The sequence below is a fragment of the Coloeus monedula genome (assembly GCF_965178545.1).
Source record: "Coloeus monedula genome assembly, chromosome: Z".
NCBI lineage: Eukaryota > Metazoa > Chordata > Aves > Passeriformes > Corvidae > Coloeus > Coloeus monedula.
In genome coordinates, this window is record NC_138822.1 from 70,290,000 (window position 1) to 70,362,088 (window position 72,089).

Below are 72,089 nucleotides of genomic sequence, written 5' to 3' on the forward strand. Positions count from 1 at the left end.
TCAATGTCAGCTTAAAGCAATCTTACGATGGCCTGAAACTAATTATTAGAGTGTGCAGTTAAAATAAAGAAGGGAGTAGAGAAACAAACAGTCAGATACTAAGCTAAGTAACAATGTCTCCCATGAAAGGAATCACTAAAAAGCGTTAAAGCATGCAGTGTACACAGCTAAGGTACTTTAAAAAGTCCAAGTGCATCATAAACACTTATTACACCAGAGATAAGCAGTAAGAAAATGCCTGATAACATCTCCAAAACTATTAAAAGGTGGGACAGTAGAGCTGGGGATCACTTTCTTTGGATTTTAGCTTGGCTCTATGCTGTTTCTTCAACAATGCACAGCATTATGACTATAAACACATTTTGTGGTCTATGTGACTGAGAATGTCATGTCTCTGTGTCTCCACATGCACCCACAAACTTCAAATTTTCCCACCTCACAGACTTTACTACATTTTCAGACACTCAGAAAATCGAGACCAATTAAATTAACATAGGCAGAAAAATGTAACTGTAGCAATGAATTTCCTGATTGCAGGCATGTAAATCAAACATGTATTTCTATGGATCTAGAAAAGTAATTTCATTAGAGTTTGTTGTCTGTAGAGTGTCTTGTTTCCTGGACTCACTTCTGTATACCCTTGTATTTTTATTTTTTCAGTACTAAAGATATAATAATCTAGCCTTCTATTTAGTGAAAGCAACAGTGACTAAAATACATGAAAGAAAATCCTGTTTGGTAAAAAGTCAGAGATTCTCAAATCATGTCAAAATATTCAGGTCAAGTATTCCTTTCAAGAGAAAAAAGCACTTTTGCAGCCTGCGGGGGAGTACCAACCCTGAGCCTGTCTCGCTCAGCACGTGGGTTCTGCATGGCCCAACTGGGAACATGAGATTCAAAGGGGAATTCTGGTTCCCTGATGCAATGGAGTCAGCCACAGAATTTCAGTAGGTTTATAAGAGATTCAGTCTGCAAACACAAGCTTTCATTTTGCAAAAATGGGGGTTAATCTAATACTGTTACCCAAATAAAGACATATACACATATGTATGTGTGTTGATCCTGTGGCCACAGAGCATACATGTAAGGACTGGATTAACTATTTTAAGACTTGGGGCATAAATTAATGAGGTTTCTTTCCTATGTAACCAGAAGATTAAGGAAGACAACCATTCCAGTAATCCATTATGAAGTTCCAGGAGCTCCCTACTAAAAGATTGTGAGGTGCTTAAATAGATGCAATAGTATGAAATAATAATTTATCCAAAATAATTCAATTAGAAACACCAAAGTTATAACATCTGCCATGAGCTGGTTAGCAGCCCAAAAGAGTGTAAAGAAACAGCAGCATCTGCTACTGCAATTCCTTCCAGCAACTTCTTTGCAAGTGTGACTTGCTAAAGGACAGAATCAACCAGCAGACTCTTGTAAAAGTTAGGTTTAGCCCTGCATCTTTTCACCTCTTCTTGTGTAAGGACGTGTGTAAAGATGTTATCAATTTTTGCTATTTGTTGCTTATACACAGCAGAAAGCCATGAATTTTTCATTCTACAGCTAAATTACCATCATACCACAATTACAGATTTCTCCCCAAATGCACTCTATTCTGGATTTCAACTTCCATTCACACAGTAGAAAGTAAGTGCTTTTCTGCAAGGAGCTGCTATTTCAGAACTCAGTGTTCTTTACCTAAGAAGTCTGAAAGATTTTCATCTAAACAGTGCACAAAAAAAAAGAATTTCTGTACTTGTACTTCAGTCATTAGTTATCAGATGTACACTTACTTGAAAATATAGATATGGCAATCAAACAAAAGTGCCGTAAAATAAAAGAATTAACTCAATGCAAGTGAAAAAAATTTCATGCAAATTAAAGTTCTAATAAATTTTTAGATCTGAAAGGATGTACAGAAATATTTTATTTGGAGGATTACCTTGACATTAACCTTTTTCTGGTTAAAGGTATCTTATATCAAGTCTATTTTTCTGTTAACACATTGAGGTATTGAAGATTTAAGTAGCAAATATTTGTTGAACTACTGGCTCTACAACACACAAAAGAATCTAGATCAATTACAGATTTGCAACATGAGTACTAATATGCAATATATCTGGGGCCATTCACTAATAGACATCATTTTAATAATGAACTAACTGGAACTAATGAGTAAATGACAATGAAATCAATAGTCTCAGTGTGATGAAAAGCAGATACACACTTTTCACATTTGTAGTTCTTTTGCTTTTTGTATTTGTGTTGACCAGTGGATTTTTTGTGATTTTTCTTTTCTAATCATACCAGATCCCAATTCAGTCAAGCTTTGCAGTATTTCTGCACAGACCTTATATTCAGAAATCTCAGAGCACTTACTAAAGGATGTACGGTATGCTGGTATTAATGATGATGAAATACCCATAATTTTTAGGTACATTTATCTTTCAACAGCTTTTTTCCTGTGCAAACAAGACTTAATATTATGTATTTTCCTTCAGATGATTCCAGTTCCCTTCCTCCCCACACAAGATTTGCAAACTCTGGACAGTTCACATGAACATGTTAGAGACAATGAGGTCTCAAGATCAGTTAAGCCCCTGTAATCTTTGTAAAAAGCAGACATGTGGATATACATTTAGAAAAATAATAATTTTTTCTCAGTCTACTGTTACAGTCAAAACCAGCAACACTCATATGGCTGATGGGGACTGCCCTTAAAGGGAAAGTAACAGGTAAATATAAGTACAACACAGAATCCTACTATAACTCAGTTAAGCAATCAATGAATGGAGGGACACCACATGAAAACTTTCTTTAGTTGTGGTGTTCACAGATATACTTAATATCTGGATCAGTAGTAAAATCCCCATAATCGTAGGCAATGTTTTACATTGTATCCATTCAGATCAGCATCCAGGAATGTACTTAACAGAAATGTGTGTATGTTCATATCCTTCCTCATCAGTACAAATTGGCCCTGTTTGCAAGTTCCTGTAATCAGCTGCCTGAGCATAAATGTAGCATCACCCTCTGCTGGAAAGAGTGTCATCTACAGTTAGAGACAACTGCAAAAGCTAGATACAGAACAAAACTTAGGCACACAAATTAAAGGCTGCAAAACATCATTTTATAGATAATTATCACCTACAAAAGTGAAGATAATTGCACTGGACATTTGCAGCATTAGATTACATCCTCTAGATATCACATGATTATTGGTGAAGGTGAAAACTCTATTAATGAAATATTAATTATAAGTAATTTTTACCAATACCTTCCCTCAATCAACAATTAAGTAAAAATTTTCAGTCCTTAAAGCACATGTACAGGATTTCCACATCCTCAGAATTAAAATATTTGAACTCCTACTCCTTTATTTGCATATGTTACTGGTTAGTTTTAGTATAAGTAGAGCTGTTTGCTCTGTTTGTGATACTGAAGAGCTATGGTAAGCAGAGAACTCTTGATGGCCCTAACACAGACCTAATAAAAATTTAAAAAAAAAAAAAAATCATTGAAAACATGAGAAAAATAGGAAAAGCCAGCTGCTCACGTACCAAGGTTGAGGGAACTAAATGAGTAACAGATGGCCCAGACTACCTTTGGCCATCGAAATCATGCCCAAACAATATACTACCCAGTTGTGCAGAAGAGTGGAAAACCACACAGACTCAAGCGAAGGGAAACACATAATGGCTTGAGGGTTCTACCAATGAACTTCTTTCCATGAAGCAGTGTTAATGGACCACCACCTCTCTCTGTGAATCTCTTTTGATTCAGACCTGCAAGCAATAAAAGCTGTCTACTCTCTGGAAAAATGTGAGATGAAATGGGATATGAAAAGTAGTTGCATTTCTGCTGTTAAAATAACGCTATATATAAACTGATTTTGTGTTTCCATGTGGGAAAATGCATGCAGTTCTAGTCTATCTTAGAAAGAATTAGCTGTTATAGACATAGCTGCAGATATGTAATGAAAACATGCAACAGCACAAGCATCAGGGCATATTGGAAGAAAGATGAGCATTTTTTTAATGTAACTGCAAATTTTCACTTAATTTTCAGCAACTCTTGTCAATGTACTGGCCCTGCTTGTTCTCAAGTATAATGGCACAGTGTGAGTAAAAGAGATTTAGGTATCTCACTCACTGGTACAGGTATTTCTGGGGAACATGCTAGATGACATGGTAGTGGGGTGAACCCTCGCTCAGGCTCCAGTAGGCATCAGCTGGAAATAGCAGAGGACAAGTTCAAAACAAGTAGGACAAGTTCAAAACAAGTATGACAAGTTCAAAACAAGTATGACAAGGTGGTTTCTACACAGCCTGCAACTAATGATGAAAATTTTTGCCACAGGATGCTATGGACACTAAATTTTTAATGTCTCTAAAGAGAACCCCAACTGGACAAATTTATTGAGGAATAACACAACAAAGATGATGAATTACAAAGACATCTCTGGCTTGATGAAAACACATACGACTGCATACTCTTATCCTCTCCCAGGCTTCCCTTACTATGCAATATCACAGAATGTGTTGTTTAGAATGGCCTTTCCCTTGGCCTGGTACAGGCTCACCCCATGCTCAGACTCTGTCTAGTCCTTCTGATACTTAAAACTAACCATTGCCTTTGTGGAGCACCCTGCATATCTAAATGTCTTCTGAATACACACAGCTGTGCAACTCCTCTCTCTCCGTCTCTCCTGAATCACAGAATCACAGACTTATTTCGATTGGATAAGACCTCCGAGGTCATCAAGTCCAACCTTTAACTGGAAACCACCTTGCCAACTAGACCACGGCACTAAGTGCCAGGTCAGGTGTTTCTTGAGCACCACCAGGGATGGTAACTCCACCACTTCCATGGGCAGCATGCTCCATTCCTTAACTACCACTTCAATTAAGAAATTCTTTGTGAATTGGCCAGTGCTCTCTCGGAGCTCACCTTAGAGACAAGAGATACATGCAGCTGATGTTTCCTCATCCCTTCTTCCTCATTTCACATGCTCTCTTAGCCTTTAAGTAGTCTAGTGGCTAGAGCAGTCACAAAGAGAGAAAAGACTGGATAAATTCCTTCTTGACCTTCTAAAGGCAAGGTTAAAACATCATCAATAGATGGAGCATGAAGTACAATGCTTGCCGAAGTGCCCAAACAGTTTGTTATCATCCCAAGCAAAGATGTATTTTCCTATCCACAAGATAATTTAGGAATAAAACACATACTGTCTGCTGATCAGGGCAAAGCAAGAAATTGGGGCCTGAATCTCTTAAATCAGAGGAGAATTGAGCATAGGACCCTCACATTTTGGGGAGATCTCTTCAGCTACTGAGCTGTAAACAAAGCACAAAAACAAACGCCTGCTTCTTACACCAGTTTGAAAGAGACTATCAGCTCCTTGATTCAACTTTCTGCACAGACAAACCTTACACAGCTAGCTTCAAAAGAAAATCCTGCATGGCAAACACAAGACAGAAGCATGGTCCTGGACAGCGAAACAAAGAGCTTTCTGACATCTCTAGGACTCTCCCTTCCTGGAGAGTTCCCAGTTGTTGAGCTTAGGGAAGATTTGAATCCTCTCTTTCATTCTCTTATTCCAGACTGTGCTGCCATTTGTCTCTCTTTCTTTTTCTTCCTTTTAAAAAAAAAATTTAGACCACATGACAGAAAACTAATAAATAAAATTGAAGCTGTTACACATATCTTACCATAAGAGTGAAGAAAAAAATTAAATAAAAGAAAACCCTTGTCCTGATATGATACTATTATGATCTGAACATGCCATTGCTACAGTTTAGCATACCAATTGCTACTAGCTATAGTTAACACTCCAAGACAACTCCTTCTTGCCTGGCACTGAAAGACACTATGGACCAGACTAGCATCAACAGGAAATGCCCATGTGATTTTTCCTCAACACAGTTCTATCAAAATAAGCTTGAAATTCACTTTTTAAAATAACCTGGTTCATTCTGACTGGGACTAAATGATATGTTCTAAAAGTCCTCAGACACTGGATGTGAGAAAGACAAATGCTTTCAGCAAAGAGGTGGTTTGGGGACAGACAACAGTAATTTCTTCAAGTCAGCACAAATGCAGCTGAAAAAGGACACATGCCACAGTCTAAATCACCAAAGAAATAACAAAACTAGCAGCTAAGATGAAGATCTGAGCAACACTGATAATCTAAAACAAACCTCCAAAGATAGTTCACTTTCAGAATATTGAGTTTGAACTGAGAACAGCAGATCTGGGAAGACAGGCTGAAATGTGAAACTAAATTGAGAGAGACAGAATGGGGTGAAGAGGTAAGCTTGGGAGTTGCCTGCAAAGAGAAGCCAGCAAAAGCTTTCACAGTGCTTTATATTATTCAAACATTAAGAATAGGGAGGGAAAAGAGAAGGAAAGAGGGACCCATGGATACATGTGAAAGAATTCAAGTTTAGAAGAAGAGATGATGTTAAAGGAGATTCTTAATCAATTGACAGAGGATTAAGGGGAAACTAACAGAACAGAAAGAATAAAGGTTTATCAAAAAACGGAAAAGTGGAATAGTATAGGAAAATGACAGGATTATCCATGTCAAAAGAAGTTGGTTCAATAAAAAAGAATTAGATAAGAATTCATTTAATTTTTACTTTGATATATATTTTTGAGGTGTTTTTGGCCAAGGCAATGAAGCCGAATAAAAGAAAAATAAATATAACAATTATACAAAGCCCTGGAAAAGACTTGGACTTTCAGATGAAAGGATTACTAAAATATTTGGATTTATTTTGGTGTCTTTCAGAAATCTCTACAGCTCAAGTGTGTCCACATACACTCATTTTTGCCATTTGATTATAGGACCACAGTGTACCTTATTGCCTCTCAAGTAATAATACTTTGACTATGCCAAGTTTTAGCTATTATTTAATGACACATTTCCAATTTCCAGATTTCTGTTCCATAAAAATTTCCTAAAAACCATGCTTATATAAATAAGGTCATTTCAGGTACAACCTTAACAAATTAGCAGCTGTTATGCCACTATTAGTCACTGAGAAATCCAGGCTGTTCCCTCACTCAATTTATGATGCTGCCAATTCCATTTCCTGGCTTTTGTCTTTCTGGCCAATACATGCAGCTTGGAGAAAATTCACTTCTGCTGTCCTATAGACCCAACAGTACTGCACCACAAGACTTTGACCTTAGAAAATGATGAATGGTCACTGATCAAAAACATGGACACATTTTAGGGTGAAATGCACATCAGCAAATTATGTTAACATCTATTAAATTGAGGAGGAATACTTGTTTTAGCTTAGCCATATAATATAGCAATGTTAATCTGTTTAAAGTCTTATTGCTTTAGGATCTTTTACTTGTACATTTAGTGTTATGTCCAGTCAGCTCACGTAGCAACTAAACTTCTGTGCTTTAATGACAGAGACAGCTAAAAACAACAGTATTCTGTAATAACCTAATTCTCAGTTCTTGTCTAGAAGCCATCTGTATTACTTGAATTCACTAGCTACACTGGTAAGAAGCGTAGGTCTAGTGAAACACAGACAAAACAGCAGTATCATGTATAAGAAATTTGGAAATTCTTTTGAATTTTTGACTACTTTGGGGCAAGCACATAATTTTTATTTCCAGTTCCAGAATGCCTTTCCAAGTGTAAAAGTTTTTAACTTTTTCTGTAATTTTTGCAGTGTGTTGCAACTATTTGCCTTTGTTTTGACAGTTTAAACAAAATCCTTCCATTTCTCCTGCACTTGCTCCAAAGCTGATACCACGCTTTCCAAATACAGAACTAACAGCAGTCTTCCAAAATATTATCAGTGGCTGGGGCACTGCTGTTAATAACCTCTAACACTGTACCTTTAAGTGTATGTAAAGACACCTTGCTATATGTTTTACACTCACATGCTTTTTTTGTTTTTGTTTTCTCCCTACAAAAGCAATAGGCAATTGTTTACAGTCAGTATGTGATTGACAAATAGATCGGGTTGTTTTTCTTTCTACTTAGGAGCCCCCGGTTTATGACATCACCTATGTGTGAAACATTGCAAACTATATTAATAATATTTATCTTATTCTGGAACTTCAGTATTCAAATACTCTAAGTATTTACCATGTCAGGTACTGGTTTCTGTGTTGATGATTTCTCCCAATTTTGTCTCAAAAAAATTCTTAGAATTCTCTGCCCTTCAATGCTAATCATTAATGAAAATATAAAATGACACTGACCATAAGAAGAAAAGACTGAGAGAAAGTCTTTCAGACCAGATGCCCGTTTCAGAGATGCTATCAGCACACATCCATTTCAGATATCTTATCAACACACAAGGCTCATTTTTACCAGTGCTAAGATAAGCCTCAGTCTTACAGTTCCTCACTAACCTCCTCCTTCTCTAGTGTAATTAATGTCATACCTGTTACTGTGTCAAACACTTAACGAAATGTAGGCAGGCTTCTTGTTTTCAGTGAATCATTTCAACCTGAAAAGCACTAAGTACAAAGTAACCTGCCTTTTGGTAAAGATAAAATGAAGTCAATTATGATCGCTCTGTCTTCATCCTTATCCCCTGCATTATTTTTATTAAAAATAATTGGAACAATATAACAAGTAAGTAATCACCTGAACCACTTCTCTACCCTTTACTTTTACCTGTTGGTCCTAAACAACAATAGTGCTGCTGGAAACAACCCAGTAACCCTCATTTTTGTGGGATGGACTTAATCAGGTCCCTTTTTCTCCTCAGGCAGTTGAACCCCTCTTTGCCTCACATACAGGTAAAATTCATGCCCTCCTCTGTGTCCTTTACCAGTCTATCTTCACCTTAATGTTTGCTTTCTTTTTTGCAAAGAAAGATATTCAATAAATTTTCCTGTCCAGAGTGTATTTAGTCATGGCCCATCCTTTCTGGCCAATACACTCAATTGTTTTTATGTTGCTCTCTTTGCATTTAGCTATGAGGGAAAAAAAAAGCAAACCAAAAAAAAAAAAACCAAAACAAAAACAAAACAGACCCCAAACAAACCAAACCAAACCAACCAAAAAACCCAAACCCCAAACAATAAACAAAAACCCCATGTACAAAATACTTGTTTTGGGTTCATTTGCAGGGCTAAACTTAGCTTCACTACACACAAGTCTCATTTTACTCCTACTCGTTCTGACTTCCAAGATATACTTTTCTGTGCTAATCAGATTCTTTTCCCATTTCTGTATTTGGTTCTTCTTTGGACATAAGTCATTTAAGGAAGCTGGACCTGCCTGGCTTTCCACAGGCAGCACTCAGCCTTTTACAAGATCATATCCTGCAATGGAATAAATCTGCATAAACTAACTGTGCATAAGTGAAGTCTCAGAATGACAACAAGGTTCTTGATCTACCAAAGAAATACGTTCTGAAACCATTTCCCAATAGAGGGAGGGCAAAACCCCTAAACTCATTTCAGGAATAAGACTTCCTTATTCTATGGAAGAAAACTATATTATCAATACCTTGCCTTAATTCGATTTTTCCTTATTGAAAACCAAAATGTCTGTTCTTAAACAAATGGGCATGTGAAGCTGTATGGAATCACTTATTAGCATCTCTTATAATGAGAGAATAAGTAATTAACCTGCACATCAATCCTCAGAGAAAGAACTACAGTCCTGAGGATGTCAAGCTTTACTGGGCTGCAATGGCTACATACTGGTGTTTAGGATTTGCCTGCCTTACACCTTATGAGGCTACAGTAGGTTCTTGAGTTTATATCTCTGTTCATAAAGGATGACAAAAATTATTGTTACCCATAATTCAGGCAAAGCTGAAGAATTCGCTGAGGTTCTGAATTACCCATGCTTAATTAATTACAGATTATGCTTTGCATTTGATTAATGATTGATTTGGGCATCCTATTAAATAATGAGGGTATTCCTAAGGCTGGTCTTTCCTAAAAATAAGCTAGTTCTGAAAATTTTTATTCAGCTCTTGCACTTGTAGTGTCTCTGTATTTTATTGAATTTGCTGTTTTCACAGAAGTGGAACAAGCTCGTCTTCCTTATTCTTTCATATCTGTGTTATCTGAACACACATTCTGACCACAATCACATAGCCTTGTTCCTAGAAGCTAAAGTAGGGGGAAAGTAGCATATTTCAGAAAGTCTCCCTTCCTTCCTCCCACCCAGCAGCTAACTCTGTTAGAGCCAAGAACAGAAAGAAAGATGGGACCCGCTTCAACCTAAGCTTTTTGAAATACTCATTGGTTTTGTGTGTCTTATTTTTAACTACATTATAAGGTTGTGTTAAGAGTTTCCATCAAGTCAGATACATCTAAAACCTGACATTCTGCAGTTTTCCTTTTAATACATTATTTTTCTATACAGATGTGAATAGTTTTTGGAATTTTATGACCCAAATTCTAGCATATAATTTACTTACTGGTTTTACTGATGTCAAATTAAAAATCATCACCAAAAAGTACCAGAACCCAGATTGTTTTCAGCAGTATTAGTTCAGGCAAGTAGAACTAATATTTTACTTACAGAATGCCAGTCAGATGCAATTAAAAGCTATTGTAAATTTTGAGGATTTCAGAGAACTCTTAGCTGTCACAGCTGTCTAAAAATATCTGTCATAGGGAAAATGTTGGGTTTTGACTGTTACCAATAAGTCTTTTAAGGACAGACTGTAGATTTGCTCAGAAGACACATTTCCACAATATGGCTCTGGTACTTGTGGATCTGAAATTTAATTGACCTTATCAAAGACATACCTGGGTTTTGCTTGGCTGAGCAACCTAAGGAATGGTCTTACTTCAGGTATTTCATACCTTCTATTACTTTTTGGTATGTGCTATTAACTATTTGGTATGTTCTATTAAAGCCTATTAACTGTTCATGTTTCATTATTGCCCACTAGATCAAGCACAATTTTTTTCTTGCTTTTTCTCTTAAAAAGTAAAAATCTGTTGGTACCACATATATCAAGGGTCTCAGTATACAGTACTAAAGTGGTTTGGTTTTCTAATGCTTTACTCCCTCCAGGGAGTCAATCATGGATGAGATAAAATACACTGACTTAGTATTGTCATGAACAGCCTGGTCTGTGAGGAACCCTCCCCAAAGCTGCATTGAAAACTATTCCTAAAAATTTCAGCTACAGTATGACAGCTTGCTTGACTTTTCTCTTTATCAAGGACTACATCCAACTCCAGAGTGTGCCAGTTCTATAGCTGGAGGCTTTCTCTAAGGCTTTCATTACAGTAGTAGCAACCCATGTAAATGGCATATAAAAGTTCCCAAATTCCAAAAATCAGACAGTAAAATTGTTGCCCTGTGGTGGCATCAAAGCCTCATATGAAGTTAATAATATTCAGAAGTGCTGGCTTAGAACAGCATTTCCCTAGCAAAATCAAAACTGAAGGCCCTAACTGGGAACAGAGGCAGCTGGGCCCTGTGCCCAGATATGATCTAACATTCTTTAGGTGGCAGAGGGAACACTGGCTGAAGAGAGTCACACAAGGGAAGTTTATCGGCCAGCTTGCACTTCTTTTTATTTCATTCCTAGAAATTCCTCTCTGTGGGGGACCCACTGCTATGATGTAGCATTTATCTGGCTGTAAAAGGACTCAAGCAAAGAGTAGACAAGTAAGGGAGACAAGTAAGGAGGTGGTTGTCCTCATCTGTAACACAACTGGAGCCTAATACTGCAGCTCTCCTTCAGGATACCCACATCACCATGCACAGCAATATCAAGGCTCTATCCCTGTTTTCTTACTTCTCACTCTAATAAACCCTCAGTGATACCCTATCATATTCACAGCCAAAATAATGACCATTTTCAGACACAAAGACAGAAAAAGGAAAACAGAATCATAACATTCCCTTGTTCCTTCCCTGTTGCTTTTTCATTCATTAAAAATGAAAAAAGAAAAAATTCATCTGAGTTTCCATTTATGAAAAAAAGAATTACTTAGGAGTTAGAAGCAATAAATCTTTACATGATCTAACACTTTCTTCCAACTGAAATAATGACTTTATTCAGATAATCACTGAATATCACTGGCAATTTATTTCATAACACAAACACAATGATCTCTCCTTTGCATTATTGTACTGTAAAAGGTCACCACATGCTAATACAAAGCCAATGAAAAAGGGAGAACCTAGTTTTGAAAATTAATTACTTTGACAGAAATCTTTTCCCTTCCTTAAGCATGGAGGAAAGGTATAAAGGGAGCTTGAGAAATGTATTTGTCCCACAGTATTCAAAATGCAGATCCGAAATACCAGGCTACGCATCCTAACCCAGACAGGGCCTCCAGGTCAAGGCCAGAAAAAGCTCCTCTGTCAGCTGGGCTCTGCACTGTGAGTGCTGCAGGAAGGCCTGGCTTGGGAGAGCCTCCTCCACAAGGTCACCCTCAGCACCTCTGACCTGTCCACTTGCTCCTGTCCACAGCATCCCTCAGTCACCAGCTGAGGGAATACAAAATTTTTCTTGCCAAAATATCCATAATCAGAATTTCTTGTTAACACATCACTACTAAAATCTCTGTAACATCAAGCAGAGGAATAGAAAATGACTCATCCGGTCTGAGATGAAAAGCAAGCAGAGCTGTTTCAATTTTCCAGCAGCAATTCTGACAGGCACAAATTCTGTCTCAGACAAAAAAATGACTTGAAGTACTTGAGTAAATTACTCCCAACTACTTCTGTCAGCAGTGACTGTATGATACACCTCTCATTTTCAGACATTGAAAAAATACCTGTAATATGTTCTTTGAAGACCACTGGTGGCAAAGACTGAGCACTGACCTTCCCTCTAATTTGGATAAAAACATGAAATCCCCACCAGAGAGGCTCATGCAGTGATTTTGAATGGAAATCCTGTGCACCTTCAAAGAATTTGCACAGTAGCTGACTGCAGTTTTGCTTTAAGACACAATTGCTGGAACTAATATATCACTGTCCTCATAATACACAGCACCATGAACAATTGCATAACTAGCACTGAGCAAATAATTATTTTAGCTTCTTTTTATGCTGCATGGAATTATCTATAAATTGCAAGTACTGTAGACATAATATTAGATGAAAGAAATAACATTTATTCAAATGGCTAATCATTATTTCAGCTTTTTTCTTTTGCCTTTCTTCTTTCTGAACCATAGGGTTAAGGCAAGAAGGGATGAATGCTTATGACATACTCCCTCTTCTCCTTCACTTCAAGAAAATAAATCCATTTTCCTTTGGTTTTCTTTTAGCTTTTTTTTGTTGTTGTTCAAGAAGTCAAAATGATCCAAGCCGCTCCATACCGCTCAAAATCCAGCTGTAGATCATTTTGGACACTATATGCTAACTAATAATAAAATTCGCTTTCCAAGATATAAAACTGTCTCTCTCAATGGCCCAGTTCTATCTAGGTTTTGTTTTATGAATTAGCTTGTTGTCAACCTATCCAAACAGCTTTACTTCTTGCTCCTTTCCTAAATCAGAATGGTAACATCTACAAAATCACAAGAATGTAAACGTGAAAGGTTAAATTGTCATCCAAGTATTTTTAGGCACTTATAAGAAGTTTTAGTACATCTATTTCTCCCAGATAGCAATACCCATATATTGTCAAGAAAAATGGGTCAGGAGTAAAAGGAAAGATTCTCTCAATTTGAAGTTAGATTTCACAAGAAAGAAGGAAATTAGTATCCTATTTTTCAAAAAAGGCAGAAATGCACTCTTTCATCCACAGATTTCCTACATATACCAAATGTCCGAAGAGATGCTTTCTCTTCTTCAGTACCATCAGTAAAAAGCACCTCTATGCAGGAAGATGTTTTAGCATTTGAAGAAGCTAAATCTTTGAGGACTCCAAGTCACTGCAAGACACACATTCTCCTAAATGGTGAGCACTCCAGCCTTATAAACTAATTTTTTCTTTATTTAACGTTCTCATAGAACTTCATCAAGCTCTAAGATGAAACCAAAATGGTCTGATGGAGTTTAGCTCCCCCAAGGTCTTAGGACATTTCTGAACTTAAATATCAGGGGAGAACAGCACCAAGACCTAAACTTGTTTCAGAATATCATACCACCACCCATATAATTGTGAGTGAAACAAACATCAAAACCATTCAAGTAGTCATTCATCACCAATACAGCATTATAGATACCTTTGGTCTCTTCTAGTTGATCCGTATTTCACTAGTCTTCCTCACGGGTGGAGAAAAGACATCAGGCTGGCACACAACTCTGCTTTGACTGTAAAAAGGGTGGTTTTAAATATTTGAGTTGTTCATTCTTAAACATCAAGGAAGAAAAGAACACCAACAGGTCATCCTTATTTCAGGAATTTTATAGAAGCCCTCAACAAAAACAGTGAAAGCTGGGAACACATCTGGTTCAGTGGGAAGGTTACAATAACATCAAAAACATTCAAATGTCTTAACAAGGGACTTGCAACACTTTCAACGAGATACCACTGTTTCCAGTTTACAAAGTTAAAACTAATCTCACAGAGAAAATGGAAAGATAAAGAGGAACAAAATGAATGCCCAACAGGTGAATCTTCATAAGGTTCAATTATCTGTACAAGTACAGTTTGTTCAGAATATTACTGTGACTTTTTCTAGAAGCTGTCTCCTACCATTTTATCCTATAGCTCTTTCTCAGAAAAGAGCTGACAAAGGTAACCTCAACTTTGCCTTGAGCAAACAGGATCATAAATTATTTTTGTTCTTGCCTTTAACAGCACACTATGCCCCTTACCTTTAGTATGCACAACCAAAAAGCAGTTGTGCCAAATCCTAATATCGGTTACTTGAGCACAAAAATAGGAAAATTCACTGAATCAAGCTTTATTGATACCTTTTCAGGCTTAAGTATCAAGCAGACAGAAATGAAAAGACTTAATTTTATACACATCTGCAAAATATATATAATTTAGCATACAGACACCAATAAAACACTGAACAAGTTAGCTCAAGTACTAGTTGTAATAACCCTCCAACTTCATGAAAATCAGTGTAAGTTCATTCCTATTGATTCTTCTAGGACTAAAGTGCAGAGGATATCATAGCTACTGATGTGATCCCCATTACTTGAAAAAGTGCATTTTCTATACTTATAATAGTAATAATAATAATGATGTTGCTTCACTCAGGGTGTTGTGAGAATTTAAGATGGGCAAGTTTGTAGAGATGTAGTATCTTTGTTTGGACCAAACGATACAGCCAGAATAAAATTAGACAAGCTTCTGGACACTTCTTCAGGTCTGCAGTGTTTTCTGAATTAAATTTCCCTCAAACAATTGTGGAGATATAATTTGAAGCTTAAAGATCATGGGAAACTTGCCATAGAAGTTGTTTGGTCAAATCATAGTTCTAAAGCCAGTTCCCATTAGTGCAAACTTATTTATTTCTTCCTCTTGCTGAATTGCCAAATTTCAGCTGCGATGAGCAAAAAAGATATAGTTCCCTACACAGAACATTTCAAAAGTAAATAGGTAAATAATTCACTACACTGTATGAACAGAAATTAAAACTTGAGCTATAACTCCCTCCAGCACTAAGCACAATTTTCTTGACTCTTTCAATCTTGTAAAACTGGATTTAAAGCTTGCATGTTTAATGCTCTGAAGATCTAAGGAATAGCTTAATATTCATTATTTGGCATTTACACTATAGATGGTCTCAGGAAACACAATACAATTGTCTCAGGTTCTAAAACCAAGATTCTCAGTTTTCCTGAAAGTTGTAACAGTGGAGATTTTGTTAGTTGATTGCTAAGCTTCCAATTCGAGAGGTGTGTTCAGATGTACATCTTCCATCTAATTTCAGCAAAATCAGGCATGTGAACCCAGGTGACTTGAAGTCGTCTACACCAGCTGGGAGTGAAACAATTGGGAAAGGTGTGGGATGTTGTTGCTTACAAAGATCATGGCCACAGTGAAATCCCTCTGTTACCCAGATATTGTCTGTGTTAATCAGTCTCTTCAATCCTGAAATTAGGTACTCAACTTCCTAAAGTAAGAAGTGAAGCCATCACAAATATCTATCATCTCGGAGAGTAGTACCCTAATTAGACCATGGCAAGACTATCTTCATCTCCATATCTGATATACTTACTCCAAACTGGTGCTTTGAATATAAATCCAAGGTGAGCTTTTTTGACACTGCTTCATTTTTTTTCCAAAAGATCTCGCCCAAGTTCCTCTTCTGAAGTTATATAAAAATTAACTGTGCAAAACTCAAAATCAATGTTCCAGTGATTTAGAATCTCTCCAGATTCTGGGAAACAGGGATTTAAAACTCTTCTGCAAACCCAGGTCAGCATGATTTTCAGCAATGGCCTTTTGCATTCTACAACTCCTTAGCCATGAGTAGTTATGCAAAGTCTAGTTCATCTTTTGGCCTCAGAAAAGGCCACTTCTATTTTATTGCATCTCTCCAGAATTGTTTTCACATGCACAATAGACCAGAGAATGCCTCTGAATCTGAGAATTGCTGAGGGTGGCCTCTGAGTCTCTGCTTTTAGATATGGTTCTACAGTGGCCTGCATGGACTTCAGTCCTTAAATACCTCTGTACCACTTGAATGGCAGATACTCCAGTCATATAATTATCAACTGATGTGAGAATTTAGGGTTCTAATGACATAAACCTAGTTACTTGGGTATCTAAAGATGCCTAAAACCGTATGTATCTAACTACTCTGATGGTCAGAAGAAGCATATATAGATATCCAAACTAATTCATACTACTCATTCCACACACCTGAATAAAACAATCCATTTGCTGCAATTCTAATGCTTTGCTTTTTAAGACAGTTTGTATTGGCTTTTTCAAATGGAAGGCCCTAAGGGGATCTCTAAACTCTCTTTTACAGATAGTTTTTCTTGTTTAGGATTTGAAGAAGAGGATTGTATTGAGACAGAGTATGAAATGAGAAAATTCTTCAAAAAAGAGCTGCAATCATTCAAAAAAGAAAGTGCAAGTACATGATCTGAAATTGTATTACACTGAGTACATGATATAAAACCTAATTTCATCTATCCTGTTTCCAGGAAAATATGGAGATTTTAAATGGAAAATAGTAAGTACCATGTCAAAAACTTCTCCACAGAGCTCTTAGCCCAAGACAGCCTGTGACTGCAGGAAAATGGGAAGCTCCACTGATGACAGAGGAAGGCCAGTTATTTTGGGGCATTGTTGTGGCAGGCCTTTTACAAGGATAGAAAATAAGCCTATCTGCAAAAGTGACATTTGCCCAGAACTTGAGATGTATAATGAGTGGCATAATCCATATAACCATGGGGAGCAAAATAACTGCTCTGTACTCATCCTTTGTGATCCTTCAGCAGTTTTATAAAAATTGCATCATGGCAGTAATACTTCTAGTTTTTTCTAATGACTAAGCTTTTTACTAACAACTTTGATTCATTAGTAATTACAAATGCTATTCATCGAAATCTTTTATATTCTTCAAATGCTTTCAGTATTCTGTAATAGATATGCTGCATAATTATGGTCTAAACCAAATGTTTCCTTTTCAATAACTTATACAACAATTTATGCCTGTATTACACACCAAGTTTCTGTTCTTGACAACATACTTCAAACAAAATGAAGAGTTCAGGTTATAATCCCAAGCATTCTACTAGGCCCCTTTTTGGTGATTTTTGTTACAAAAAGTATGCAAAATAATTGCATTGCCCTGTGACTTGCAACATTCCCTGTATGTAAAGGTAAATGTTGCATTCTTCTGTGTTTGTTTGACACACTGTTTTGACTCTGTGTTTGCCTTTTGTGTTTTGTTACCTGATTAGTGAAAATAAGCCTCAAACTATTTCAAGACTATGTTTCTTCTGCTCATCTCATCCTCTCTGTTCTTGAAAGAACTGGAGCCCTAAATGCATTATCTAAGGAAACACGAGTTAGACAAGCAACTGGTTCCAATTGCAGGTCATAATCTCCCTGCCCCATCTACCTCATCTTGCTAAATCCTCCTAAATCCCCTAGCTTCTGCTCCTCTAATCATGAGGGTTAGAAGCTGCAAGGGCTGCTTTTCACTTCATTAAAATTTCCTTTTAATCTTTTATAATCTGTCAGCACAGTACATAAACACCCATCAGAAGCTTATTCCTTCTAATTTCACAAAAGGGGATAATTTTACTATACATTCCATATTTGCAAAGTTAAGCTGCATTTCACACCACCATAAACCTTGGTCAGAAGGATGAATAGTTAAGCAGTTGAGCAAATGGCATTTACTGCTACAGCTGGGTGCATTATTCATTGTGGAGCATTTATTTGGTGAAGTTAAACCTTGGTTTTGCTTATGAAACATCCAAAAGCTGATTCCAAATTATTTCAGTACATGGGGCTCTTTTCAGAAAGTACATTTTGAACTGTGTTGTTGCCTGTGTGCCCTTTGCGTGACCGGCTGCCTAAATCAAAACAGATTAGTTTTCCTTCCTGAGGGGGTGCCTAAAATTTCTTCTAGAGAGGAACAACTGGTTACCCAAGCACATAATAAATAGGTCATCCTTCTTCTGCTACAAATTTTCAAAATTTCAGTGAGCTAATGAGCTATTACCTAAACATTCAATCCCAATTATTAACAAATATTTCCCCTAAAAATACTGTTCCCACCTTATAACTCTACATAACTTACATAACTTAAGAGTTCTGTAGCAGAAATGCCTTCAGATACATCCTCTAGGAAGCAATACTATACAAACTACATTCCCTGAGAGTAACGTAAAACAGGTCTCACTCATGAGACCAGCAATTTACCCTCACTTTCCCTCTTCTTCCCTTTGTAAAAGTACAGATGGATGTAAATTAGAAGGGACCACTGGAGGCAATCTAGTCCAAATGTCTACTCAAAGCTGAGCTAAATTCAAAGTTTTATTACATTCGATTCTCATTCTAACCTTTCCCTACAAGCATCTCATGACAGAATATGCTAACATTCAAGAAAGAGGGAACTAGCAATTTTCAATTTTCAAACTGATGTTGGCTATATATGAGTTACTACTCTTTTCTTCAGGTTTCTTTTCTTGGCTCGCTTGATTGGTTGGTTCTGGGTTTTTTTTGGTTTTGTTGTGGGGTTTTTGTAAACACAAAGCATTGAGCTCTCTGTTTTTTAGAAGCAAGAAACAAACATGAATAACATGACTATTAGTACTTTACTCCTTGTACCACTGCAATCAGAAGAGAATTCTAGGCATAAATAAAGTTCTAGACCAAGCCCATCTGGAAATATATAAAGTCATGTATTGCATGAAGGTCTAAAGCTCTTTCTTGCAAACAGACTCTCTGAAGCTACCACTTGCAAATTTGGTGAGACACTGTTTAGCAAGTATTTTTTCTTACATAGCTTTGGTAATGTATTTTTTTATAAAAGGGGGTGGGGGAGAGAGCGGGTGAAATTGATATATGGGTTGCTGGTTCTAATTATGGTTAATTATGGAATTATGTGATTCTGCACTCTCCTCAATTTTATCATATGCTGTTTATTTCACCACTCTTCCTAGATTGTTTAATGAATCTAAGTTCTGTTGGGTTTTTTTCCACCTTAATTATACATTTACATATAGTAACACATGAAGCCAAGTATTAGAATTGCTACTCCAGTAAAAGCTTCAATAGAGTAACTACAGATTTATACCAGTGTAAGTGAGACTACAATTTGCATTCTGTTAACTGCAGCAGAAACTTTTCAGAACATCTTCCTTGAAATGAGAGTGAAGGAACATAAGGCTAACCTCCAACTGCAAGTGACCTCCTTGATTGTATCTACAGTACTATAAACATTTTTCTATTTCACTTTTTTAATTTTCTTTTTTTCCTCAGAAGAAAGTGAAATGAGTGGGTGTTCATTTGAAGGAAAAAAATTACTCTTTTGCTCAAGGGAGGGGCTCTGCTTCCATTAGGTTCTCATCTGAAAGTCATGCTGCAAATACTTCTTACATTCTAATATTTAGAAGGCATAAAGGAAAACATCAGAATTTATACAAAATTATAAATTTACAAATTTATTTATAATAATTTATAGTTTATTCAAATTTTGTTGAAGCTACATATAATGAGGAACCTGCATCAGATTTAAACAATAGGGACTAATCTTTGAAGTTAACAGTACACATCACCATGAAAAACAGTTACAAAGTAACAACTAATAATTAAAATTTAGCAGTAAAAGTTCCATGGAAATACTGTCAGTCTCTTTTAAGTCTTCTGTCACTGATGTCAACATTGCATCCATCTAGACTTCAATTCCAGCCTGGTACACCATTTATGTGCTCTTTCTCATCCTGTGATGATTTGTCCTCTTCTGCCAAACAGATTACATACCATAACAACTATTCTAGCCTCCACAGGAAACAATAACTGCAACATTAAAGGATTTTGAAACTGCTTACCTCAAAACTGGTTTGAAATTAAATACCCTATTTCTGTAGACTGGAACTGAGCACATTTAGTTTGAAGTATTGAATGTAGCTAAAAATTCCCTTGACTTTCCCTAATGAAATTCTGTAACCTTCCCAAGCATGATAGCTTTCAAGCTTTCAGTATGCCACATTCCCACTCCTTCAAATATTGCTGAAGACTGCCAAGTAAAAAAAAAAAAAAAAAAAGAGTGCCAAAGGAAAAAACACAGTAAAAAAAAAGTCAAAAAACACAGTCAAGTCATAGACACAAAACTGAAACAAGCAGAACTAAAAAAAACCAACAAATAACACTTAGAAGTCTATTTCTCCTGCTGGCTGAGACCAAGACAAAAATCAGATACTATTATGATTCTTTAAAAATAATTGATACTACTTCTGCTTACAACAATGCCTTATGTTCCGAAGGATTCAGAAATTTCTGCATGAATGCCTGGGGGAAGTCAGCTTGAGTACCCAGTCCAGTCTCCTTTTGAACAGTAGTGACTGGGATAACCAGCTCAGAAGGACCCATAAAGTACCTATTTCCCATGCTATTATATCTTAAGCATTACAGAACACTTCCAATAAACTAAAACCTACAGGAAAGAAAGAATCAAAGATACAATCACTGGAAGAAAGAGAAAGATTGAAAGTATCACTACTATCTTTGAACAAGCAGTGGCAGATACATTAAATCTCAGGATTAAATTGTTCTTCAGAGGGGTTTCTCCCTCCACTGACTCCAAAAGGGGTGAAACTACTACATACAACAGAGTTTTTCATTAGGGAAGATACGTTTCTGTTCTCTATTGAATACTTCTGAAATCTGCTTTAACAACCATATCTAGACACCTAAACTTCGAAGTAACTTTAAGGGACAAGAGAAAGAAGACCCCTTAGAGGATTTATGAGGCTGAGCTGTCAGCATTGACAGGGGAGGCTGCTGCCCTGGCAATTTTTCCTGAGCTGAAATGAAAGATGTGTAGTTCAGAGACACCCAAAAGCATCCAGAAGGAGTTTGGGAGAAACAGGGTGTACATCCTCAAGAAGGAAGACAGGCAAGAGCCAGGGAAGCTCCTGAAGGCTGGAAAGCCTGAGGGTAGAAAGGGTGAAGGTGGAAAAAAAAGCCTCTTTCTCAGAATCCTCCATCTGATTGCTACAGGCTCCCTACCCATACCCTTTCCTCTACTCACAGCACTTGAATGCTCTGGACTCACTCCTGTCTCTGAACACATTCACACACCTGATAGCAGACCCCTCTTTCAGTCAGGCTGTTCCCTAGTGTGTGTCAGTAGGATTTTGGTCATGAGTTTTAGTAACGGCATGTCTAGCCCAGAGATACTTTGTTATTTAAGAAATATATTACTACCTAACCAATGGAACCACACACTGTGCATTAGTTAATCCCTCTAGCTAATATTTTTTCATGGTAATAACTTTTAGATCACATAAATAATCTATCCCCTCCTGTAAAGGCATTTCTGTTTACAGCTGCAAGATGCACAATTCACTCTTAATTCACTTAGTTTAAAATTTGCTTTTTGATGACTTGACTCTGTCTTCCCAATAGTTTCTTTACAGTATTGAACTCAAATAGTAGTCAGTAAGGTGCTTCAGTCCATCCTGCCCTTTCCTAGGCATCTCTTAACATGGAAGGTAAAATGGCAACATACGTTTTGACATTTAAACTTCATCCCAGTTCCTTCCATTCATCCACGGATTCAATCCAATGACTTGCAACAAAAATACAGTTGATTTATTTAAGCCATAATTCTTTGTGCACATATGACATTTTCAAAAAAGCCCAGTAGGTATATCTCCAGAGACAGCAGTTGTCCAAACACACAGTCATTATGTTGATTTTGTTTAGTACCTCTTGAATGCCAGGCTGGCTGTGTTCTAATTCAGCTCATGGTCAGCATAATAATATGCTTACAAGAGGGAAAAGCAGCACGCTTCAGAAATTCTGTACTGTCCAGTTCAAGCAAAAGCTTTATTTAGATTTGTATGGTAATCGAATCAGGTGGAACATTTTCAAAAGGCAGGTTAGTGTCTTCAGAAATACAAAAATCATCAAAACATTTATGTATATTATAAATCTAAAATAAAATTCCATTAAAATTACTACTAGGATTTAGGAATCAAACCTGTTATATATTTCAAAAAATCCCTGTAGAAGCCTACACCATTGAAACATTAGGTATACAGGTTGGGTTTTTTTTTAATATTCAGTTCCAAATGAGAATAACATATAATAATGATAGTAATGATAACAGCCCATTCCAAATCGATAATAACATGCTATTAAGAAACAACATAAAATTATACCTTGTTATTTCTTTTAAAGTTATAAAATAATCTACTAGTGCATATCTCTTGTGTAAACACAGTTACAAACCTAAATCTTATTATTCTACCAAAGAGTCTTACTCTTAACTCCACCTCAATTTTACCTTTTGCTACTGGATAATTTTTCCAAGAAGCAAGCATTGCTGTTTTCCCCATTCTTATTTGCTTTCATTATCAACTTGAGAAAATTTTCATATGCATTCATAGTTCTGTCTATGTATTTGCATAGGATTTTCCAGAGAGTAGGCATATCTGCTCTTAAAACAACAGTAAAATATTTGACACGATCTTCTTAGGCCTAACTGGATTAGAGGGGATCATTAATCACAAGGTAAAACACTACATACCTTCAGAAAGAGAGGTGTTCTACTCTAACAGTGGGCACTGGGAGGGTAAGAAAATGTTTGAATTTGCTATCTATGCTTGTATGCAGAATAAACCAACACTCCCATACAGACAACAGGGGCCAAGCCACCCCTGCCTAACGCTGGTTTCTGAAACTGAGAAGATACTTGGGCCTGTCAAAGGTCATATGTAAGGAATTACAGTACTGATAGGAAGCTCAGACACAAACATGCCTTGACATAAACTTGGAGACATGGAAATTCAGTGTAAATCCTTAACTGTATTCTTGGTGTCAGTGCTGTGTCAAGAAAGGAAGATGTAATGTAAGGGTCTTCTGCTGAAGTCACTTGCAGCTGCGGATCAAGTAAAATTTATGCTGAATAAATGCATAAACATAGATAGCCACACAAAGACCAGTAGGTCCAGGCCAATACCCACTATTTACCCAAATCTCTGCACATGGTTTCCTCCTACATGTTTATAGTGTCTGATCTACAAGGTGACCACTAATTTATTTCCAGAATCGCAGAGTCATAAAAGTGTTGTCTAGTCCACTCACCCTGCTCAGGGCAGGGTCACCTACAACTGATTGGCCAGTTCTGAGCCATCTGGTTTTAAGTATTTCCAGTGGTGGAAACTCCACATCCCTCTTATTACAATCTGTTCTGAGTTCAATTGCCATTAGAGAAAGAAAAGAACCAAACAAAAACTTCTAAGTAGAACTTCCTGGTTTTCAGTTTCTGGCCATTTCCTCTTGCCCTCTCACTGGAAACAACTGAAATAGGCCTACCCAAATCTTTTCACTTCTTTCCTTCTCATACACATTGATAAAAATTCTCCTGAGCCTTCTCTTCTCCAAGCTAGACAATCACAGAACCTGAGTTTTAAAATTCTGACTCATAAAAAATCTCCAATTACCTAGAGAAATGTGTTGGTCCAGGAACTGATTTTAAAACACCCAATCAAACAAAAAGCCTTTACAGGCTGAAATTTGAGGTTGAAATGTAGACCTGCATTGGGACGTCTCACTGACAAAAGCATGCACATTTGCAGTGCAGACAGTCTTGTGTTATAAGCTACGCTTTCCAACAGTGAAAACAATCCTATATTGTGTCCCTGGAGGGAAGTGATAACGTGTACTGACTTGATTACTGATTTAAAAGAATGCTGAAAGCATAAAAAGAGGAAAGAAATAGAAGGAAAATTTCCTTTAAAGGAGACACATTAAGATCAATTCTTCATTCTAAAGAAATTAAATCAAGCATAACTTAGCAGGAATGAGAAAGGTAATACAGAGAAGATTCTGCAAGAGATTTAGTTCAATAAATTGAGCTTCAAATAATTATTAAAAGGCAAGAATGATCAAAGATGAAGAATGAATGCTCACTCGTAGAATATTTAGCTAAAAACAAATGCTTCCAACTATGCAGAAACCAGGATATATAAAAACTACTGCAGATACTTAGAGGTAAATACAACTGAGGAGACACCATAAAGCTGCTGTCCTGTATAGATGAATTATTTATCTTTCCAACTGCATAAGCTATTGGGCATTTAGTCCTGCAGAGACATAAAAAAAAGCATGTCAAGCATTCTGCCTGTTTGCCTTCTTCAACTGTTTTTCTAAATGGTTGTAAATAAACTCATACAGTATCTGTTACCAGTGGTAAGAGGCCTACCTAGATTATCTTCAAAGCAAAAAAACCAATTTTCAACATCACATCTTCAAACTCCTGCTTCAAGACCAACGGGTTAGTTACCTGGCTGAAGAGCATGGCAGACTTTAGACTAGCTTCTTTCATTCTGAATTAGGTACAAATAAGCCCTCTAACTGTAAAGCCCTGGTCCTGTAGGAGTACGTAGTGAGGTCCACAACTTCTTCCCTTTGCACCTCAACATGCATTAATAAATGTATCAGTAGTGGGCATATACTAACTCCTTGTAGCTTGTAAGTCTTCTTAATCCATTTCTAGATGTAGGACAGCCAGATCTTTCAAGAAACTTGGTTCTAAAACATTTATTCTACTGTGTATCAACATGTAAACTTTACACAATTTGTCAGTGTACTAGAGAAGGCACAACCCCTGTAACCATTACTGGCCTCCATTTACTAACATACTCCAACAGTTCATGATCCAGTATTTCCATAATCAAAACAGGATGGCCTTCTTTCATACTATAGTGGAAAGCTACTTTCATTATGTCCATCAGAGGTATACTGCCAGTATGTCAAGTTTTCAGTAGACTCTCTCAGCAACAGCTGACTCCAAGAGTTGCTCTTGTCTCAGGAAAAACCCACTCTATGGAGCTCCAGAGGGAAAACTTCATCTCTGTCTGTGATAAAAGGAGTGGGTGTCTTCTCCAACAACGGAACACCTGAACACAGAAGAAATATCAGGAGAGACTTGTGTATTACCAAGCAAAGACTATAAATGTTGAAGCTCTTCCTCCTGTCCGAAAGGATGCAGAGCTATCTATCACAACTTGGTGCAACATGAGCCTGAGTAGACATAATAAAGTTTTGGCCTCCCCATCTCTTCCTGTCTGCTTGAATTAAGCATTCCAAGTCACCACTCGCAGCCTCATAATATGAAACAACAATGCAGGCAGAATACCACAGATCAGTCACCCACTTGAAGGTGATAAAAGTTTTAAGCAAAATAGTTAGGTACTAGAGAAAATTCTTGCCTCATTATGTAAAACCCAATCTTATTTTTAGATTCCACCTTATGTTCCCTTGTGTTACACTCCACTTGGCCTAAGCAGAAATTAATACAGGAGAATGGATCCAAACTTGGAGATTTCCAAGCTGTGTTTTTGAATCACCTTTTTTTGGTTTCTTATAAACAGCAAACTCTACGTAAAGTGCTAAAGAACAATGTTGCCACAAGACTTAAGAGGAGTGCAATCATGGGGGGTTTCTGATCAGCAAAGCTGAAGAACAGGAACACTGCAGCTTCTACGCTTTCTAATTTTTTAGTTTTTAATAGATATACAATACTTGAAGAAACAAAATTAAAGCCCAAACAAAAAAAAACCCAGACTTTTTCTCTTTTTTTTCCTTACTTTATCATTGTAAGGCAGCATTAAGCATCCTGTACAGATGAGTACAAGATCACAGAATCCTCAAATAGTTTGGGTTGGAAGGGACCTTAAAACACATATACTTCCTACCCACCTGCCATGAGCAGGGACACATTCCACTAGAACGGCTTTCTCTAAGCCCCATCCAACCTGGCCTTGAAGATGAAAGATTGCTGTACAAAGCTGCATGCATTACAATGTCTCAACTTTTCAGTCAGTGACAAAAAAGCAGAACAATGCCCCTTAGTTTTTCCCAGTAGAAGGTGAAACAGTGCCACCCGCAGTTTTTTCCAGAGTATCGCCTGCTGCAGAAAGCTGAAGAATTTTACTACCGGGTGACACATGTACAGTGATATTTCAGTCACCAGGAAAGCTACACAAAGGAAAATTCTTTGAACTTGCTCGACTACAGCTGAAGCCTCAAGATAGACAAAAGGCTGAATCATAGAAAAATTAGTGGTTTTTATCCCTGGAAGCAGGAGTTTCTTTGATTGTACATGTCAGTTTTCACAATCCCTAGCTGTATGCAACTCAAATGAACCTCAAGCTGAAGAGCGTAACATATTACACCAACTGTAAAAACTGCCATAGGGTCAGAACATCCAACTGCTTTTGTTCATATCCTTCCATTCATTTTGTATCATCCCTTAATCAGACCAGACTAAAGTATCAACCACTCCCTTCTAAGCTAGGTCACAGGACATTCTCTATAATCAACATTCTTACCCAGCAGTTTATCTTCTGTTACTACAAGGAACATTTATGTAATCGAAGGATCAGCAGTTATCAGAACTGGTAACAGTCATGCATTAAGACAAAAAGAGTACTTAAGGACTTCTCTTAAAAAATAACCAGTGCTTGTACACATCTTACTTATATTATCTCTTGATGGTGGAGAAAGTGGCAATGCTTTCCTACATAGCAAAGTACCAGTCAAGTAAAACCCTATAACTACTTAATCTTCCATTACCAAAATATTTTGTAAACCACTTTAAAAAAGAAGTGGGCTGTTGCTCACCCTGAAGAATGTGCAGGCCAGTATTTCAATGATCCAGTCAGTACTCTCTGTTTAACAACAAACTACTTGCCAATTCACAAGAGCACTGGAGAATTCCAAAAAGGTCAAGTATAGTGGATGAAATTATGTAAAATTTTAGGCACATTTAGTTACCTCAGAACCAGTTACACTTTGTTGATAGGTAAATACCAGTTGTAATATCTTAGCAGTGCCTGTTTCAATATGACAAAGTAGGTAATGTTTTAAACCAAAAGAGAGTTCACAATTCACAGAATTCACAGAATGTCTGGGTTGGAAGAGACCTTCAAGATCCTCGAGTCCAACCCATGCCCTAGCACCTCAGGTAGATCATAGCATCGAGTGCCATATCCAGTCTTTATTTAAACACATCCAGGGATGGTGATTCCAGCACTTCCCCAGGCAGTCCATTCCAGCATTTTATCACCCTTTCTGTAAAAAACTTTTTTCTAATATCAAACCTATATATCCCCTGGCACAGCTTAAGACTGTGTCCTCTCATTCTATCAGCTGCCGCCTGGTGAAAGAGGTCAACCCCCACCTGACTACAACCACCCTGCAGGAGGTTGTAGAGAGCAATAAGGTCACCTCTGAGTCTCCTTTTCTCCAGGCTAAACAACCCCAGCTCCCTCAGTCGTTCCTTATATGGCTTGTGTACCAAGCCCCTCACCAGCCTTGTTGCCCTTCTCTGAATGTGCTCAAGCACCTCAATGTCCTTCCTGAACTGAGGGGCCCAGAACTGGACACAGTACTCAAGATATGGCCTTACCAGTGCTGAGTACAAGGGAAGAATGACATCCTTGGTCCTGCTGGCCACACTATTCCTGATACAGGCCAGGATGCCATTGGCCTTCTTGGCCACCAGGGCACACTGCTGGCTCATGTTCAGTCTGCTGTCGACCAGCACCCCCGGTCCCTTTCTGCCTGGGCACTGACCAGCCACACTGTCCCCAGCCTATAACGTTGCAGGGGATTGTTGTGGCCAAAATGCAGTACACGGCACTTGGACTTATTAAACTTCATCTTGTTGGACTCTGCCCATCTATCCAACCATTCCAAGTCTCTCTGCAGAGCCCTCCTACCTTTCATCAGATCGACACAAGCTCCCAGCTTAGTGTCATCTGCAAATTTACTAATGAAGGACTCAATTCCCTCATCCATGTCGTCAATAAAAATATTGAACAGAACTGGCCCCAGGACAGACCCCTGAGGGACACCACTGGTGACTGGGCACCAGTTGGATGCATTTCCATTCACCACCACTCTCTGGGCCTGGCCATCCAGCCAGTTCCTCATCCAGCGAAGACTGCTCCTATCCAAGCCATGTGCTACCAGCTTTTCCAGGAGTGTGCTGTGGGAGACAGTGTCAAAGGCCTTGCTGAAGTCCACATAGACAACACCCACAGCCCTTCCTGCATCCATCAGGCAGGTCACCTGGTCATAAAAGGAGATCAGGTTGGTTGAACACGACCTACCCCTCCTAAACCCATGCTGGCTGGGTCTGATACCCTGGCCGTCCTGTAAATTCGGTGTGCTGACACTCAGTACAAGCTGTTCCATTACCTTACCAGCTACTGAGGTCAGGCTGACTGGCCTATAGTTACCAGGTTCCTCCTTCCTACCCTTTCTGTTGATTCAGATTAGATACTGAAAAGATTTTTAGAATGAGCATGGTAAAACAGTTTGCCCAGAGATGTGGTAGATGGATGCCCCATCCCTGGAAACATTCAAGGTCAGGATGGACAGGGTCTGAGCAACCTGACCTAGCTGAAGATGTCCCACCTTACTGCAGGAGGCTTGGAATAAATGACTTTTAATGGTCCCTTCCAACCCAAACTACTCAATGATTGTATAATGTTGTATTTTATGAATCAGACAGCTGTGGCTGGGGATCAGCTGTGGTCTACTAAAAACACTCCTAAGACATCCAAGTATCAGCAATGAAAACCTCAAGATACCAACAGCTGAAATCAAGGACCCACACTAAAGGGAAAACTGTAGACTCCAAATGCATTTGCGAGTTCTCTCCGTGGTTCTGGAGGTGACAGCTTAAAGTTGTGTATGCTTGTTCACAACACAGTCTTTGGATGCAAGTTTCATCATGTTTATATTACCACATATAAAGACTTCTCTTACTATGTAACTAAATAGCCAACCATTCCTTAATAAACACTTTTTATTCTGAGCTCACTTACTCTTTATAATGAATAAGTATTTAACTTCTCTCAGGCACACAAAATTAGAAATTTATCACTGGTGCTATCAAGACAGCTGTCTCCCTAGTGATACTATCAGATGGTCATATGAATTCATACTTTGTTGTGACAGTTCAGCATGGACCTGTGGATCTGCTAAAGAAACATACTCACATGACATTGAATTAGCACAGTAGGCTTTTAAGAGTAAATATACAAAAAACTTCAACGTATTCCAGCCTTTTATTTGCCAGTGTACAGTATACATTAAAATAGAAAAATGGAAGAAGGCCCAAATAAAATATGTATATAGTGTTTGCTAGACAAATATCTGACTAATATCAAGGCATAATATAGCTCTACTTTAGGAGTTACAATGAAGTTCAGGCACATACTTTACATGTGGTTTAATGGTTTACAACTCTTTTGGTCTGTTTAGTAGAAAACGAACCAACTGAAGCAGAACTTCATCATTAAAGCCTTTCACATTACCATCTTCCACAACATCATACAGTGGCTTACTGTCTGTACCCCAACAGATATTCTTTCGAGGGTTGTTTTTAATAGTTTCTGCAGTTAGTGCTAAAGTATTTAGCTGGTAACAAAAGAAAGCAAAGTATTTTCCATCAGTCACTACCGCCTGCGATACAAAAGGACGGGTCACATCTGCTTCACTCCAGAATCCTACAAAATAAACAAATACAACATAACTTGAGATTTCTATCAGCACACATGCCTAAACCCTTGTCCTGAAATACAGAAAAACAGTGCGAATTGCAGCAGCTGCCTAGTAGGGAAAAAGTCCAACACAAGTATTTTTTCATACAGAATAACCAAAACATAATCACCAATAAAGGTTATGTCCAAGATCAGGGACAGTGGCATACTTGCATTTTGTATAGAGTTCCCTATCACCAGTTGGTCAACACCAGTCACTGATCAGCCAAGTGACTTTTCCAAAACAGTTAAATTACTAATGCATTGTAAAATCCTGCAACTGAGCTGAGGAAAGATGTCTTTTTACTATTCCATGGTTCTCAAGAGGCAGTGAGCATTTGTTTCATGACAAAGGCATGCATATGTAAGCATGAGCATAACTACTATACTAATCAGCCAGACACCAACACTATGTCAGTAAGTATCAATGTTTTAAACAAACCCGACTGAGCACTAACAGCATGTTAAAAATATTTACATATTTATGCATGTGCACTAGTACACACACAGATATTTTTAAGAATATTACTATCACGTGCAACAATGCTAGAAACTGTTACAGAATAAAAAAAAGTCATAGATATAATGCTGTCCTTACAACTCATGATGTGTTTACAGCTGTGACCAATGCTGAAGACAAAACTTACTTGACTTCAATATTTTACATCCACAAAGGAAGCTAAGCTTTCTAAGACACCATTACCAAATAAGTTTGATGCAGAGCCAGCTATATACACCATAGTCAAAGGATTTTCTTACATGTGTTGTTTCTCAAGTGAAACTACATGCCATCGGGTGTCCAACAGCAACACTAGACAATAATTATATTTATGAGATTAAGTGAAAGACTGATCTGGTCTAACTATCCAGGTCTTCTTGGATTTTTTTTAGACAAACATAGACATAAAATTCTAAATGTAAGGCTGCTGACATTTTTCTTTCATTCCTAGTATTTTCATGGAATTGAAATTACTGAAACAAGGGCTAAGCAACATAGTTGTTCCATAGTTGTTACCTACCACATTTCCCTCTTAAGGCGGAAAGAGCAAGTGAAAGCAGGATTGAGGTTTTTGCACAGGCTTACTGTTATATATGAAAAAATATTTTTCTCTGTAATTAATTCCTCTGAATCAAAGTACTCAGAGACAAAGTCTTAACTAACTCTCTTTTCAATTCAATTACATCTGTAAAGACTTACTTAAAAGACAGTCTTCAGAACAAAAAGCGTGAGAGAAAGGTGGTAGGGAGAAAAGGTTAAAGAACGTTACAGTAGGCATTCATAACCAGGAAAAATTTGTCAAGCTGACTGTCTCACCTTGATACATTGCTTGTGCTGCTGTCCACGCAAAGAGACTTGCAATTCCATTCGATCGATAAACAACTTCGATCTGATCCTCGAGACGCTCTCTCATAAACCTCTCCCGCTTCAGTTTGTCAGGAAGAAGATGAAACTGGGTGTGTCCATAACAGCATGGATCTGCCACCTTTGATCCTGTGTTCCCCAAAATGAAACAATCAGTCAGAGAAAGAACACTCTCGATTATGCACACAAACATACATCTTCACCATGAGACTCTAAAGCTAGAACCTCTACTGTAGATCTGTGAGGAGTTGCCTACTTCCAAGAGGCAGAAGTTCACATGCTAAAATGACTCTGAGAGTTTCCCTGGAGATGTATCAAAATTCAAAGTTTTGTGTAAATTTTCTATTCAACTGAATTTCTTCAAGCAGATTTCTTAGACACAGTACCACATGCACAGGAGGATGCTATTCCCCATTGTCTAACTGACAAGAAATCTCAACAGAGATCTATACATTTACATAATACAGTTATTAAAAATACACAATTTTTTTCTGTTGATGGGAGAAGAAAGATTGAGTTGGAATTAGTTTTGGAGTTGGTTTTTGTTTGGTTGGGTTTTTTGGTTTTTTTTTTTCTTTCTAAAGTAGTTAATATTTCACAATTAAAAACTCTTACCTATAAATACCTTGTTTTCGTACTGCTTTTTGAACAATGGCAGTTTGGATGGCTTGTGATCAATAACAGGAACATCTCCAAGATCTGACTCCAGGGGTACAACCTTGAAGACAGCAGAAGAAAGAAAAGCCATGATGTAAGACACATTTCTGCCATCAGGTCCAATGTAATACACCGCTTCCCAGTCAGACAACAGAAAGTGCAAGTCCTGCTTACATACACCATACAGATAACCTTAAATGAAAAATTTTTGCAAGAAACCTTCTCATCTTGTGATGAGTTCTAGCACAGTCATGTTGGATTAATTTTTCCACAACATACAAAGAGTATGTGAAATGATGCTAAAAAAGCTGAAGATAGTTGTTACTACCTTCAAAACCAGAATCTGTTTCCATGGAGAAAGAGTAAAAACATTTCTAGCAGCAGCCAATAAACTAACGTGAACCTGCAGACTAAGTTTACAGATTTGGTTTTCTGCACTACACAATGTTTTAAATTGCCTAGACAGTTCTTCAAAAATGCCAAGGTTTGTAGCATCTGACAATACTAACCCAAGCAAATTGTACAACTAAGTCACCAATAAAGGTTCTGTGTTTACAGAAAGCACAACAGTTTTCTGTCTGTGGTGAAAACTGGACAACAGAGACCCTCACTGGCTACACAATTACCACTGTATAAACCCGCAATAAAAACACTACAATATTGAAACAGAATATACTTCCAGAGAACTTGAGCATTCAAGAAAGCAACTGTTGAGTAATAACAACAGACAAGAACCCTCACGTTCAGATTATATATGCTTTTACTTCTTTTTTTTTTTTACCTCCACTCCTATTATTCTCCTTCAGTGAGAATGTTCCACAGCACGTTTCTTATTCTTGTCTCCAAGCATAGAATGTTAAAAATTCCATTTAATTAAATGTAACAACATGAAATTTAAAGTACAAAGAGAACCAAAAGTTTAGAAGACCATCTCAATATCTACAAAGCCATTACCATGTAATCGTAGCAAGGGTATTAAGACTTGAAAAATACCCAAATATGCTACATACTGTTAACTAGGTCCTCCACAGACTACCTCTGCATGGTTTCAATAGCTATCAGAAACCAAAGTGAAAATGCACAGTATTAGCTTGCTGTTGAAAACATCCACACCTCAGGAAGCTGCTTTGGTACACGGATCTGGAGGTGTGGGTTATCATCTATTTGGAATCGCACAGGGTCAAGTCTACCCTTTCGATGTCCATGAACAACAACTTCCTCACCATGATGCCAGTAATAGTTAACTTCAGGGTTTAGATCTGAAACAGAACAAGGAACACAGGAAAACAGTAATTCACCTCTTGCATTTAAATTCTTCACCTTCCAATTCTTCTCCAGCTGCAGTCAGACACAAAACCCAAAATCCATGTGTAATGATAGAGACTACCCAATAGTGATGGCCTGAACAATTCACATACACCAGCGACATTCGTGCCGGCTCACAGACTGGCCCCACCGCCCAAGGGCTCCTACGTCCCCTTCCCTGCCAGCCCCGTTCCGTACCGAGGGAGGAAGCAGCCAGCAGTGGGTTGCGACCAGACAGGAAAGCGGCGAGGGTGGAAACGAGCTGCGTGAGGAAGGGGCCGGGCGTGTGATCCTGGTCGCGGTAGAGGAACGGCCGCTTCTTGTTCTGGTAGAAGCTCTCCTGCAGGAGAGCATCGCAGGCGAGAGAGCGCAACTCGTCCATATCCGGATACGCCGCCGCTCCCGCCGCGGGCTCCGGGGTTTTCGCGGCCCCCGGCGCCTCCGCAGCCCCCGACGCCTCCACTCCCGGCTCCGGGGCTCTGCCAGCCTCGGGGGTCGTTCCTGCCGCCGCTACCGGGGGTTTCGCGGCCGCGGCTCCCGGGGGCAAGCCGGGCACTAAGACGGTTTTTGTGAAACTGCGGTACCAGCGGTCGGCGTTGAGGGCGAAGGTCTGCGGGTGCACCGTGTACTTGGGCCGCTGCAGCTTCCCGTACAGCCGCAGCTTCTCCTCCACCGTGGCCGCCGCGTGCACCCGCTGCTTGAAGCGCTGCAGGCGTCGCGACTTGGCCGCTTTGCTCTTGGCCGTGACGGACGCCACCACGGGCGGATAGAGCGGGCTGGCGGGCGGCGAGGGTGGGACGGGCACCGTCTCCGAGTACCAGCGCCGGCCGGGCCGCAGCAGCCGCCGGGCCCCCAGCGCCGCCATCTCGCGGAAATGCGGGAAGGCGAAGGGGCGGTGCCCCGAAAACGCGGCATCTGATTGGCCTCTGGGCACCACGTGAGAAGCCGCTTTTCCGGTCGGCCAGCGGAGTCTCCTGCAGCGGGGGCTGCCGGGGCAGGAAGCGGCGGGGCCTTGAGAGTCACGTGCCTGGAGGGCGCCGATCGCCCCCGCGGCGCTGCGCTGAGGGACTTCTGCGCGTGCGCAATAGCGGTAGCACGGCCTCTGCAGCGCGGGAACTACAGATCCCAAGATGCTCAGCGAGAGGCGGCCCGGAAGTGCCGGGCCTGGCGCCAGGGTGGGAGCCCGCTCGTGCGGCGGCGGTGTGGCGGTGGGAGCCACAGAACCCATTGGGGTGGAAAAGACCCCTGAGATCATCGAGTCCAGTCTGTGACCGAACACCTTCATGTCAACAGACCCTGGCACCGAGTGCCACGCCCAGTCTTTCCTTAAACACGCCCAGGGATGGTGACTCTACCACGTCCCGGTGGAGCCCATTCCAGTATCTAATCACCCTGTGAAGAAATTCCTCCTAATGTTCAAACTTAACCTCCCCTGGCGCAGCGCAACGCTATGTGCTCTCGTCCTGTCCCTCGCTGTAAAGGCGCGAGGGAGCGTCCACCTGCTTCCACTGGAGAAAAGGACACCTTGGAACGGGCTTTCCGCAGGCCCAGGGCCCGAGGAGCCCGACCCAGCCTGGGTGCCTCAGCCGCCTCCTGCTGTGCTGCAGGGAAGGGCCGGCTCTGCGGGACACCGGGTACCCACAGCGCCGAGTGTAAACTGAAATTACTCCTTGTCGGAGACATCGCGGTCTGCAACGTCTGGCTTTAATAAAGGAATTAAACTCTGCTAAAATACGATCTGTTACGGCATTTGTTTGTGAAATGAAATGAGCTAAAAGTGGCATACTGACACCACAAGAATGTCACAGTAACAGCATGTTTATCTTAGAGATACTTGGAAAAGTTGAGGGTATTTCTCTTCAGGGGACAGATGAAATTCAATATTTATTCTTAAAACTTTTCTTCTGTCATTACTTTTTAAAACTTGATTATTTGCAGTAGTCATAGGAAATTGGTTGTTTTTTCCTGTATTTCTGTGCATGGCTAGGAGTGGGAGTGGAAATTGTTAGTGGGACTGGGACAGGAGACACGTTACATACATCCCAGATAATCGGCTTTCTTTCTTCAACTTCTGCCTTAGCTTTCTGCTGAACTAATGATCACTGCTGAAGTGGTGGAATCTTTGGAATTTAGAGGCATTTTTGGAGTAAATGACAAGAGGTATAAACCCAGAGTTTGGGTTAAGATTTTCAAAGAATATAGAATATAAAACCATTGTCTTCTTTAAGGGGAAGTAAAATAGAAATTAAACTACTGTTAATCCATAGCTAAACAAAAACTATCCTTTAGTTTACGAGATTCACAAGGTGTGTTATAAAAGACAGATTTAAATGTTCAGTTGCAACTAAGTTCAGCATCAAGTATTTAAAATTTGGATGTTTTAATTCTGAATCCAGACACTCTCTTCAGCAGATGGGTAAAGGGACAAGGCCAGAGGTCAGATGACTGACCTTTTAGGAAAGCAAGCACCCTTCCTTTTCCTCATCCCACATACTGCAGTCTCCACGTGCACCCAAAAGCGTGTTTCCTCTTGATTGATAAAGGACACTGGCCAGATGTGTCCGAAGAAAAGATACTGAATCTCTCCCCCTGTGATCACAGCCAGCCACAGCAGACTTACACAAGTTGTTGAGGAAAATCACCATGTACTGTTCTTAGGGATTTTGCTGCTCTATCTCCTCTTTCAAAACATGTTTCCTTTGCTGTTTAGAAATATTCTTTCCATTTCATCCTTAAATGTATTCACGGTCAATTTATACCTGCTTGGTTTTGTGCCAACATTGTCCTTTAATTTAATTAGCTTTTTGTTCTCTTCAATGTTGGCCTTTTGAAATATTGATGGAGACCAGTCGCATCACCTCTCAGTCCTCATTGACAGAGACTAAGCAAGCTCTTCTCACACACGCAGGTTTCCATTTCCCTGATCATCTTAACAGCCCTTTCTTGCATTTCCTCCAGTTTTCCATTTGTCTCAGGGATATGTGACCATACTGAACCCATTTATTCATACAAGGGACTGTATTATCCATGCCAGGACTAACATTTTACCACTGTTAAAAACCTTTTTCATCATGTTGTCAAATCAGAATTTCCTGCCTTGCAGCCATATGATACTGTGAGCAACTTTTGCATGCGTTATTTTAAACCCTCAAGTAGTTCAATATGAAACTTAATGTAAGTGATGAAGTAAATAAATGTTTAAAGAACCATTTTTATCTTCCCTACTTCATTCAAGGGCTGATACCGACTATAACATTAGATGAGAGATGTCAAGAACCAGCTTTCACCTGCACTTAAAATCCCTCAACTACCGATGTTTTCATCACAATTTAATTTTATTTGCTTGGCATATATTCTAGTATCATTCATCTTGAGGTAGGAGCTGCAAGGGCTTGGATAAAATGTCCCAACAGTCAGTCTAGTTAAATGTATTCGGGTGCTTTGCTGCCAGCTCTGTCATAAGCTTTTGATAAAAGTATATTATGCAGCCATAGGTCTCTCAGTTTGAAGAAGCAAACTGACAGTTCAAAAAGGATCTATTTTCCTTCTTTACTGAGATAACCTGCAATATTCAAATGATCCTAAATCTGTAAACCTAGAGCATCTTTGTAATGGTTAAATGGATGCTTAAAAAGAACCTGGATTAGGAAGCTTACCCTGCCTAAAATGTTCAGAACAAATGCCAAAATAAGTGTCACAACCTTAAATCTCTAAAACTGAAACCAGAAAAAACCCTGTATCTCAGTTCAAACAGGAAGGACGTTGGGGAGTGTCGGTTTGAAGTCCAGAACGTAGTGTGGTTCATATTACTGAAACTAGTCCATAGGACGGGATGGAATACATACTGTTCCTGAAACTTAGAAATGAGACCGTGTACACTAAATGTACTCACTCAGAGATGAGATTGTATAGACATTAATTACTGGCAGGCTCAGTATCTCCTATATGCAAGTGTAGAAGCTGCTTAAGTGCACACACTTCCTCAGTAATCTTCACCAGAAGACACAACCCGAATGGGATCACAGGGATCACATAGTGGAGAGACAGTGTCATATCCATACTTACAGCGTGTCTCTCTGTGACTGACTTAATGCCTAAGGAGAGGATGTCAGCTTCTTCATGCCTGCTTCAGATGAAATTTCTATGTTGTGGGGTATGCCCAGCCCCTGCCCTGCAGGGATCTCTGCTGAGATAGAAGATTTCGCAGTCGCCCAGCAGGACTCCCTGGAAAGGCAACCACTTCTTTGGTCACGGCGAGAAAAGAGAAACCCACAATCCTTTAGGAGACCCTATGCAGATCCTTTGTAACCCATTGGCCTTCACCCATCCCCTGTATCCCTATAAAAGCTAAGCCCTCTGCCCCTGTGAGAGAGAGCTCTCGTCCCTGGCTTTCCCCTTCACCGGAGGGGACCAGCAATAAAGCTGCCTTCGTGCGGAACAGCTACACGGGCCTCTTGTCTCTCTCCCTGGTCTGGCCTGGAGGCTGCCCTGCAGAGCTGAGCTGGAATCACGAGCTGACAAGCACTAAAGAGCTGACAGCCTCTGCAAGGGCCCTCCTGCCAGGAGCTGAGGGAAGACACTGGGCCTCGAGAAGGCAATTCCTTTTGGGACCATCTCCCCGGACCGGTCATCTCTTCCTGGGTCAGAGCCGCTGATCCCCACCACCAGCTGTAATACTATGTTTAGAATTTTTTTTTTCTTTGCAGCCTTTTTCAGCTTAGGTAGCATCATTGGTCTGTGTTCTCCGTGTAAAACTCCACATACTGCAATAGACACAGTCTTAACTATCGAGATGTTAAGCATTTTATGATTTGCGCCTTTACCTTGTTTTAAAACAGATTATATGTTACAACAACAGCTGCCAGATGGTAACATAAAGCAACTCATAGCATAGATACATGCAGTAGGGAAAAGTCATTATCGTCTTCACTCATAATTATCTGTGCATAAAAGCATATTTCTTATATGATTTCCAAATATTTTTGTATGAATATAAAATGCATTTCACAGACTGAAGTCTTCCATTATGCATCCTTCAAAATCAAAGTACTTCTAGAAGTGCACAGCACTCCAAACAGCATAAATTAGAATTAAGTCTGCATTGTGTTTCAACTGCTATTTTAATGTAGTTCCTCAAACAAATTCCTTTTGGGCTAAAGTTGTCTGTGTTCATCTACAGATCAAAGATCATACCACACACCCACCACCAGCCACCACCAGCCACCACCAGCCCTCATTCCCACTTAAACCAAAATCAAAACACCTTTGTTACAGGACTATAGAAATAAGGGGAGGGAGAGAAAGAAGGGGGAAGATAAGTTTCTGGCCCAAGCTTCATTAGTTAGGAAAAAAAGTTATTTATTTTAACTTCAGAGTTAGTCCACTTTCAGTTCTCATGTGAAAGCGTAGAATTTAGATGAATTTAACGAAGTACCTTGTTTAAAAGCAAGGAGCCTTCCAAGTGGGAATTCAGAAGGTGCATAGGCACTTTCTGCCCACTGTGGTTTTACATGCCATTACAGCAGGGCAGTCGAGAATGGTGATGACATTTAAGACCACTCTGGCTTCATACTGCTGTATAAATAAAAGCTTATCTTGAAGACATGCTTTCACAGGGCTTAGTTTCACTGCCTTGATACCCATTAGATTAAAAAAACCAGAAATCCTTTGGGAAAAATAGACTTCTTAGCCAGTTTTATATAGTATTTCATGCTATTGTTGTAGTTACAAAAGAATACCTCACATATTCCCGTGCATTTTGGGCAACATCTAAATAGTGGACATTCCATGTGGGCTGTTTCAGCCCCTTGCACACAGTTTTCCCAAGGTTTGTTTTGTATGTGCAGAAAATCCATCTAATTTTAACCTTTACTCTGTGAGATAACTTAGAGCTAAATGAGAAATCTTTATTGTGAAATTAGTCAGAAAAAGGTTCTGAAAGAAAAAAATTGACTGGAGGAAATAATATACTGTCATTTTGGAAGGTGTAGAGCTGTTTAGATGCTGCTGTGATAGCTAAGTAATGGTTGAAAATTTGCAGTGAGAGTTCATCATTTGCACAGTTACAATATCCAGCTGGTGAAAAACATTCGCTTTTATGAGAAAATTTGTGGACCCAGCTTAGTGTTCAAGAGATCATGCAAAGAGGAGACTGATGCGTAGATCTGGCTCAGGTGTGATAATGAAGGAATGAATGCAGAACACAAGTGCTGGAATATAAATATTAATACAGTATGGTATTACTGAGGTGGGAAGTGTTTGTTTGTGAAAGGTGTCATGAAGGTGGAATTTAAAGACCTGTGGGAAATGGTGTAAAAGGCTTTACTGAAGTCCAGGCAGACAATATTCACAGCCTTTCCCTCATAAACTCAGTTGGTCACCCTGCCGTAGAGGGAGATCAAGTTGGCTAAGCAGGATCTGCCTTTCATAAACCTGTCTGGCTGGGCCTGATCCCCTGGTTGTCCTTTACACAGCATGTGAAATTGCACTCAGGATGACCTGTTCCATAACCTTGCCTTGCACTGGGGGCAGACTGACAGGCCTGTTTTTTTCCAGATCTTCCTGCCATTCTTGTGGGTGGGCATCACATTTGCTAACCTCCAGTCATCTGGGACCTCCCTGATTAATCAGGACTGGTGGTAAGTCACAGAAAGAGCAAACTCTTCTGCCAGGTCTATAAATATCCTCAGGTGGATCCCACCCAATTTGATACACTTGTCTAGGTAGCACAGCAAGTTTCTGACTAGTGCCTTTTGGATTACGGAGATTTATCCTGCTCCCCATCCCTGTCTACCACTTCAGGGGGCTGGATACCTGAGGATAACTGGTCTTTCTGTTAAGGATTGAGGCAAAAAAAGGCACTGAGTACCTCAGCCTTTTCCTCATCCTTTGTGACAAAGTTTCCCTCTGCATGCAAAAAAAAGGATGGAGACTCTCCTTGGTCTTCTTTTTGTTATTGATTTATTTGTTAAAACATTTTTGTTATCTGTTACCATGGTGGCCAAATGGAGTTCTAGCTGGGCTTTCACCTTACTAATTTTCTTTCTCTATGACCTCATGACATCCTCATATTCTTCCTTAATTGCCTGTCCCTTCCTCCAAAGGTCATAAACCCTCTTTTTTTTTCCCCCCCTGCGTCCCTGTGAAAGCTTCCTGTTCAGCCAGGCCAGTCTTTTCTCGTGCTGGCTAAGAGCTAGGAGCTGGAGACCATCTCACTGATACCTGTCACATTAGAGTAACAGGTTACATATGTTCTAGTAAAGCATCTGGCACAGGACAGTGTACCTCCATCAAAGAACCTGTTTTACCTCCCAAACCAAGGGGCCCTTACAGCTCATTGTGAATCCTCTGCCCATGCCCAGCAGCCACCTCAAACAGTCCAAATCATGGGCTGGTCTGGCAGGTCAATAATTTGTATATTTGGCCTCAAGTAAAAACAAACAAACCCTGGCACTGCTCAATTTTCTGTTATAGATAATACTTTGGTTTCTCTACATACATCTTTTATCTTTCATTGTCCAAATTTCTCTTTAGGACACATTTCTAGTAGTTTTTTCAATGATGGAACAGATTAGACTTTATTAAGGGCTTTTTGATAGTTGTTTTTTAATATATATTATTAATTTCAACTGCTGCAGTTAGATCTCTAGTCTATAATAATTACCAAGCCAGAGAGCAAAAAGCACCTAATGTATGATTTGTTACATCCTTTCTTAACACTTTTTTTTTTTTTTTTAAATGAGGACTAAGTCACCCTGGATCACTCCCTAAGGCCCTACTGAAACAGACCCTATCATGTCATTGTGAGGGAAGTAACTCTTGAAATAAGTCATGAGTTTAGAAAGAAAAAGTCTTAAGTTGTTATCGCAGTATTTGCAGTGTTTTATGATACAGCTTTATTTGCAGATTGCTGAATCATTCCTTTATGACCACTTTTATTTTCTAGTATAACAACAAAAGGGGCAATTATGTTTGGAACTTTCAGAGGTGGACAGTTTGATAAAAAGCTGATACTGCATAAAGTATTAAAGCTTTCAGAAAGAGAATGAATTAAGTCTGAAAAATTACACTGCTGTACTTCTGGCAGCATGCTTCGAGACATGTTGTGAAGCGCTGTGAGAAGAGCAGCACCACTAGATGTCACCATCCTTCCACCAAAAATTCATCAGCAACCAGCCTGATGTGATTTACAAATACCACTGGTTCCACCAACACCACACTGAGAAGTTTCAAGTTTATGTTTTGCCAGCTCTGTTGCTTTGTAACCCAATCAAAATCTATGTGTTATCATTTATTTCTGGTGGCATTGTGTTTAGATAGTCCTAAAATCCTAATTCTGAGGTGAAAACATGATTTCAGGATTGAGCTTAGCTCAGATTCATGAATCTAAGAAGAAACACTGTTGGATAAGTCCACCCAATAATACTGTTGCCCAACCCAGTTGACAGTGGATTGTTGGAGAGTATGAAGTCAAGATCCTATTTCCATCTCTTACTCATATACTCTATGACTTTGGCAAGCCATTTCACCCTGGCTTTTCTGTTTGCATTTTACTATAAACTCTAGTTTCCTTAGCACAGGAACTAAGCCTATTAATGTCGTTTGTTGGATCATCTTTGTCTTAATTCAGTGACAGGTATTGCACAAAGGGTCTGAAAAAAATAGGTTTTTAAGTCCAGCTGAGAAAAATACTGGAGGGAGATATGCATTTCCTAATCTAGTCTTAATTATTACCCCAATACTCAGCAGTCACTGAAACTTCCCTAGAGTCAGGGCTAGGGTTAGAGGACTTGTTGGAAGTATTTAGTATGGCATATCTGAAGTCATCAGTTCCTGCTCCTTCTCATCTTACTCAATGAGTAACATCACCTTGCATTCAGGTTTAAGTTTTTAATATCGTATCTGATACAGATAGGAGCTGAATTCAATTTATCTCCTGGATAGGCCAGCTGTCTTTTATCTGCTCTGATCCAAGTTGGGGCTTCCTACTTACTTGCTTCATCATTGTCTTCCATAGAAATACAATTAAGTGGAACTTTATAAAAATGTCTCATTGACAGGATCTTTCTTTTCTCATGGATAGATCTGCCTATTTGGACCTTAAGGGGAAATAAAAAATACTTCTTTTCATTTTTAATAAGACAATGGAGCAAATGCAGTTTTCCCTGCATCTGAATTTTCTCTATCTTATTCCATTAGGTGCTTTTGTGCTTTAAAGACAAAACCACAAAAATAACTGCACAATATCCAGAACAGACAAGACCATAGCTAAAGTCAAATCATGTACATATACTCCAACCAATATATTTAGTTGGTTATTCAACCTGCAACCAATAAATACTTTTTTTCCCACTGGCAGTCACCTCTCACTTGGTGCAGTAATCCTCTCCTTGAGCTCCTATATTGAGCTCATATATTGTCAGGTATGAGCAGGTAAGACTCCAAACATAAAAGGTTAATTTTACTTTCTGATGGGAATACCATATTTTGGATTTGAGAAAAAAAAGGGTATTTTCAGTCAAATGTCCTTTCCCATTACCACTGCAGTACGAATTAATAGAAAAACAAAAAGTGATTGATGAGAAAAAGTACAAAGGTTACTATAAAAAGAGCATAAACTGTCAACCCTAATACAGACAGTGATTATACTTAATTACACTTTTAAATGTTGAACGGCTTGACTGAGACACGCTTGTGTCTATCAGTATATGTTACCAATGAAAGGCTGAGCCAAACACTTTCCTTCATCCTGTCAGCACACTAGGTGACAACACAAAGTAGTAGTCTGCACTGTTCCCCAGAGGCTGCTCAGTTTGGAATGAAGCACAGGATGGAAGACAATTCACAGACTGCAGAAAAAACGGCAATAAACCTGCATAAGATTTCACATACTCCAATTTAAAATAGGCACTATGTAAATAAAATCACAGCCCATAATGCATAGTTTTCTTGCAAACAGACAGATTCAATGTTACATAATCCAAAATGAACAAAGCAGTATTTTTCATATTCCAGTATTAGATATGGCATGTATTTGTAAAACTATTAAAGAGATACTTTCAAAATAGAGTAACTCCATAGTTTTTTTGATAAAGTTCATTAACATATCTGTATGACAATTTAGGTGAGGATGAAAGATTCAAATTAATATTTTATAAGATTTCTGTCAAGAATAAGATTTAAAAGAGCTTTTAAAACCATGGTATAAGATGTTCAAATGGGCAGCCCTAGGGCTAACCATACAGACATGAACAAATTCTACTTAATGCAATTTTAAAGTTTACATATGATGTATTTTATGTAATTTAAAGAAGAGTTTGGGTAAAGTAAATCTCATCAATTTATTGGTATCGATACCTAAGCAGATATTTATGTTAGCTAAGCTGTCCAAGCTTCCCATGCAATCCAAGGATATCTAGTAAACAGTCAGTGCAGTCCAGAAGGCAATTTCTCTCTCTGAGGAGTGGACACCACATTTATTCTGTTAAGTAAGCTCTCAGCTATTCTCTGAAACAAGAAATTATGCATCCAGCCACCCTAGCAGACACACATGGGAGACATCAGAGTTGAATCCATCCCTGATCACTTACACAGGTAGTACCATTTCTGCAGCTGACACATCAGGGTTGGACAGAAGCTGGCTAAAGGTGTTTTAGCAGTGTGAGCAAACTCAAGCATTACTGTGACATGAATGAGGCCTTTCTACAAAGAGAATGAGGCAGTAGTTTGATTTTTGGAGAGAATGCCCTGGTTCTCTAAGTAATCTCCTCTGCACGGCCCTGCCCCTTTCACAGCCATGCCGGCAGCAGCTGGCTTACCTTGGGGTTGAGATTTATCTAAAGAAAGAAGATGGGTCATTGTATCTGCAGCAATTGTGCAGCTCCAGGAAATTGCCTTTTTAGTGCTGATGTACAGCCCAAACCTATAGCTAGCAGTGAAAAGTCTGCATTTTCATTCAGAATATTCTGGATTAGATTTGGTCATCATTCAGGTTTCTGAAAAGACTGTTTTTGTTAGTCAGATATTAACTAATAGAAAGCATTTAGGTAAAACAGGTTTCAGCTATCAAAACTGAAGGGAGAATTAAAAAATCTTGAAACATTGGAGTCACCCACAACACATTGTTTTTATAGTCCTCTGTAAGTATATGAGACAGAAACTTCCTATAAAACACTTATTTTTCGTCAAAAAGAAAATACTTTCATACCAGTCCAGAATGGGAATATTTCAACAAATCAGATTTTCCTGTTGGAAAATATACCTCATTACCGCTAAATTTAGAGCATTTACTAGAATGACATCTGCGATGTTTTGCTCTCTGATAGACTTCCTTATGCCTTTACTGTACTTCTCCTTCTGTCCAGCATTTTGTACTTCCCCTCATTAATTTTTCCAATTTTTTTCTTCTCAAATGTTAAATTAAACACTGAGTCTGATTTGCTTTATTCACTCCCATGTTTCTTAGAAGTAAGTCACTTTTAAAATCGTGCTGCTGTCACACATGGCCTGTTATATATCAACAAATTATATTTTTGTTTGATTCCAAAAGAAGTGGAGTCAGCAGTTGGAACCAGACAGTGTCCTTCATTTTTCTGGTTTTTATTTGACAGCATGGTGTCCATAGTATAATATTTATAGCATTTACTGCTCTTCTATTTCTCTTTCACACTAAAATAGCTCCATTTCAAATTAACAGTTTGGTTTAGGGCTTTAACCTAAAAAATACATATTCTTCTGCTATTACTTTACTTCTGCTCTACCTTTACTTTCCATTCTTTAACAAAATCTAACTCTGTCCTCCAAGACACATCTTCTTTGGGAGTTCAGAAAAACTTTAAAAATTCAATCCCCAAAATGCTTTTGGAAAGCTTGATTTCCTTCAGTTTACTTTTTGAGTGTCTAAGCTCCCAGTTTTCCCATTCAAGCAGAGAGAAGTATAGCTGCAAGCCTGGTCTTTCTTATTACTACAAGCATGTCTCGACTTATCCTTGGACATAAGTGTCTTACTTCTCAGCACAAAGTCAAAAAGCAGTCGTAAAGCACCAGCAGAAACCAGTGCCTGGACTCATTTCTTACAGCAGGGAGGGCAGAGTAATGGTAGAATGTGTGCACTAAGATTTGTAACATCAAAGGCTTTGTATTTCATGGAATCACAGAATCATTTGTGTTGGAAAAGACTTGTAAGACCAGCAAGTCCCAACCAAAAACCCAGCACTGCCAAGTGCACCACTAAACCATGTCCCTAAGTGCCATATCTAATCTATTATATAGCTCCAGGAATGGTGATTCCACCACTTTGCTGGGGAGCCTGTCCCACTGCTTGACAAATGCTTTCAGTAAAAACATTTTTCATAATATCCAATCTAAACCTCTTGTGGTGCAACTCAAGGCTGTTTTCTCTTGTCCTTTGCCTGTTACCTGGGAAAAGGGGCTGACCCCCACCTAGCTACACCCTCCTGTCTGACAGTTGTAGAGAGTGGTAAGGTCTCCCCTGAGTCTCCTTTCCTCCCGGTTGAACATCCCCAGCTCCCTGGGGTAAAATAAAACTTTACCCAACTTTGAAGCCAACACTAGCCCCTTTCTTGGCTACCACATTTTAACAAGACTCTTCTGCCTGTCCAGCCAACTCCCTGCCTTTTCCTTTTCACTCCCTCTTCTTCATGTAGGAGTGAAGGAACCCATATGAGGTGGAGCTGCATGGCCCATGGGGTGTGGCCTCTGAGCAGCAGTCCACTCCTATATTATCACCCGCCATACTTGGTGCATAGTTTCAGAATCCTTCTCTCCCCAAGTCCTGAGCTAGTATGGTCTTCTGTGGGCTGCAACATGTAAGGAATTCAGTATTTAATATTCATGTTAGCATGCACATGCTTATGCAAAAACTTAGATAATGAAGGCAGTTTACAGAATCAGGGTCTAATTCTGGCGAAGAACTTTGTTTTGGCAGTGTAAGTTCTTCCTCCCAAAGAGCTATATAAAGTCCCTCTGTGGGCCCAGATTCTAAAGCATTGGGGCCGATATCATCCCTGGAATTACACTGTTAAGCTTCCAAAAACACTTCTGCAAAGAAAACAGACTGTAAGCCAAACAGATGATTTTGATTAATAAGAATATGTTCCTAAAAGTAAAATAAAGTAATAGAGACTTTAAAAGTGCTACAGTGCTCTTAACTATGAAAACAAAATGTGAAATAAAGACACCTTCAAAGATAACACTCACAAAAGGTTACAAATTACCTAACAGGTTTTTCAAAAGAAAATAGCTTGGACAAAGAAATGTTGAGGGGCGGTACTCATAATTGTGTTTTGCCTTCACCATCGACATTCTGGAAACATTTTTGGAGGTTGCATTGTGTGAGACAGCCAAATCACCCCTAATTTAGAAGTAAGCATGAGATTAAACAAGCTTTCTGTAAAAGCCTGTTAAAAGAATACCCTTCATTTCTTCTGTTCTCATCCCCCTTTGTTATCCCTGCTTCACATTCTCGGGACCTTCCAGATGTGCATATATGTGTGTGTCTGTGTGTGCAAGTTTTCATTATTATGAGCACTGCCATTTGTGAGGCACTAGTTTTTATGAATAAAAGAGTCAGAGTTTGTGTGCCAGCCCACCATCTCCCTCCCTGTAATAAAATTAGTTTAAAAAACATGCACTTCAAAAACATCTAAATTAGGATTGTGTTTATATGGTCTTTCAGATTTTGAGTTTTGCAGGGAGAATGAGAACAGAGTTCCATTTATTTGCAACTATTTAAATCTTACATTTCACTGAAAACTTGCAGAAGGCTTGAAGAACTGAAGGGCAATAAAAAAAAGACATAAAAATAACAAGAATAATGAGAAAATCACAGGCTTTCACAATTCTTTCTCCTTAATTTCTTCCCTTGCTCCAGGATATTTTCCTTTTTTGATTAGCTTGTTTTTCCTTGTATTTACCTCAGAGATGTATACAACCACATCAGTGCTGCCATGCCATAAGTCTCCTTGCTGCTGCCAGTCCCCTGTCCCAGGCCCAAACATGAACTTTCACAGTTTGCAGATAGCAGCCTCTTTTCTCCATTCCCCCTCCTTCTTCCAATTATTCTCAAGTTTTATGGGGAAAAAAATAGCCTTTTAATGCTTCTTTTTTTTTCCTTTTACATTCTAATAACAACTGATCAATTGAGTGTCTAGGGAAACTGTCACATTTCCTAGGTGTTTTTGATTCTTACATGGTAATAGGGTTGAGATATCTGTGATCTAGAAGTCTGTTCCAGAGATGATCAGGGAATGGACATATAAGTTCACAAAGTGAGGCACCAAGAAAGTTGTGCTTCCACCTGAACGGATGGATGAGGAATCACAGTTTGGGACTAGCATGACCCAGTTTGGCATTATTTACATGCTGGAGTGCCACTACACTGACAAATGTGGAGACATCTTCTGTCACTGACCCCAAAACTGGAAGTTTTGGAGACATCTGCACAGGCTGACATAAGCCAGCCTGCGTCCAAATGCAGTCTGGCAGTGTCAGTCTGACACTGCACCTGGACTAATCTCATCCAGTGGATTCCTACCTTGGATGCCTTAGCACACTAACACATCTGGACCCCATCTGGATCCAGCTGCCTATTTTCACAGGAGTCTAGGCTTGCAACAGCTGTGTGGCCAGAGACCTCAAATCTCTGCTAGATAAGACCTAGTTTCCCTTCACACTGAGGTCTCAATGCATTTGTCTTCTGAGCAGAAATATCCATAGGTGTGGGGGGAAAGAAACATGGACAAGAGACTTTTGTGCTTGGAAGAGTAAGGAAAAGGCATACAGGGCAGCATGAAAAAAGAAAAAGACAAACAAGGAACAACAATACTTGCAAGACCTCAGTGGCGGACAGGGAATTGTCTGCACACTCCTGATTCTCCTCGTCATTCAGAAAAATACAAGCATAATATTTGAAATTAAGGCAAGCCCATGATTTTCAAAAAGAAAATTAACCCTGACTTCTGCACACACACACACACAAAAGCTGCAGCTCATGTTTAATTTATTGGGTTTTGGTTTGGGGGTTTTTTGGTTTCCAAGGGAACAGAACATACAGAGATTGAAAGCACATGTTTCTAAATTGATGCCCTGGAGAAATCCCAAGTGGCTTAATGTCATGCAGCCTAATTTAATTTGCATTAATAGTACAGTTTGCCAAAAAACATTGCTGGTAGTGTGAGGTTTGGTGTGTGTGTGTGCTACTGCAAAAAGTAAAGGATATTTTATCAATATTTTAGTGTACTGTGTCCACTGACTTTCAAAATATCCAGAGTCCAGATAACCAGAATTATTTCTGTGCCTAAATGCCAGTGTCACTTTGAGACAGGGTGTGTCCCTATCTGGGGAGGTGTCTGTGTTTTGAATTATGTTAAAGTGTAACGGAGACATTAAAAAAGTTAGTTAAAATTGGCTCATCCTAGATATGCTGCAGATTCCAGCTGTGTTTCCTATACTTCCAATAGTTTAAAATATAAAATTATTGTGCTCTCTAAAACCAGAATGAAGTAAGAGTTTCCACTGCACAGCATGGTAACAACAACACAGCCACCAAGGGTTAGAGATTAATGGGAAAGCCATGTGTTAAAATTAGGATCAGGAGGAAAGCTGTTAGATCACACTTACTATGCCGTGATGGTGACAGGGGAACCTCTAGCCTTGGTGACACACAAAAATATCTGCACAGCTCAGAGGCTTTAAGATTCACAACAGCAACCTGAAGGAATAAACAGAACTTTTGGTATCTGGTGACTTCATCTGCAGAGTATGAGGACCAGAATAAACACGTAATTCAAACAAATAGGAAAAAGTCAAGAAACAAATAGTATAGAATAATAAGATCCATCAGGTAAAACAGAAAACCAGAAGAGTATTTACAGTAGGGAAAAGACCAGTCCTGCTCCTTTCAGAGGGTCAGATTTATCAGTGAGAGTTAGATAAAGGGGACCGTAACATTTAATATTTCTTCCACTAATTTTCACTAACAAATAGTGTTTTCACAATTAGTGACCCAACAGAGAAAAATTCTCAACTTTAAATGGGAATAGACCATCTTAAATACTTTCACATTATCAGGAACAGTTAAATTTTATTTGTCATTACCAAAGAACCACGAAACACAACTTACCAGCCATTAGCAATCATCCGTAAAAAAACTAAAAGTGAATGTATGAAGAGAGGGGAAATTTAGTGCTGGTCTTCAAAAGCTGGGAAAACAACATGTGGAATTACAGCTTTTCTGCTTCAATTAAATTCATAGAAAAATACTGGAGCAACTAACAAAGCTATTCATAGTCATCTGCAAAGAAAACAGAGAAAAGGCTAACAATTATATGGATGTATCACGAGTAAAATGCCTGGAGTGTGACACAAAAGTAGATGTCATACACTTGGACTGCATCTTGATCTGTTTAGAATCACCAGTGACTTAGATGATGATATATGCAAAACAGTGCTATTCAACAGGGACAAGTCTGAAGCTCTGCATACAAACCGTAATAATCCATTACCTGAATAGGGGATGAGCAACAACAGACTGGGAAGCAGTTCTGCAAAGAAAGGGTTGAAATAGCGAGGGATTAACAGAGGATCAGTCAACAGCAGCAGACCGTTAAGAGAAATGCAAACACTGTAATGTTAATGAACAGAGGTATGGAGGTACAGCTTGTAAGATATCTCTTATAAGATATCCCTTCAGGATTCATCAGGGTTACAGAACAGCATGCAGTTTATAAACTCCAGTATTAACATATATTTGAGTGATGCAGGAATAGCTTGCCTGTGGTGATGGTGAAGTTTCTGCCAGTTCTTCCAAACAGGGCAGACAGGCTTCTGCCATGAACACCTATTCGTGTAGAGCATGCTGCAAGGTGCAAAGGGAAGGGAGCTGTAAAGAATGCATTCATGGGTCATAAATGTGTTTGGAAAAAGGACCATTGCTATTTAAAAAAAAATAAACAAAAAAGAGAGAGAAAGAAAAATTGACCTGTGAAATTTAATATATTACTCAAATGAAAGCCAGGTACTGTGTGCTGCACTAACCAGTCTTTGCCAGTCTATGCCCAGCCTGTTGCTGATCTTGTGCAGGCTACTGGTGCAGATTCTGCTCAGGCGTTAAGAAATCCTGTGCTCCCTGAGACAGGGGTCCTCATGCAGGAGTCCCTGATAGGAAAGGAAGGAACACGGTCTCCCCTGCTGTGGTCATGCTCACAGCAATGGACACTGTGGTTACTACATGCAAGGGGAGGCGGCAGCAATTTGTGCTCCTCTATTACCATCTTCAGGCACACAGTGCAAGAAATTATTTCCCCCTTCCATTAAACAAGCATGTCTGTGGTTATGAAGTATTTCTTTGCAACTCCAATCTTAAATATTAAAGGTTCTTTTGTATTCCTTTCCATCTTAATGTTTTTTTTGGGAGTGAATTTGTTGTCATGCTATTACTGGGGACATACAGGCTGTCTCCTGTGCAGTGGCAGGACATACAGATCCAAAATGGATCAAAGGCATAGGCACAAGGTTTTGATCACTTGAAAATAGAATGGAAATGTATCATCCTCTGTTCTTTCAAAGCAGATTACAAGTAATTACGACATGTGGCACATGCATTGGAATTTTGCTGGCACAGGTCTCCATGAACGCTCCATTAAAAAGCAAAACTAGAATTCAGACTCTATAGTTTTTAATATATTGGTTCTGAGCTTCTGCTGGGACTGTTTTATTACATTCTGTAAAAGATTTTTCAGGCATGGCACATATCAAAGGCCCAATCTTTCCCTTGAAAACAAAGTTAGTGTCTGAGAGGAATTCAGTTTACTGGGAAGTAGACTGAGATTGGATGTCACAGCTTCAGCTAATTTAGATCCCTCAGGTTAAAGGCAGGCGTCTATTACAAAACTAATAGAATTTATGGTTGTCATGCCTTAGGCACCTAGTTTGCAGTTTTGACAATTTGGCAGGTAACCTGCTACTTGACCTTCATTTTTCAGATCATAGTTCTTGTGGCATTCTGTCCTGAAGTAATTTCTAAAGCTTACCTCCTTACCTAGTGGCACAATTGTTGTGGTGTTAGTGCATTTTTGGTGTGTAACTGTGCCTCACCTCAGTGCATCCAATTCAGTCTTCCTATTAATTTCTTTACATGATTAATAGTTTCTATAGCTTAGAGTGCCTTAGAGCTCTAAACCCTTTAGTTTTTGCTAGCTCCTGAGGTGTTGGTGGTGTGTTTTGTCACCATGTTTAACAGATTCCCTTTATGTTGCCATACTCAGCTCATTAGTTTGACTCACTGACCCCAGTAGTGAAGATCTGTGCTTTCAGCTTCAAAAATGCCTGTTTCTACATCCAGTAACACAAAATCTGTTGCATTTCAACTCGGAGGAGAAATATTACCACCAGCAGCTGTGGCAAAGTTAGGCAACTGGTTCCTGAGACTCCTGTTAACTGGGAACTGAACTTAAACACTTTGCCTTGGCTTTACAGAAAACTACCTGTCTCCCATGACTAGTGAGGGTGCTCAGGGAGACTGCTTAATGTAGCTAGCAAACTCTGTGCCTCAAATGGGATGGTGTGAATCCATCCAGCTTTCTAACTGAGAAGGCCTGAAGCTGGAGGAAGGGACCCATTCATTTTTTTCTCATATATTTCTGCATATATCCTTTTGGCATTGTAAAAAAGTTAAGGCTGTTTCCTTCTGTATGTCACTGGCAGAGCTCAGAGAGCCAGACACTTAAATGAGCTGTCTTTTGATTCATCCCATGTTGATTTAGACCCATACTATTCCTCTCCTCTCCTCTGCTCTCCTCTCCTCTCTCCTCCTCTTCTCTTCTCTTCTTTTCTCTTTTCTCTTCTCTTCCCACTGTCTTTGAATCCAAACTTTTTCCTCCTCTGCCAGAACATACTCATAGGAGGAGCACAAAGCATTGCTCTTGTTAGGATTATTAACTTCCATTTCAGGAACTTAGCAACAACATTCCTTCTACCCCCTCACTATCCTCTCTATCCAAATAATTTCCATGGCATGATTTTTCCAAGTTTTGTAAGGTTCAGTCTGTCTTAGAAGTTTCATGGAAAAGGATCAGTCTGTCTTAGAAGTTTCATGGAAATGACAGGGGTTTTTTTGATAATGTGCTGTGAATTAGAAGTCAGAAAGATTGTATTAGTAGTCCATTTTATAAAGGTTAAAATAATGCATGACAAAACTTGGACTAATGCTTATACTCGAAAGAAATTATCAAGAAGATATTCTGTGGTTTAATCTGCTTTCACTTTCTTTACCTACACCTCCCTGATCAAATTTGCCAGCAATATTTTCCCCTATGTAAGATATGTTGTGCTCATACTTCTTTTCTCCTTCCTGCAATTTATTCATGTCTTGCCTTCCTGCATTACAGTCTTCTCTCACAGCCTCCCCGAAAAGGAATGCTGTACATTTTTACACTGCAAAGCATTTTGTATGTTGTTGCTGATTTAGAAATAACAAATAATACTAAGGACTGTATGCAAACTGATATAAATGAGCAAAAATACTCATAAATATTCCACATGAATAAATATGCTTAGATTTACCACATAGCCCAGAAATGAGTGAGAAAAAAGAAGTTACGTGCTGCAAAAACATTTCAGGCATTTCTGTGTACTGTAAAAGAACTTAGGTCAGGACCACAGCATGAAGGTAGCAGATGGGTCAGTCCTTCCTGTGTTTTAGCATAGGATTTTTGTCCAACATTTTCTCTGTATCTTAAACATTTTTTGACCTTCCTCTGTTGTAATTACTTTTATTGCTGACTGCTGTCTTTTCTGTCTATTGTCTATGATCTCCAAAGAAATTCCTCTTGAGGTCCTTGCAGGCTTGACCTACTCTACTATAAACCATGCCCCTGAGTTCTTGCACATTTGGCAAAACCTCACATCTGCCTTCTTATTTGCTTCTGCATTTTGTATACTTCAGTCAAAACAACTTATAGTTACCTTTCCCCAAAGAAAGCAGACTTTACTTCTGCAGTTTCTCCTACAAAATAAGATCACAGACCTGGGGTATGAAATTTGAAAGGAAAAGAAACAAACAAACAAACAAAAATGAACAGAAACACCTTCATGGAAATTATTGTAGTGGATGACCAGAACAATAAGGGGAAATGTAGCTGTCTGTGTTTGTTTTCCACAGTAGTAAAGTTCATCTCTGAAAAACAACATAATAAGTAGGTGTCCATTACATTTAAAAAAAAAAAAAAAAGGCAGCCTATTAGTAAATAATTACAAATAGGCGCAAACATTTCAGTCCAGAGGACTTATAGTCTTGATTAACTATTAGTGCATATTCAGCTCCTCAAGTGCTAATGAGGCATAGGACATATCTTCTGTGATACTAACGAGGTTATTGTTATACTATTGCATAGCAAACTAGGGCAAATCTTAGGAACGTTTTGGGTCTGAGCCTTTAAAGCATCCTGTTGGTGTAATTCCACGTACTTTCATTAAGCAATTAGAAGCAATATAATGAAGAAAAATCAACATAGTGAAATATTTTAAGGTTCTGACATTTGGTTTCATTTCACAGTAGGATAAGAAAAAACAAGATCTTTTAAGTAAGTATCATTTTGAAATGAATGTGCAATAGAAATACTTCACCAATAATAATTTTGCAAGCATATTTCACTAACTGCTTATAAATCTTAAATTCTAAATAAAGCAAACCCTAGCTGTCCTAAAGATAAATCAGAGCTAAAGGAGAATATCATAAACAAAGTAAGCTTGTTTCTCATTATGGGACATATTTTGGTTTTCCCACTACTAAAAATTGGATAAAATATTATAATCATTTACCTTGAGTTGACAGTACATTGTTCTGGAAAGTTTGCAAAGACATCTGCCAGACATTTTTTATTTATCCAGAGTCTCAAAATAACATTTTGAATGTTTTTTAGAATTTTTTCGTTTTCTTAATGTTTCTGGAATCTAAAACCCTTTTGGGAGCTAATTTTTTAACTAAGTCTTGGTGAAACATAAATCCAGTCATTTCTAAAATACTTTACAGGCCTCTTTCTTCAAACATATTGTACGAGCCATATAAGCAAATTGAAGATTCGCTGTGTAAGTTAGATAAACAGGCAGATAAACAAGCACCACTAGAATTTCTGTGAGTTTAGATGCGCTGATGATTGGATCACAGAATAAATTTTTGATTTATTCTTCTATACCAATTTATTTCTCCTAATTTGTTTATTTTATGTGCTTCCCATTCAGGCAGACATTCTTCTCACCCAATTTTGGTTGTGTAAAAGCTGAGTATGAAGCTTAAGCCTTAAGGTATACACACTACTTTTCTAGTCTATGGACTATGAGGGAAATATCCAGAGGGTAGTTCATTGGTGCAATATGTGAAATGAAATCAAGAACCAGTCACATGTAAGTATCACAAAACTGCTACTGTACTGTAAATCAATTCTGTCCTTATCCCCTATTTACTGACTTTGTCTGATCTACCAAGACAACTCCACTGAGTCAGGCTTACAGATGATTTCATCAGATTCAATCACATTATTATTTTGAAGACTTTGCTCGTTAGACCTACCTTGGTCTCTAGAAAAACCTTGGAAAAATGCAGTTGTAATATATACTGAAGTTGTAATATACCTTTTTAAATAAAAGTAACATCAAGTAATTTAAAATTAAGGAAAATCCATTTGGTCTCACTTGGTTAAAATGGTCCAAACAGTGTAGAATATTGTGAACTTTCTGGTGTAAAGTTTTACTGTCCTCTAACATTTTTCCATCTTTATTGATATAATCAAAGAAGGTAAAAAAAGAGGCTGCTTTGCAGGATATTATAAGCATGCAGACATTTTGATTTATTAGAGTGATTCTGATTATCTTATGCAGCTCATAGTCAGTGTTTATTGGCATAAACACTGTACATGGACTTTCCTCAGCCCATGCACTTGAACCTGCTGCAGTCCACTCTGGATAGTCAGCTAACTAGGTTCATTAATAATTAGTTTTGTATTTCATCATTACTCACTTTGGCAAATTAGAAAAAAAAAAAGACAAAAAGAGGAAAAACTGTGACAGAACTTCTGTCTAGTAGATTGTCTCTCTAGTAGAGTATCTATGAACTCCTCCAGAGCAATATGCTCATCTCCCATCTGGAACCATTGTCTCAAGTTGAGATGCTTATGGTCTCAGCAGAAGTTTTTATCCGGGGAAGGCATACAAAGCCCTAAAAGTTTATCAGTGTGGAAACAAAAGTTGGTATAATCTTTATCCACACCCCTCCTCTCCATGTTGACTAGTAAAGAAAATAGATTTCATTTTTCAAATCCTTTGAGAACAGAGCCTTGGCTTGGCCAACATCCGGCACTTCCATCTTAAATATAATACCTTGATACTGTTTTTTTAGTGTCAAGCACAGGTGCTGTGACTGACAAAATATATTCCCTCATGCGTAATACTGTTTATACTTGAAGATGTTATTTTGTGTTGATACTAATTGTTCAGACTAGATGATCTGTTATGTTACAGGCACAGTTGAATGCTAAGGTGCTGTACTTCTTTCAGCTCTGCTGAAGAGGAGAAATCAGTGCAGACTAGGGAATTCATATTCTCACTTGCCTCAGCCCATATGTGCACGTAACACAGTAAGGGGACCTGCTCTATTCTTCAGGCCTACCCCATCTGTCTTCAAGAAAAGCTCTGTGGAGAAAAGAAAAATATACAAGGACAGGGTGGATATACCTTTTCATCTTTTTTGTACAAGCCAGTGACAGTAAAACAGCTATTTTACCCATATTATGCCAAGAAACAGTAGCTTTGCAAACACTTTTCCTTCTGATATGTCTTTCATGTTCCTATCAGTTCATTTACTGCAGAGTTTTCACCATATGAAATGGTGAACAGCATGCTTGCTTTTGAATCAGATGGTTCAGCTACTTACAGCTTCCCCCCTGAGAAACAGAGGACTGGATCATTGCTACAGTACCTACGCGAGCCAGCACACTGTCCTGGTACCGAGCGAACTGCTGCCTCCTCTGAGCGGGACAGATGGACTCCGACCGTGTTCGCCTGGCGCCCCGATGGCTCGTGTGCGAAGGAGGCAGGACAAAGCGGAGGGACTCCACGTGGGGGAGCAGAGCTCACAGCAGGCCAAAAACCCACGAGGAAAGGCAAACCACGCGGCCGGGCAGGGCGGGCCCGCACCCCGAGCAGCAGGCGCGGAAAACACAGAGTAAGCAACGACACATCCGCCAGGGGGCGCTGCCGGGCGGGAGAGGGGCTACAGCCAATGGGGGAGGCGGTAGGCGGGGAGCAGTGACGAGGACCAATCAGCTGCCGAGAAAGCCGGAGCGGGCCCTGCGGCGCGGTGCGCGAGCGGCCGGGCGTGGCCAAGGGCGGCGCGCGGGGAAAGCTGCGGCGCGGGTTTGTGCGCTCTTCCCGGCCTTGTGAGTGCTCAAGGCGTTTGGGGCTGGCCCTGGGCTTGGCCGTGGTTCACTGCAACAGCTCTTATTCGTGTGTCCATGGAATAGTTCAAACAGGTAAATGGCTGCGAAGCAGATGCTGTGACAAATCTTTTTCGTTGACACAGGTGCACCATGGAGCCACAGCCTCAAACACGTCAGAAGTTCAAAACAAGCAGAAAAGATCACAACCAATTCTACTCCAAGAGCTACAAGTCTCCCCTGTTTGACCAGTTATAGGACCCGAACTGGAGGCTTTGGTCTACAAAGGCTGGACATAGATACATCTTTCCCTGGAAGCCCCTAAAGTGTTCGGTGAAGGAGGACAGTGGTCTGAGGGACTGTAGACAGAGGAATGCTACAAATTAAGAACAAATTCTGGTGAATACATAACTCTCCGCAGGATGGCACACGATTTTGAAAGAGGCTGAGTACAGGTATGGAAGTGGGTGATCTTGGTGACTTCTCTGCAGCAAATGTCTTGCAGACATGCAAGTATAGCTGCAGGGGAATGGACTTGGTGGTTCAAGTCTAATTTCCACTGTGGTTGCCCATGTGTCTCAGATCCCTTACAGTTTGCAGAGGTAGTCAGGTCACACCCACAATTTTCACAAGCCCAGAGAATTTTTCTAATATTGTAATTAGCACTTTCTGAATATTTGGACATTCTCCCAGCCACAGGCTTGGAGGTTTCCCATGTTATTTGTATGACCTGAGGCAGGCCTCGGGACCTTTAGCCCAAACCCTGCCTGGACGCCTGTCTTCTCTTGCATGGAAGAGAGGATAGGCAGAGTCTGCACCCCTGCACTGCATGCAGGGCCTGGAGGTTCAAGAAGTGAATCTGCATTCACACTCACCAGCTCTCTCACTTTGTGTCTCTCTACGCCAGTGTGTCCTGTTCCCAATCAGCTCCTACAACAAGAGGGAATAAACAAAGCCAAGGAACATTTTCATTCTATCTGAAACATGACAAATGATCACCAGTCAGCAAATGCTACATCCCTGTTTACCCCAAATTCTTACTGTTGTGTTGTCTCTGAAAATCTGCAGTTGACGAAAACTCTGGTAGCTCAATATAGTTCCTAGAAATGTTTTTCAGGAAGATCTATTCTAGGAATACTTTATTTTAAGAGGTTTGTGCAATATAAGTACCTGTTTTATGGGTGGCTGTATGAAGAAGACATGCAAAGCATATGTAGATGAGAAAATTCAGCCGTGCTAAAAGATCCCATTGCTGAGTATTAGACATCACTTTAGGGATGTAAATTGTTTGGAATATGGTGATACTTACATGCTGTAAATTTATGAAGTAAAAGACTCAGGTCATGGACTCAGGATAAATCTGGAAAAAAAATGGAAGCTGGTAATAAACAAATTATACGAAAACTGGACAATATAGGAAAATAAGATATTTTCAGACTTAACAGATGCAGTATATCCAGTTACAGTGTGGGTGCTTTTCACAGTCTGCCTAAAAAAAATCAAAGAAGTTTAAAAGATGTTTCAGTTTGTCACTGGATTATAAAAAACCCCAACAAACAATACCAAAACCCCACAATCTTGAAAATAGCAATCTGCATCCAAATATTCAGAAATATATACCTATTATAGTTACGTGATTAGATAATATCAGGGTGAGCAAAAATGCCCATTAGAAGCTTTATGTAACAAAAGAAAATAACTAATTTAAAATTATTCTGTACAGTAAACACACTTCAACCCACTCATTGAAATAAATGCATATTTTAAAACTAGATATTGTCTTATATGAGCAAATCTTCAGCTATAGGTTAGATAGAATTTTGAATTATGGCTCTGATAAACCAACATTTATCCTTTGCGTCTTATTAAAAGAACTCAGGCTAGATACTGTACTGAATTACAACCTGAAAAATCCTCACGGAAGTGGCTTCATTATGCAGGCTCCAAACCAACACAGAACTTGTTTTACTGTATTTAATTCAAGACATTAATGGAACCTAAAAAGATGTTTTCATTTGTACATCAATTACTTTTTTAGGGAAGGGCACCCAAAGATGAAATCGGAATTGAAATCATTAGTTTGAAAATATTGAAAGGAAAAAGATTTATATCACAATTAGAGATTGTATTCATGTACTAGAAGAAAAAAAACTAAGGTTAATGAATATACCAACCTCATATTAAAAATCTTTTCATTCTTTAAAGAGAACCTAGAAGAGCAACATTTTGTTGTAAAACTAAATTAAATATTTTTAAATTATTAAAACAGTTATCTAAAATCATTAAAAATAGACAGGCTATAATAGCTAAAAATTGATAGTTTCAGTCCTTTTCTGGTTACATTGATCTAGTGCCTGTCATTACTTTACATTGAAATTTCGTGAAGTAGTTCTACTTGCCCATATCATGCAATGAAAAAAAAAAAAATTTAGGATTACTAAATAAGTAATTAACACCAGACAGTTCAAAACAAATGTGACTTTTTCCAAAAGTAACCTTTTTAGTTCTAGTCTCCCAGGTCTTTTTTAATCTTATGCTATGGAAATCTTGAATTGAAAATTTTATTCTAACCATTATCTCAAAAGTATATAAAACTAAAATTTTCAATATACCGATTTCTTTCTATGGTACTTCAACATAGGGAGATAACAAAAAAATCATAAACTTTATCAGCTGGGTTTTTCCTTAATGAAAAAATCAGCAGAAATTGGACTAAATAGGTTCTATTCCTGAGATTAAGAACTAAATTTGCAAACTACAGGTCAATACGTCAAAGCTTTTATCTAAGAGTATAAATACACACCTTGTAGAATTTTCAAAATTAGATACTCTTTCTCCTTTAAACCAATGCAAACCTGATTTTTTAAAAAATCCTTCTGCCTTTGACAGTCTTTGAATAATTTGAAATAGCATGCCACAACATTCTTGCTTAATTAAAGGATTCTAAACAAAAACAGGAAGCAAGAGAAAAGTTAGTTTACATTTTAGAGGAAAAGTGAAAAAAAAGGAGTGCAAATCAATAAGTTAAAAGTGAGGTAAGAAGTTTGAAGAGCTGTCTGTAATTATGATCTTACCTATAAAAATAAAATATTAAAAACAATTACTTCACTACCTGACTGACAAGGCTCGTGTCCAGGGCTGCCTTTTGCTTAATCTTCTGACTGCACTCAGACCAGTATTTGCAATATCCTCTGCTAAGTGGGAAAAATATTATCACATCATGCAGAGGAAACACCAAACTTTTGCACACAAATTCTGGCAGGTTAAAATACTTCTCAGTTCATCTTTTGGTTTTGATTATGGCCCTTAAAATTTGCTTCCAGCTTTCTAGTACCATTTTTGTTTCTATAATCATCTGCAGACTTGAAAGCAAGGAAAACTTGGTTTTGTCACATTTTTGGCTCCAGTGCTGCGAACATCTCTGTGCAGGTGGACCCACCCTGTTGAAATCACCAGGTCAATGTAATGTTATTTTAATAATTCTGCTTTACTTTTCTTCCTTTTTTACCTTTGTGTGGTCGTTCTCTTCCTCAGGAAGATGGTCATCACTGAGGAACATGGTGACAGATGAGCAGCTGTACCTATGCCAGGAGATGAAGAAAAGCTTATGGGAAAAATTGGCCAGATTACACCAAACTGAGCTTTTCAGAGATAATAATCATCAGCTTCAATGTACACACCTCACTCCCATGGAAATCTACTCACTAATGAATGTAGCTGTCCTGAACTGTTTCAGGAACTAGAGGGTACTAAAACAAAGGCCTCCTGTACTGCCGATTATTTCCTCTGTAGTGGAGTCAGAAGAAGTGGGTGTCTACCTATTCCCACTGCCACAATTCACAAACCCTTGTAGTTGTGAAAAACACACATAAACTGTCAGGCTGGGTGAACATGGCTTGTGTAACTCTCCCTTTCCCCCATAGCTACCAAGATGAAATGACTTTGACCAGAGGAGCATGGAGTTACACCCTTGTGCACCTGGTAGAGTTTGTTAGTGGTTGCCTAGCAAATCCAAGGCATATATATGGAAAGCCAGGAAGATGGATTACTGCAGTCATGGATTTTAGTTACAATTAATACCCAAAGACAGCTACTAGCTTTGTAATACTTCTAGGCCCCAACTTGAACTACCTTTGAAAATGCAGCAGTAGGTGTCTCAAGCCCTTCTGGGATTCTTGTTTAGACTCCTAAATTATTTACATGTATTTTTACTCTTAGTAAAATTTAGTCAAGCACCACTTCAGATTTTTATATTTCCTAAGCTTTTATTTTGCCAGGAAAAGACTTCGTATTTGTGCACCCTGTGACTAAACAAGAAGTCAAAAAATTCAAAAGTATTGCTGCTCTGATTTAATTTAAGAAGATTAGAATTTATTTTAGGAATTCCACCTTGTTGGTTTATCTGTTAGAAAGAATCTCCTCCTACTACAGATAGTGCAAATCAAACAGAACCTGGGAAAAAAGCACACACACACATGCTGACATCAGGGTTCATCTCTAGTCCCTGGACGTTCCAGGCAGTCATAGAAGCAGTATCTTCATACAGTAGGATGAGCTGAACAGCAAGTACGTTATGTGGAGTTTAAAGCAGTTTGACACTGCATGAATCCAGGTTTTTCATGACTTCTGTCCTTTGGGTGTCCAATTAGAAAGAGCCACCACAGGTGGTACTGTTCCTTTGTAGCAAAGGTGGCCAGTGGTATACTGGGCTGCTTTAGGAGAGGTGTTGCTAGGGCCAAGAGAAGTGATCCTTTCCCACTACTGAGCACTGGTGTGGCGACCTCAAGAGCGCTGGGTCCAGTGCTGGGCTCTCTAGTACAAAAGAGATGGAGATACACTGAAGATGAAATCCAGCAAAGAGCTTCAACTATGATTAAGGGACTGGAGAACCTTCCCTAAAAGAAAAGTCTGAGAGGGCTGTTCAGTCTACCAGAAAGCAAGCTCAGGGCAGATTGCATCATGGTTTACAAATATATGAAGGAGGGATATAGAGATGATGGAACTGAAGTCTTTCCAGAGATGTCCATTGGGCAGGACAAAAGGCAATGGGCAAATATTGAAACAGGAGGTTCCAAATGAACCGCAGGAAAGATTTGTTAGTGAGAGGGTGACTGAGCATTGCCATAGGTTGCCGAGAAGTTGTGGAATCACCAGTCTTGAACAACTTCAAAAAATGTCAGGACACAGTCATGGGCAAGTGGCTGGGCTAGTGGCTTGGGCAAGCAGCTCTAGGTAGTCCTGATTCTGCAACGATTTGGGATCAGAAAGTCTCCACAGGTCCCCAACAGCATTAAGTGCTCTGTCATCTCTGGGGGTTTCCCACCACAGACACTTCTTACACCACCAGGTCCTCCTGCTTGGGCAACCAGCCTGTGCTTAAACCCTAAACCCACCATAAGGCACAGCCATGTGATGACAGCCAGAATCCTGTAAAGCAGGAACTTTCTCCCCTTGGTGTGGTTGTCATACTCAGTGAGAGGTGGGACTAGGCAGACCAGAGAAAGAGGAGCCCACTGCAGCAGCAATGGCAGTGGTTGTGGAAGTGAGGGTGGGGCCAGCTTTGCATATATGACTTTTGCTTTCCCTCTTAAACTGCTTTTATGTCTAGCCACAGGTTTTCTCACCTTTAGCCCTTCAATCCTCTCCCCCACCAAGCAGTGAGTGAGCAACAGTGTGGCACAGAGCTCCTGGCTGGGGGTTAAAGCATGACATGGCTCCACCATGGGTATGCAAGGACTGCAAACCCAGTGCAGCCACAGAGCACGCTGACATAGAAGGGGCCTCATGTACCATAACTGCCTCCATCCTCACATTGTGCTCAGGGCTCCTTTGGGCACACCCACAGTATGCACACCTGAGCAAGACCCTGGGCTTGGGCTTGAGTGTCAGCTTTGGGAAGAGCAGCAGCTCTGGGTGCTGAGCTAAGGCCACCCCTTCCCAAGCTTCTCTTCCCATTGCCCTGCTGTTGGGTACTGGGTGTCCTGCACGGTGGCTGTCCCCAGGCCGTAGGCCCTGCTGAACACTCCTGGTGAGTTCCTCTGACTTTGTTGACCACTTCCTCCTTCAGGTACACATTTTGTGATTCTGAGATTCCATGTTTGGGAAGGAAATTCCACTCGTCTTATGATACGTTCTCCTGTAAGCAGTTATGGTAAATTTCTGAATAGGAAGCTCTTACCAAAGATTTCAACTTCCCAGAGATCTACTGCAAATACTATACTTCTTTGACTAGTCTGGCAAATTCCTCAAGTTTATGTCACAGGTACTCAGTGAGCCAAGTAGGAATGTTGCCCTCCTAAATTTGCTGTTTCTCAATAGAGAAGGACTTCTGGGGGCTGCAATGATAGGTGACTTGGCCACAGAGATGACAAAATGGTTGATGAGAAAAAGAGGTAATCAGAGTGGTTACCCTGGATTTCAAAAGGACAATCTTCAAGCTACTCAGGGAGCTACTTAGCAGTGTCCCAATGGAATCTGCCTCTGAGGGCTTGTGTGTCCATGAGTGCCAGTCAGTTCTTAAGAACCACCTTTTAAAAGCACAGGACCAGGCAATTCCAGTGTGTCCAATGTCAGGCTGAACAAGGAACTCATGTTGAAACTCAAGAGGGAAAGGAAATTATGTGTGTCGAAGTAAGGTCAGGAAGGAAATTTTTGAATTTTTGAAGGAAAATTACCGAGCTGTAGTTCATACATTTTGGGAGAGGATATGAAAGGGCAAAGCTCAATTAAGAGTTGAGACTGGCCAGTGTTGTGTCAGACAACAAGGTCTTTTTAATGCACATTAATAGTAAAGGAGGTCTAAGGAAAAGATTGGGAGGGTATAGAAGAATAGAGGAGCACCTCCTCTGTTCCTCCTTCCCTGCTCTTGGTGTCTGCAGGGCTCTTTCTCTCACATGCTCTCACTTGTTTCTCATAGCTGCTCTTATGCAGCAGTTTTCAACCTTTCTTGAGTATGTTATCCCAGAGGAATGCCAGCACTGTCACTTGGCTCAGTTTGGCTGGCAGCATATCTGTCTTGGAGTTGGCTCTGTCAGGTATGGAGGTAGTTTCCGGCATCTTCTCACAGAAGCCACCCCTGAAGCCCCTTTGCTACCAAAACCTGGCCTCTCAAAGCCAATAAATTATATGCTTCAAGAGAGAAGGCATTGCTCCTACTCTCTCAGCATCCAGACGCCAGGGCCAGGGTATCCAAGCCCTTTGAGCACCAGCTGGGCTAACAGTCCTGACCACCACTGGAAAAAAACTATTTAGGTACCATAAAAGCACCAACATTACTTGCTTGAGTGCTAATGATAGGCATAACTCTGTTTATTACACAGACAGTGGATATTACAGATATTTTCCCTAGGTCTCTTCCCAGTAATACTCATATGAGTTGGTAGTTTACAACAATTTGGAGCCAAAGCTCAACTAATTACATATGGCTTTTTTAGTGAAGAGATGTGATTACAACACCTAGCTGACCTTGTCTGTTTAGGAATCCTGTCATAGGTTTTTAAATACACAATTTCAGAGGGGTGAAAGAATTAAAGAACTCAGACAAAGCAATTGTGTGATCATGATGAATGCCCTGGTGGAATGACTTTAAAAGTGTAAACTCTTGAACTGAGCCTAGAAATTCTTTTAACTGTGGTTTATATAAACATTTCACATCTTGCAGCATAGAAAACCTGTGCCCCTGCTATGCTAAGATTAAGTTACAGTGCTTGGAAGTATGCAGAAATTGTTTAACACATAACCTTGTAGCACAATTTTTACTCCTTTTTTAGCAGAACATTTATATTTTATCTGAAGAAAAAGTAATATCCTGTTGTAACAACATTAAAGGCTTGTTAGAAACTTCAATAAAGCAAATACAGTCCTGGCAAAAGTTTGTATTAAAATATGGCATTTAATTGGCTCAGTCTCTTGATAGCAGCAGCACAGTTATTATGTTCTTGACCACCATTTGTATGTGCTGTTATATCAATCACTGCCCTCCAGCTTGCTGTTCTTCCACTGAAGAAACTGAATTGTATGCTAAAAGAGGAAGAGAAGATAGAAGACAGGAGTGGTAGGGACAGAATTTAATGGTTTTCTGTTTCACACCTGGGACTGAAAGGCAGGGTCAAAAATTTCAACACAAGTGGATTCCAGATTTAGGCATCTTAAATCCATCCAAGCCCTAATATTTCCTGTTGCTTGGCTGTAGGGTGCAGGAAGTGTCCTGCCAATAGAAAACACCAGGCACTGAGAATTGGGTGGAATTTGGGATTTGTGAATTGGAGCCAATGCCTATATACAGTCATAGAAACACAGTTATGTTGCCATTTTGCCATTTTAAAAACACTTCAAAGACCCCACACAGTCACAGGAACGCAATTTTAAGTACATTGCCTAGTTGGCTTTCTTTTCTTTTTTTAACAGATCTTTTGGGTTGCTGTGATGAGAACTATACCACACACAATTATGCTGAAAATTCACAGCTTTTGAAAAACAGTATAGTAAAAACAACAAAAAATCTAGCATACAGCTTGGTTTGTTCTGTAGTAACCTCAGGGGAAAGTTCTTGACATATAAATGATGCTTGTCAGTTTTAATCTTTCACTGTTTTTTTTCCTCTGGAGATAGGTGTTTTACCAAGAGAACCAAATGGTCCTCTCCAAGCAAAGAGATTGTCCGCAGAGACTTGAATTTCATAAATCAAGAGAACCCACATTTCCTGGAAAATGCTAAGTATGTAGGACACAAAGGAAGGAATTGAGCATATTTATAACAACATACTCCTACTTTCAACATTCAACAGCAATTGAAAAATATAAAAATGGCCAGAAATATTTTGCTTTTTTGCAATGTCAGAGAGCTCTGTGCTTTTCCAGCTTAGGTTAAGTCAAATATTTCCATATATATTCAGATTCTACCACATATTTAGGAAAAACTAGCTTCTTGCTATCTGTGTGATCTCCTGTTACCCTATTTGCATGCAGCAAAAAACTCCAGTTCTGATTTCGCATTGCTTGATCCTTCTAGAAACACATCTATGCTCTTTAGTACCACCGGTAACCAACACAGCACGTTTCTCTTTCAAGAAGAGTCTGATCCAAATTGCACTGATAACTTGCAAATCATCCACTTGGCTTCCAGAAGCCTGTGCTAGACTTCAGGTCTCATCAAAATGCTTACCATATCTGCCAGTTCATCTGGAAATAACTGAACAGTTCACATTTAGGAGGATCTTACCTCTTTCAGCTTTTAAATGAACTATCCCTTAAGGAACACAGAGATTTAAATGAAGTAAGTGCACACATGGCACTTTGAACAATGATATATAATAGTAGAACATCTCAAGCACACTGTGATTCACATATGGGTTTCAGCTAGCAAAGGGAAGAGGCAGAAATAGAACCACATGCATTTAGTTCTGTCTGTCCGCAACCCTGAATGGAGGATGACTGCAGGAGCCTTAACTCAGCTTGTACATCTTGTCTTGGTTCTAATTTAAGCACAACTATTTCTGATGCCATGTGCGTTCAGGATTAGAAGTAGACAATGTACTAAATTGGAAGTTTTTAAATCCTGGAGGAGCAATGCGCCTTCAGCTGCATGCTATCCCAGTCTTCTGTGCCTGTGATGGACTCTTGTGTTCATTTACACTGTCAGTCTAAACACACCATGACTACTCAGAACAGTGAAATTCTGCTCCATGGGCCACCCAAATGGTGACTTTTGGCCACCCAAGCTCTTGCAAGTTACTGAGATCCTAGAACTCCACCATAGAACTAGACCATTGGGAGAATTACAGCTCTGCTATGTATGCCCTCCACTGAGATGGCTTTGGGACTCCAACTAATGGGACAGCATCACCATAATTTATATACATCATTAACCCCTGTGTCATGAAAACATAAGAGTTTTTTGCCAATTAAAATTATACTAATTAAGAAGCATATATCAAGATAATTATTACACTGATTTAGTGTATGATATACTGTCTTTGGTTTCATGTCCAAGAGTCAAAAGGAACTGACTGCAAATTAAAAATATACTCCAAAAACCTCACTATGCCAGTTGTAGCTGGGCCAAGCAATGACTAATAGGGACATTTGCAAGGATTCTGAGTGCATGAATGCCAAGGAAAGATAGCTGAGTTATGTTGGGTGGTCCAAAGAGATACTAGCAACAAAAGAGTAAGGAAATAAAACAAAAAAGTCAAGTTCAATGAGAACCAATTCCCCTATTTTTAAAATGAGCAAAGTCTTTGCTTCTCCAAAGACTGGAGAATGAAGTTTGAGATGGATGGGTACAACCATGATTTTAATTTGAGACTTATGAGGGAGCAAACCTAGGGCTTTTTGTGTGTCTCCCTCCTCCCACATTTAAGAAGGTTCTTCCATGAGCAGGTATTAGGAAAGGTGAGACACCAGAGATGAAGTGCTGGCAGATGGGGGGTACTCCCATTCAGTGTGATTCCCTCTCAGAATTAGGTCAAAGACATGAAATAATGGGGAAAAAATGCCCCCACTGAATTTTAGGTCTGGTTTCTGTCCTTCTCTCAGATATTCTAAAAGGGTTATTTTATGTATAACCTTTTTTTTTTTTAATCTAACCCTAAGTATTTTGGTGCAAAACCTGAGATGAAAGGCAAAAATTTTCGTTGGCCAAAATTTTCAAAATTGCAGTGTTTTTGAATTATTCAATTTCTGCGCAGAAGAACTGAGTGAATCTGATTTATAATTATTTGGGAAACTGATTTCAAATGAAACAGATTTTTGAATTGTTTCTAATTGTATACCAGTACCAGACAACATGCATGAAGTCCACAATTTGTATCTACAAAGAATGAGAATCTGATGTCAAACCAACTGATTTGGACAGGTCTTTTACTGTCATAGATGAGAATGTCATTCCATTGATATTTGGTTACGTAAAGAGAAAAAATGTGCAATAGAAGCAGGAATTCTTGCCACAGTATTGATACAATCAAAATTAGGACATTAGTGTCATTTCTAGACCTGGTACTCAAATTTAAATATGAAAATGTTAAAGATGTGAGGGAAGAAAAGAACAACATAAAAATAAATGTTAATGAAACTAGAAAACAGTCATTATGATATGATATTTGGTATATCTAGATCATCAAAATACAGTTAAGGGATTATCTGAATTCTGTGTATAGGTCCTTGCACATCTGTTTCCAGAAGGTTGGGTTGTTCGTTCTGGCTGAAAAAAAATCATAGATCAGTAGGATACTGAGTAAGATTTTAATTTAACTGGAATATGAAAGCAAAAGCAGTTTAAGTTGGAAGAAAAGGAGAATGGATAAAGTCACCAGTTCATGGAGTTTTTATTATTATATAAATCTTTCTTAAACATGTTTTTATTAATTTTTGTGAGAAGTTTTGTGGCTCAGGAGTGTAGCAGTTGGTCTGCACAGTCATATTTGAGCTTAGAGTCACTAAACTCCCCACTTTAACCCTGGTTTCATGAAGGAGCCTGGAAACTGTAAGTTAGTGAAGTCTCAGCCTTAAAGGTATCAGTTCATTAGCTGGTAAGATTAGAGTAGATGTATTTTCTCTAGTGCTTTTTAAAAGTGATTACATTATAAGTTTTTTCCATTTCCTTCAGCACTTAGTTGATAACTAGTCTCAGGCAATGCAAGGAGTTCTTTCCCTGGGACACCTGTTCAACATCTTCTGCTCACATATTCAAAGTTAGATTTCTAGTTTTGCAACCGTGAAGGAATTAATTGCCAGGCAAGACTTTCTGCCTTCCTCTGTAGTGCTAAGCATGGATTGCTTGCTGATTTGTCTGTTTCTCACCTAATTAGATTTAGGGGCACTGGCAGAATTTGGACAATGTCTGATGCTAACTCTCCCTGGCATGAATAGTTCAATGGATAGTAGGATCCAGTGCTATCAGTGAGTGGGCAAAAGAGAGTGATCTGTTGGCTCCTGGAGAGAGCAATCTCCAGAAGCTGATATTCTGCTTCCCACAGCTGTTTAAAAGCAAAAGAAGGAATGTTTCCATGTAATAATCAGAAGTTTATTACATCGTATAGAGATCTGCTTTTCCTTCAGTATTGCAGGGTCAGGTCTACTGATAGTAGGCCAAATGATTATGTTCAGATTCAGAAAGTTAGAAGTCATTCCTATAGTCTGCATTCATCCATACATTCATACAAAATGCCCAGTGCATTTAATGCACACAAAATACATCTTCAAATACAGACCAACGTAAGCAAAGCATGAGTTGCCTTCAGTGAAGCATCACTCAGACTTTAAAGCCCAGGTGGAAACATGTTATATGAATGTACTTATATGTGCATCCATGTGCTTTGTACACGTACAGATTTAAATACACTCTTTGGATTTTGGAGCCAGTCCATCAAACATTGCCCTTCTCATTTGGGGTCCATCTGTGTAAAAAGACTATCTCTGGGACCAACAGACAGTTACAACCTTTTTTATTTTTTTGTCTAGAAAACCTCCACTTCAAAGAGCTAGAGTATTTTGGACATCTGTTCCTGCCTTATTTTGATAGATCCAAACCAAAAGAAAGCTACTCCTTTCTCAGAGCCGCTCCTTATGCGTTAGGTGCACCAGTGATTTCCTACCTTCAATCATCCATTTTCAGTACATCATTTTATATATGTTGCCAACAACCACAGTTCTTAACGTGCACTGCCAATCTTCCACGGCCTACTAATCCACATTTGCTGAAACAATGAGAAGGGATGATGAAAATTAAAGTGTTGCAACTGTTTGGAAAATACTGAAAAGCAAAGTTCAGCAAGAAGGAATGTATACATTGGCTATAGTTTACCAGGGACAAACTGTCTGTACACCTTTGAAGCAGGAAAACCAAGGAAGCTTGGTGTACTGCTCTAAGGGGGACATGAAACAAAGGATGGAGTGGCACGGAGCTACTGTGGTCATGCTCTGTTGAAATCAATGCACATGTGACACAGAGAATGGAGCAACACAATGGGGTTGTGATCATGCTCTGATGAAAACAATGTACCTAACGGGAAAAAAGCCAAAGGAATGTGCCAGGTGGTGAATGAAAGCTGAGCTTTGCTTCATTAACTTGAAAATACATATTAATTTTCATGCTTCTACAAATACTAATGACTAAAGTCAGTCAAAATCCACCTAAACATGAAATTACATCAACTGTAACTTTACCTTCCCCCTCCCTCAAAGAAAATAATATAAATATAGCTTAAGTGGGAAGGGAGGTCAGAGTAGACTCTGTTGTAACTTCCGGCATCATTGACAAGCTGTACCTGTCTTGTCTTCTGCCTCCACAGGGACATTTATAGGGTAAGAACCTTATTCTCTGCATGCTAAGTAATTATCTTGAGCTGTCTTTCATTGGGCATTAGAACTTGTTTGTATATTGCTTTAAATTCATTTTTGCTAGTCAGTATACTGTCAACACCAATCTCTCAATTTAATCTATCACAGTTTACTGTTATCACTGTGTTCGTTAATAAAATGTGTTATTCTATAAAGTGTTTAGTGTGAGTCCTTCAAAGCCTCTAGCAGTCATTGACAGTCAACAAAGTACCTGGAAAAACTGGTTATTTGCCAACTAAAAGTGGGGAAATCCAGAAAGGGGTCTCTGTTCTAAAAAGGATTTGACTCTGATAAGCTGTCAGTGCACAGCCCAGAAGCCCCCTCTGATACATCCGGCTGTTTAGTGGGGTCCCCATAACAGGTTATAGACAGGCTGGTCAGGCACAAGGGTCTTCTCTGTCTTTAGGCTTTGACAGCCTGATCAAACATAAATGGTTTGAGGAAACTGCTCTTTCATTTGACAGCATTTGTGGAGTGACACACTGTTGTTCCAGGGCAGACAAAAGGAATCCCTTATTTTACGTATACCAGCAGACCTAACTCATAATGGCAAACAGAAATGAGTAACGCAGAATGCTCTGAGCAAATGACTACCTGAACTAGAATTGTGGAAAAAAAATGAGATAATCACTTATTTAACTGATTTTTACTCCCCACCTCTCCTTTCTTTGAATCAGATTTATCTCACATTACACAGGCAACTGCATAACTATGCTTCCCAGGAATCTCTTGCAGATGACTCAACAAGGTTTTTTGTTTCCATCAAACTGTGGGTCTCCATGGACTTACATAGTGTAGAGGTCTTCCAATAGATGTTTCTGATTCAGATATTGGGGGTTGCAGCCTTTCCATGTATTGTGCTATTCCTTCTCTTTCTTCTGGTTTGATACTGTATACACACAGAACTTGATCAAAAAAGGTGAAAAGAACATGACATCATTACTAAGCTTCAGGCACTTAGTCATTAAATAATTCTATGAAAGTCATAAGCAGCTGGCTCTCCCATTTTACTTAAACCCCTGTAAAATAAGTGTTAACTTAAAACTTGAAAGCTTTTGTTTACCGGGGAAAAGAAAACTGAATATGGTTCCACTGGCTAAAGGATTCAAAATGATGAACATGTTCAACATGTGAACTGTGAGTTCACAAATTAGCATTTTTTTGTCAATATTGCAATTTTTTCTACTTTCCACATCATAGGTCTCTTTCTTTCCAGTGTCTAGAGCAGAGATCCTGGCAGCAGCTAATGAATACAGTTTTGCTCGCTGAGTTTTACCTGGCAGGTGGGTCTCTGGTTGTAAGGCAATGGAGAGGGTGAGTGAGGGAGGGGGAACAATAGCATGGTTCTACATTCCTTTAGAAGGGTATGAATGTGTACTTCATTATGTTTATTTGATACAACGATTTTAATCAAAATTTTATGTTGAGTACAGTCATTTTACTTGGAGAAATTTAGGAATAGAATATCAAAAACAGCATCCTCTATCAGACAGACTTGTGATTTTGTATTGAAAATAAAACCCCAAACCACACAACAGACCTATTTTTCATGCCTCACAATGACTGAAAGTAATTATATTTTTAGCCTCTCAGCTTTCTTGTGTGGCCATATGAAGCTATTTGAGTTTAGTAACTCATGCAATAATTCAGCATGCTCAGTTTCTTTCAGCTCATTTGTGCAGGTGTTTTGTCATAAATTACTCAGGATCTCAGGCTTGATATTGTAATGCCAAATATTTACCATACCCTTTAAGCAACCCTTTAGGCCAGGGAAAATCTTTAAAATCTTTAATCAACACTGCTTGCATAAGCTCAACTTGTATAACTCATATAAGCTGAGTGTTTGCAGCCTA

The 72,089-nt window shown here is 39.1% G+C and overlaps 1 protein-coding gene across 1 annotated transcript; it reads right to left on the reverse strand.

Moving 5' to 3' along the window:
- Window positions 1–29,619: 29,619 nt before the first annotated feature.
- Window positions 29,620–34,325, reverse strand: MRPS30 (mitochondrial ribosomal protein S30). The gene is made up of 5 exons (XM_082301971.1): window positions 33,651–34,325; window positions 33,261–33,406; window positions 32,106–32,208; window positions 31,443–31,619; window positions 29,620–30,094 (listed from the first exon to the last, which is right to left on the reverse strand). Exons 1-5 carry the CDS (start codon window positions 34,315–34,317, stop codon window positions 29,826–29,828), a joined length of 1,362 nt encoding a protein of 453 aa, XP_082158097.1. The 5' UTR covers window positions 34,318–34,325; the 3' UTR covers window positions 29,620–29,825.
- Window positions 34,326–72,089: the final 37,764 nt, after the last annotated feature.

Coding starts and splice junctions, on each gene's coding strand:
- MRPS30 (XM_082301971.1), bottom strand. CDS start 34,317: ATGGCGGCGCTGGGGGCCCGGCGGCTGCTGCGGCCCGGCCGGCGCTGG. Junction 31,620..32,105: donor CGAAAACAAGGTATTTATAG/GTAAGAGTTTTT, acceptor TGGGGAACACAG/GATCAAAGGTGGCAGATCCA. Junction 30,095..31,442: donor AGCACAAGCAATGTATCAAG/GTGAGACAGTCA, acceptor TTTATTTTGTAG/GATTCTGGAGTGAAGCAGAT.